General features: G+C 45.4%; 1 protein-coding gene across 4 annotated transcripts; it reads left to right on the top strand.

Moving 5' to 3' along the window:
• Positions 1-1,225: 1,225 nt before the first annotated feature.
• On the top strand, positions 1,226-48,310 carry HGSNAT (heparan-alpha-glucosaminide N-acetyltransferase). Of its 4 annotated transcripts, none has more exons than XM_059909203.1 (18): positions 1,226-1,425; positions 8,658-8,773; positions 12,196-12,332; positions 12,550-12,671; positions 15,330-15,399; positions 35,042-35,111; positions 35,762-35,859; positions 37,309-37,385; positions 37,983-38,013; positions 39,433-39,593; positions 40,706-40,821; positions 42,989-43,110; positions 43,475-43,601; positions 44,714-44,800; positions 46,459-46,536; positions 47,136-47,206; positions 47,296-47,408; positions 48,055-48,310. In XM_059909203.1, exons 1-18 carry the CDS (start codon positions 1,239-1,241, stop codon positions 48,234-48,236), a joined length of 1,965 nt encoding a protein of 654 aa, XP_059765186.1. In that variant the 5' UTR covers positions 1,226-1,238; the 3' UTR covers positions 48,237-48,310. The 4 variants fall into 4 exon arrangements, with proteins under 4 accessions (XP_059765186.1, XP_059765188.1, XP_059765187.1 ...); XM_059909205.1 differs by lacking the exon at positions 1,226-1,425 and adding an exon at positions 1,921-1,984; XM_059909204.1 differs by lacking the exon at positions 1,226-1,425 and adding an exon at positions 2,045-3,293.
• Positions 48,311-50,640: the final 2,330 nt, after the last annotated feature.

Genomic DNA, 50,640 nt, shown 5'->3' with positions numbered 1-50,640 from the left:
CCTGGCTCCTCCTTCCCCTCACAGAATTCTGCTTCAGTCACACTGGGTCTCTTTCAGTTCCTGCACTGAGACGTGCTTTCTCTGAGCCTTTGCAAAGGCTGTTCCTTCTGTTAGGAACGCTCTTCCTCCCTTCTCCTGGCTCACATCCCTCAGGACTCAGTTTAAATGTCAGTCCTCCTGGGAGGCTTCCCAGACTAGCTTAGGTGCTTCCATCAAATGCCATCTTAGCATCTTGTCCTTCTATGAACATAGCACTCACCACACTGTATTGTAGCTTTACAAAGTTATCAAGTCATTCAATATAGAGAAGTATAAAAAATAACATAGAGAGCACCCATAAATCTATCACCCTACCTAAGCAATAACTTCGCTGGCTGAAGCCCACTGTGAAGCTGGCCCTCAACATTGTGCCTCCTCCCTATTCCCAACCACGGCTTAAACTCAGTGTTTAACTTTCCATATGTATCTTTATACTCTTATTACACATGCATATAAGCCTAAACAACATATCTATTTTGCTTGGCTTTACCCTTTATGTATGATATTACAAAGATATTTCTGCAACTTGCATTTCCCCCTCAGCCTTATTTTTGAGATTCATCCGTGTGGACACAGGTAAGTCTAGATCATTTCTACTGCTGTATGCATTACACCACAATTCATCCATTTTCTCCACTGATGGACATTGAGATCATTTACAGGTTTTTGCAGTTTCAAACCACTCTGCCTCAAGCATGACTGGATCTGCCCTTCATACGTATGATAGTTTCCCCGGGCGCAAAGCTAGGAGTGTAACCGCGGGGTCATCGTGCCTGCGCGCCTTTAACTTCATCCGGGACTGGCAACCAGCTCTTCCAAGTGGTGGTAACACACGGTGGCTTTTATGGCTTTTATGTCGCAACTCTCCCTCTGGATAGCAAACGCCTTGGGGGCTGGGACTCAGAGCAGTGGACAGAGGACACTAACACCCGTTTGTATGGCGAATGGCTGGACGCAGGGATTCAGCGGAATGTCGCTCAGCGGGTGGTGAGGGACCGCGGAGCGGCGGCTCGGGGCCTGCGGGGCCCTCTCTTCCCGACGCGATGCGTCTCTCCCAGGACAAAAAAAAAAAACCAAAACCCTGCGCAGCTGCTCCGGGCGCGGTGACCTCCCCCTCCACCGGAAGACCCGTCCCCGCTCCGCCCCCGCTCCGCCCCCGCGGTGGCTCGCGCACCGCCCCCGGGACCGAGCGCCGGGGGATGACGGGAGAGCGGCCGTTTGCGGCCGAGCAACGCGGGTCCCAGGCGCGTGGCGGCGGAGGCGGCGCGGGGCCAGCGGGCGGCATGAGCAGGGCGGAGGGCGCGGGCCGGGCGCTGGCCGCGCTGCTGCTGGCCGCGTCCGTGTTGAGCGCCGCACTGCTGGCCCCCGGCAGCTCCCCGACGCCAGGTGAGTGCGCCCTCCGGCCGGGCCCGCGGGGCGGCGACTGTCCCCTCCCCGGGGCGGCGCGCGGGACAGCTCGGGAGGAGCAACGCCCGGAACTCGCGTGTCGTTTCCGCCGCGCTGTCGTGGCGGGGCCGGGTCTCGTGCAGAAGGCCGACCCGCGGGAGGACGCAGGAAGGCGGGAGCGGCGCTCCTCGGGCTTCAGGGAGTGCCTTTGACCCGGAGACCTGTCGCCCCCGAATGCAAAGCTGACCGTAGCCGGGCAGGCCCCCCCTCCGTCCGCGGCACGGAGGGGTTGCGGGGGACCCGCCGGAGCCGCGGCCCGAGCGCGCAGCCCCGTGCGCGGCGGGACGGAGAGGCCTGGTTGGCTGCGCTGGGCTCCGGGGTCACCGCGGCCCGGGCCAGGGGCGCAGCGGGAGCGCGCGGGAGGCGGCGGGCGCGGGAGCCGGCGGCCGAGGCGCGGGGTCCGATCTCGAGCGAGCCTCCCCGGCCCGCTGGGTGGTTCCGCTTCCATGATGACGGGCGGAGCGCCGCGGCCGCGGTCTGCAGGGGGACCCCGGACGAGGTCGGCGGCCCGGGAGGGCTCGGCGGGGGCGGTGCGCATGTCCGGCAGGGAGGAGAGGAGAGCTGAACCTCGGCTCAGCGAGCGTTTCCCCAGCTTGCCTGGTCTCCGAGCTCGCCAGGGAAGTGAAAAAAAAAAGGCAAATTCCAGGGCCTCCCGCTAGACCCTTTGGACGAGGACCCAGGGCCCTAGAAGATCTCAGTCCCAGGCCCCTCCCGAGGGGATGCTGTGGTCGGAGGTGGTGGGATCAGCGAAGGGCAGCAAACCCGGTTCGGTCAGTGTTGGGGAAGGTCTCCTTATCACCTGGGTAGCTGGGGGCCACTTGCCTCTGCTCCCTTCATCCCGTCACCTTTGTATCAGAAGGCGGGGGTTTTGGTGTCAGCGTATGTGGTTCAAACTGCCCCTCCTCCTCAATCAAAATGTTGTAGGGAGAAGACAAAATCAATTTTGAAAAAGCATCTTAGCTGATTACGTTTAATACAGTGTCTCCCCCGCCCCCGAGCTCAGTCTCGTCACTCCCTCCCTTTTATAATCGAGGAACAGACCTCAAGGGGTTACATAATCTGCCCTGTCACGACTTGTCAGGGACAGATCCCGTACAACGCTCTATTTTTGTGCTTTAGCATCCGTTAATAATGATAATTATTGTAGGAAAAAGGTAAGTTTCTAAGCAGTGATTCTGTGTAGTGAGGGAGAACGTACTAGTAGCGTTCTGAAGCCATCCACTCCAGAACCTTCACAGAGCAGTGTTGCCAGGTCAGCCAGGCTTTTAGTGCCACCTGGTGGCCAACTTTGGGCGGGACAGATTCCTACTAAGAACTCCACCTTTATATGATTTATGGACTCAAGTTTACTTGAAAAGAAAAAAAAAAAAAGTTAAGTAGACTATGTCTTTGAAAATATGCTCAGCAAAGACACTTACGAGCAGGGAGCTAGAACCAGAAATTAAATATTTGGAAATGAAGTAAAAGCCTAATATGCGAGCAGTACAGTTACTTGGGCACTATTGAAACGTGACTTTGGTTGGTTTATTTCCTCACCAAGACATTGTAGACAGGAAGAGGGAATTGTCTGTTGTATGTAATGCTCCTTGAGGCTGCCCTGGTATTTCTTTTTTTTTAAAAAAAAATTTATTTGTTTATTTGGTTGCACTGGGCGAGTTGCAGCAGGCGAGCTCCTTAGTTGTGGCATGCAAACTCTTAGTTGCAGCATGCATGTGGGATCTGACCAGGGATCGAACCCCGGACGCCCTGCATTGGGAGCACAGAGTCTTAACCACTGCGCCACGAGGGAAGTCCCTGCCCTGGTATTTGTAAGTTCAGCTGTTGGCAGCTTTTTCTAGAAACGGAGCATCAGTTTCAATTTCGGCGTCATATTGGATGGCTTAGGAATTTCGTCCTTTGTGTTTGTGTGTGTGTGTGTGTGTGTGTGTGTGTGAGTGATACAGACTACAGACTCATTGGGTTTTTAAAAAATTTATTGTATTGAACTATAGCTGATTTATAATGTGTTAATTTCTGCTGTATGGCAAAATGATTCAGTTATACGTATATATACGTTCTTTTTCATATTCTTTTACATTGTGGTTTATCACAGGATACTGAATATAGTTCCCTGTGCTCTATAGTAAGACCTTGTTGCTTATCCATTCTATATATAATAGTTTGCATATGCTAATCCCACAGACTCATTGGTTTTTTTAAAAAATGCTCAAATAATGCAAAAAGGTACAAAGGTGTCAGAATCCCCTGGCCTTACACTCACAGTGTCTGTTGCTGTTGTTTTGGGGAGGATAATAAGTGTTGATGAGGGTGTGGAGAAAAGGGAACCCTCCTACACTGTTGGTGGGAATGTAAATTGGTGCAGCCACTATGGAGAACAGTGTGTAGGTTCCTCAAAAAACTAAAAATAGAACTGCCATATGATCCCCAATTCCACTCCTGGGTATATAACTGAAGAAAACAAAAACATTAATTCAAAAAGATACGTGCACCCAATGTTCATAGCAGCACTATTTACAATAGCCAAGATATGCAAGCAACCTAAGTGTCCATCAACAGATGAATGGATAAAGAAGATGTGGTACATATATACAACGGAATATTACTCAGCCATAAAAAAGACTGAAATAATGCCATTTGCAGCAACATGGATGGAACTAGAGGGTATTAGGCTAAGTGAAATAAGTCAGAGAAAGGCAAATACTGTATGTTGTAATTTATATGTGGAATCTAAAAATAAAATGAATGAATATAACAAAACAGAAATAGACTCACAGATATAGAGAACAAACTAGTGGTTACCAGTGGGGAAAGGAAAGGGGGAGGGGCAAGAACAAGGGTAGAGGATTAAGAGATACAAACTACTATGTATAGAATAAATAAACTACAAGGATATATTGTATAGCATGAGGAATATGGCCAATATTTTATAGTAACTTTAAATGGAGTATAATCTATAAAGATTTTGAATCACTATGTAGTACACCTGAAACTAATATATTATCAGTTTAATATATTATCAGTTTAATATATTAAACTAATATAATATATTATAGCTAATAAATCAGCTATACCTCAATTTAAAAAATACAAAAAATAAATCATACTGGTTGGGCAGAGATTCTGATTTAATAGGTCTGGGGTGGAGCCAGGGCATTGGTATTTTTTTGTTTTGTTTTATTTTAAAATTATTTATTATTTATTTGTTTATGTTATTATTTTATTTATTTATTTATATTTTATTTTTGGCCGTGTTGGGTCTTTGTTGCTGCATGCGGGCTTTGTCTAGTTGCAGCAAGCGGGGGCTACTCTTCATTGCAATGTGTGGGCTTCTCATTGAGGTGGTTTCTCTTGTTGTGGAGCACAGACTCTAGGCACAGGGGCTTCAGTAGTTGTGGCATGTGGGCTCAGTAGTTGTGGCTCCCGGGCTCTAGAGCGCAGACTCAGCAGTTGTGGCGCACGGGCTTAGTTGCTTCACGGCATGTGGGATCTTCCTGGACCAGGGCTCGAACCTATGTCCCCTGCATTGGCAGGCAGATTCTTAACCACTGCATCACCAGGGAAGTCTGGTTTTGTGTTTTTTTTTTTTTTACCTTGCCAGGTAATTCTGATGTTCAGCTAGCATTAACCCTTCATACAACCGTATATAAAATAATATTGATGACAATTAAGAGCTTTCAAAGTCTGAAATTCACATGGAAAAATTAAGCATGAAACAAGAACCATATTCCACCCACCACTGAAGACTCATAGAAGTATGAATAAAAACAGTAGTTACTACAGCTCCGAAGGGATGATGCTGTATAGAACAATTACGGAGGAAAAGGTCAACAGCTAGTGACTATAAATTTGCAAATGGAAGCTCTCAAACCTGAACAAGGGAAATGAAAAAGAGAAATACTTGAAAACATTATGACAAGTATGACAAAGGATTTAATATCACAGGGGCTAAGTGGTTAAATAAACATTCCAACATTTCACAGGAAAGGAAAGTACTGATAGTCAACATTTGGAAAACATGTTCAAACTTGATCATTGTTAGTTCAGAACTAAAATAATAAGGAGTTTATATTTTCTATACATCAGGCCAAAAAGCAAGGGGAAAAAATTAAACTGGCCCAGCTGCTAGGGAACAGATCTGCTTAGTCTCAGGAGACTGGGAGCATAGAGGTTAGGTGCTGGCCAGAGTGGTGGGTCAGTCTGGTGGGTGACCTCTCCAGGCCTCCCATACCTCATCCGGAGGCTGGAGACACCAGCAGCTGTTTCACGAGGCTGTTGGGACCTGGAGCACAGTAAGTGTGTCGTTTTCTGTGTCACCTGGGAGCCAATGAACACCACAGTCGTCTTTATAAACCGGCACAGCTAAATTGGGAGAGGAATTTGGCTAAACATATCAAAAACTATTTAAAAAGCTATTTTTGGTTGAAAATTTCACTCCTGGAAGTTCATTCTTAAGGAACTATGTTGAAAAGAGAGCATGTTGATTTTCAGATGTCTATAGCGCCATTTTTGTATAGGATATAGCATCATTTCTTATAATTGGAAGAAAGGGGAATGGGGGGAAATTGGAAATAAGGTTAAATGAAAAGAGAAGAAACAACTTTTCAAAATAGTTAACCACATGTTCCTGATTCTGACGAAGCCCGTGTTGTCCCCTGCATTGGTCGGATGTGGCCCAGATCATTATAATCATCATTTGTCGAACACTTAACTTTGTTTGAGGTTCTGTGTCAAGCACTTTGCTTGTGTTATCAATTTTAGCCTCCCCAGCAATCCTCCGAAGCACACACTGTTATGATCCCTAATTTATTGATGAGGACGCTGAGGCAGGGTGGGGTCCAGATTCAAGTTGGCCCAACGTGGAGTCCACACACTTAACCCACCATGTTATACTCCCGGTCTCGAACGCTGCTTCCACTGGCCCCTCGCCATAGGGCGACGAAAGAACAGCAAAAGTGACTGATGAAGCTTTGTTTAGCCTGGAGGGGAAAAAAAGCTTCAGTAGATTATTAAAAGTTAAATACTCTGTGTTTTGTGTTCACTGAGAGCTAAATAAGGGTCAATTAGGATAAACGCTAAACATGAGGGCTTTAGGCTGGCTGCAGTGAGGAATTTTCTGAATTAAGCAGCTGAGGTGCTGGGGAGCCCTGAAGTAAGCTTCCACGGTACAAAATATAAGAGGCTAGAGCATTACCTTTCTGGTTGTGTTATTCCGTAGTTTCCCTTAACCCTTACACTGTTGGTGGGAATGTAAATTGGTACAACCACTGTGGAGAACAGTATGGAGGTTCCTTAAAAAACTAAGAATAGAATTACCATATGACCCAGCAACCCCACTACTGGGCATATATCTGGAAAAAACCATAATTTGAAAAGACACATGCACCCCAGTGTTCACTGCAGCACTATTAACAACAGCCAGGACATGGAAGCAACCTAAATGTCCATCGACAGAGGAATGGATAAAGAAGATGTGGTACATATATGCAATGGAATATTACTTAGCCATAAAAAAGAATGAAATAATGCCATTTGCATCAACATGGATGCAGCTAGAGATGATCATACTAAGTGAATTAAGTCAAAGACACATATCATATGATATCACTTATATGTGGAATCTAAAAATAAATGATACAAATGAACTTTTTTACAAAACAAATAAACTCACAAACTTTGAAAACAAACTTATGGTTACCAAAGGGGAAATGTGGGAGGGGGAGGAATAAATTAGGAGTTTGGGATTAACATATACACACTACTATATATATGTATATATAATAGGTAATTAACAAGGCCCTACTGTATAGCACAGGGGACTCTACTCAGTATTCTGTAATAACCTATATGGGAAAAGAATCTGAAAAAGAATGGATATATGGGGACTTCCCTGGAAGCGCAGTGGATAAGACTCTGTGCTCCCAATGCAGGGGCCTGGGTTTGATCCCTGGTCAGGGAGCTAGATCCCACATGCATGCTGCAACTAAGAGTTCGCATGCCACAACTAAGGAGCCCACCTGCCACAGCTAAGGAGCCCACGTGCTGCAACTACGGAGCTGGCGAGCTGCAACTAAGGAGGCCACCTGCCGCAACTAAGACCTGGTGCAACCAAATTAATTAATTAATTAATTTAAAAAGAGAATGGATATATGTATATGTATAATGGAATCACTTTGCTCTACACCTGAAACTAACACAACATTGTAAATCAACTATACTCCAATATAAAATAAAAAATTAAAGAAAGTTTCCCTGTTTTTCTTTTGCCTAGAAGCTAGATGGTAATTTCTCTTTCATATAATATAACAGATATAAATGGCCCAGTTGATCTGGATGAAACACTTTGCTTTAACTTTAGCCAATAATAGTTCACTGTTTTCCTACCAAATTGGCAGACTGAAAGGTAGAAGATGCATCATCCTTATGGGACCCTAAGAACATCTGGTAAAGTGATGAGCTCTTAAGCCCAGGGAATATGGAGCAGTGGCTCTTTCTGCCCTTCAGGCTTACCCTCTCTCCTTCCCCGCCTCACATCTGCCATGGAAACCAGGAGGTGCAGAACTCCAAACAAAAGTGATATCAGGCAGAGCTTCTCGGACTGTAAAGGGCGTGCAGATCCCCCAGGAACACTGCTGTTCTGCGCGTCCTGACTCCCTAGTCTGGGGTCCTGCAGGTTTTAAGAGCTGCCCATCCCAGCTCAGAGCTGAGTGATGTGGGCCAGGAAACTTGGAGCTTCGGAATCACGCAGATTGGGTTCACGTCAGTGATTTCACTGAAAAACTCTGTGGCCATGGGCAGTTATGTAATTTTTGTGAGCCTTAATTTCTTCATCCGTAGGATGGAGAAAATACCTAGCTCGTGAGGTTGTCATCATTATCAAATAGAAGTTGCGTGGAGACAAACTCGGTGCCCCTCATACCTTAGTACTTGGTGACTGTAAGATGTGAATGGTATTGATTGAATCCTCGTTTGTAGTAGAGGCATGTGTGTGGAAGGGAACTGGGTGTGTGTGTGCATGTGCACATCCGTGTGGACACGGCATAAGGGACGAGAGACCCCAGGCATTTGAGAAGCTCTCCTGGGAAGCCACTTTCCACTCTGATGCACTTTGTCTCTGACACATCTTTCAGGTGCCTTCTTTTTCTTTTTCTTTTTCTTTTTCTAATTCTTACCAGACTTAGGGGAAAAAAGGCGCTTAGAGCTGAAGATGGACCAGGCTTTGCTGCTCATCCATAATGAACTGCCTGGGACAAACTTGACCGTCTACTGGAATTTCGATCGCTGTTATCATGTAGGTGCCGCGTGCTTGCTCACAGTTGTGTTTGCTTTGGGGCTAGTTTGATATGGCCCCAGTGCTGTCAGACCTGAAGCCCTTCACATGTTAGCTTCAGCTTTACGGGTGAGGAAACAAACAGGCTGGACAAAGACTCAGAAGAAATTCCGTCACGGAGGGTGCCTAGCAATGGGCAGCATCCTTTCTTTATCTTTTCCCTGCCCGTCTTTTTCAGACCAGTTTCTGTGATGAGCAAAATTGAGAGACATGTTTGTTTTGTTTTTCTTTTTTTTTTAATACAACAAGCATTCTTTCATCCCACAATAAGAGCATAAACCAGATCCGGGCCTCTTGCTCATTTCTGCCACCTCTTACAGCCTGTGCCCTCAGAGCCATTAATCAGGGGGCCTGGAGTGTGACAGGGCAGCCACACCACTGGTGTTCAAGTTGCAGAGGGGTGATGCCCTAGGATGGGGTCTCTGCAGGATAGTCACAATCCCTTTTGGAGTCCATTCAGTTTGATCCCTTATGAAGCCTGAAGTGATAGACGTGTTTTATTTGACTCCTCTGCCCACTGCATAACCCTCCTGCTGGACCAGAGAAGGAAGGAGTGAGACACCGGGGGGCAGGGCGGGGCGGTGAGGGCCACGGGAGGCTTACGCCGAGGCCCTTCTGACGATAAAGGATTTTATCTGAAGGTGTTGCTCCTATGCTAGACCTTGTTGCTTTTTCAGGACAGGGCTATTCTTCCATGTAAAATGAAATACTCTTTACTTCCAAATTAAGAGCTTCTATGTACCACCTTCAGAGGAGGAATTTTAATGGATAGTGACCTGTTTAGTGTAAATAGCTTTTTAAAAAAGAAAACAAATTTAAAAAGTCCCCAGTGTGGGTATCAGCTAGAAGATGATGGAGCAGTACATGACACCTCCTTTAAAGTTAAGTGAAACACAACATCGGTAATATTAAAAAGGTAGGTCAAGACCAAGAAAAGGTTTATCACAAGAGGGACCTAAAAGGACCTTAAATTAAGTTGAAAAAATGGGTAACTTCAAAAATACCTGTAATGTATTTAACAAAACATCAATCATGTGTTGTCAAACAAGACTAAACACAAATGGCAGAGATCATACTTTCTGCAATTTCATATCTCTGCATAACAAAAACAAACTAATAGGAGAGAGAATACAGACATAAATGTCATAGAAAAACCAAGAGATGGTTTTCTAAAATAAAAGTCACACATACTCAATAATGGCCTGTATGGGAAAAGAATCCAAAAAAAAAGAAAAAGAGTGGATATATGTATACGTATAGCTGATTGACTTTGCTGTACACCTGAAACTAACACAACATTGTAAATCAACAATACTCCAATAAAAATTTAAAAAATTAAAAAATAAATAAAAGTCACAATTGATAAATTATTGATACATTTAATGGAACAATGGAAATTAATAAAATTAGAAATTATATGCAACAGAAATTAAAATAATTATGGTCCAATGAACAGTTAAGACTGATCAATTTAAAGTACAAAAATTGATTGATTTCCTTCAAAAAGTATAATATGAAGATTGATTCAAGAAATTGAGGACATAAATAGATCAGCAACTGTTTAAGAAATCTGGAAAGTTGTAATGAATTTCTCTACCTAAAAATAGGTCATTTTTTCCTGCATTTTCAAATAATAAATAATTCTTAATCTATATTAACTGACCCTAAATATAACAACAATAAAAAAAATGATGGCTTGGTATCTGATTCGTTCTGCAGGGTGTTGATCTTAAAATCTAGCCAAGACATGATAGAAAATGCAGGTCAATCTTTCTAATTAATGTGGGTGTAAAAATCTTAAATAAACTATCAGGTAGAATAAGTTGGCATATTGAGAGATTTATGATGACTTATATTTTCATCTTGAAGAATCTGTAAGAGGTCATATATATGGACAATGATAAAATTTTAATGGGAAAATTATAGGCTAAATGGAGAAATAGCCAATGCACGCTGATGTGACACCTAAACGTAGGAAAAATGGCAATACTTCCCAAATTAGTTTATACATTCAATACAATTGCTTGTGGATACCTTATAGAAGCTGCATAAAAATAATTCCAAAATGTCTATGAAAAAATAAGTGTGCAAGAGAATCAGAGGATGGCCCAAAAGGAGAACGGACAGTACGGAGACTTGCTGTGCCAGATAAGAAGTATCACAGAGCACGGTCGTGAACGTAGCCAAAAAAGAGAAATGAAGACCAACAGGCCAAACGAAGTATAAGAAGTAGAATCTAATTTACGTAAGAATTTAACAGCTAAAACCATGGGAAAGGTATTTAGAATTATGGGATACCATCTATCAAATACCCCAAGTGGATTCAAGTAAAAAAAAAAACAAAAAACCACAAATTTTAAAAATACTAAGAAATGCAGAATACATTTTTAAACTCATGAAGCAATAGAAGAAATAACAAACCACAGTAGTATGACTCTGTAAAACTTTAAAAACAACAGAACATAATAAGATGAAAGCACTAGAGTGGGGAAGTGTTTGAGAGAGTTAGAAGTTTAATGTTACAGTGTACGAGGACAGATTTCTAAGATTCTGTTTGAGGCAATTGAGTGTCTACCAGGTGGTTCACACCATAAGGAACATAAAAGAGCAAAAGAAAATTGAATTATTTAATCTACTTATAATTTAAAATGTAATCTTAATGCTGTGGTATCATAAACACCTAGTACCTGAACAAAAGGAAGAATGATATGAACTCCTGGTAAGGCTGATGAGAAATAAATCTATTGTAATTTTTCTTCTGTGAGTGATATTTGGCCACGTGTAACAAGAACCATTAAAATGATTATTTTTTTAATCCAGTAATCTCATTTTTGGAAATTTGTCTTAGGGAAAGAATTTAAAGGAATAAGAACATCATGTGTAGATCTTTTAAAACAATATAAGTTATATAAATTATAAATATAAGTAGATTTATATTATTATATATCACATAATTAAATTATATATCTTCCAAAACAATATAATTTATATAAGTTATATACAAAAAGATAAAACAAGCTTTGAAAGCCTAAGTATTCATAGCGATAGTATTTGATGGAATATAATGCAACCATTAAAAATTATAAATATGCAAATTGGGTAGAATCATGGAAGTTTATTTGTTAAATAATATTAAGTAAAACCGTAGAATGCAAGATTAAAGGGATGCTGTATTTGTTAATTATGTGAAGAATTTACCTATGAATAAAGATTATGTAGTTCCATAGCAACACCTAGTTATGTAGGCAAATTTTACCTAAATCACTGAAGTGTAAAAGTTTTCTATAAGTATGAAGGAAAAGTTATCTCAGGTCTTCAGTTGGATACCCAACAACCACAGACTGTCAAACCCCTAACACCTGGCCTGTGCTTGGATCGTGTAGTGCCTGCTCCAGGTCCTGGTCGACGTCTCCCAGAGCAGGAAACCCGGGGAGCCCAGCATTGAGGCCGTGGCTGTGAGCACCCAGCACGGATCCATCCTGCAGCTTAATGACACCGCGGAGGAGAAGCAAGTTTGTAGGTTCGTAGCTGCTATGATGTGACCTACTGACACCTGCACTTTCTCTCTACTATTTTTTTCCTGTTTGGGTTTTAGGTTCTTCTTTCAAAATATCTTTCTGTGTCTTCCCTGGTCTGCACCCAGGAATGCCTATCACTCTGCCTGGGTGACATTACCAACATCCAACTGCTTATTTCCTAACCTAATGATGTTTCTTCATTTTACCTAATCTTTGTAGGCTGGAATACAAATTTGGAGAATTTGGAAACTATTCTCTCTTGGTAAAGCACACCCATGATGGAGTCAATGAAATTGCGTGTGACCTGGTCGTTAATGAGAAGCCAGTTGACAGTAACCTTCGTACGTACATGGTCTTGGTTGATTTTTATGTTTTAAAAATATTTATTTATTTATTTATTTGGCTGCTCCAGGTCTTAGTTGTAGCATGTGGGATCTAGTTGCCTGACCAGGTCTTAGTTGTAGCATGTGGGATCTAGTTGCCTGACCAGGTCTTAGTTGTAGCATGTGGGATCTAGTTGCCTGACCAGGGATCGAACCTGGGCCCCCTGCACTGGGAACGCAGAGTCTCAGCCACTGGACCACCAGGGAAGTCCCTCTTGGTAAATTTGCATTTTCAACGGTTTTAGTTTTTGAGTACTGTTTGCGACATTTTGGGTAATTTAAATCCTGGATCGTAGGTTGTCTATCTCAGTTGTGGCATATTTGTAATGTATTTGTTGTGTCATTGGTGTAGACTAAGAAAATTATGTGACATACAAAAAATTATTTGTTGTATCAACATATTCTCATAGTTGTTATTTACTGTATTATGAAGTATAAATAAGCCAAAAAAATTAATGCAGTGGAAAGAAACTAGAAATAAGACAGTTGACTGTCAGGTGTCTTTCTTTGTTTTAGGATTTAGGGTACAGTGTTTCCTGTATGTGTCTCTGACTGTCCAGAGGTCCCCTTGGGTTCAGGAGGGATTGTTCGTTCTCTAATAACTCCACTGGAGAAAATCTGTCCCTCCAAGCCCCCAGTAGATAGTATCAGGAATCCCTGGGGCTGTTCCAACAGTAAGTACTGTTCACAGTGACGCTGTTGAAGACTGTCAGAAGAACACTGGTAAGAGCCAATGTGAAAGAGCCAACGCGGGATGATTTAATCATTAGAAGAATAATGAATGTAATTGACGGAAACCTGTTGCACATACAAAAACCAGTGAGTTCACTATGAAGCTAAAAAGCACAAGGCCCCCCTCCGCCAACAAAAACAATATTTTGGTTGCCTTTGGGGGTAACAAGGACACCTGGTGTTTACTGATGATCCTGGTAAAGGCAGGACCATCTCTCCTGCCTTTCCTGTTTTGACTATATCTTAGGGTAACGAAATAGTCCTAGATGATGAGGGTAAGTTCTTTAGAGAAGGAATCCAGGTAATGTGGCAGAATATTTTGCAACGCCCATTTAAGTTATTGATTTAGGCAAAAGCCATGAGTGGATGGAACCATCCAATGAAAGGGGAACTTTACACGGGAGGGGACAGGCCTTCACCAGCTGAACGCGGGCGTCGGGCACAAGGTCTGAAGCAGGAGGTGCTCCTGATGGGACCTAGTGGGAAAGACACAGCACCTGCGAAGCGTTCCTGCCAGAGAAGTGGGACTTCTCGGCCAAGGCTTTACAGCTAACTTCCCATTTACAGAACGCACGGAGGATAGAGGAACAAGTTCAGTGACACCAGGCGTGGGGTCCTGGCAGATCTAGACCTCGAATGAGATGCCCTGATAGGAGAGAGCCAGCCTCGTGTAAATCAAGTCAGTGGCTGTGGACCAATGCATGGAGCTTAAGGCACGTTAACAATGCAGGCAAGATGCGAGCCTTGCTTGGATCCTGATTTGAGCACATGGCCTACAACACACATTTTCCAGGCAACTAGAAAAATTTGAACATGGACTCAGTGTTAGCCAGGGAATTATTAATTTTGTATGACATTGTGCTTATACAGCAAAAGGTCCATTCTTAAGAAACTTTTAATTTTGAAATAGTTTTAGACTCACAGAAACGTTGCAAAACAGGGTTTCCATATACCCTTCACTCAGCTTCCCCTAAGCCCCTAAACTATATAATCACAGTACAGCGATTCCATGTACAGTGATTGAAACCAGGAACTTCACGCACACAGCGCTATTAACTGAGCTGCGGAGTTCTCAGATTTCTCCAGTTGTCCTCCTCGTGTCCATTTTGTGTCCAGGGTCCCACAGAGCATTTAGTGATCAGGTCTCCCAGGCCGCCTCTAATCTAACCTCATGGCCTCTAATCAGCCTTTCTTGGTCTTTCACGACCTTGACACTTTTGAAGAGGACTGGCCTGCTATTTTGTTACTTGGGTTTGCTTGCTGCCTTCTTGTGACCCAGAAGAGGCCGTGTGTCTTCAGTAGCGTCCTACGGAAGAGATGCAGTGTCCTCCTCAGGGGGTCACGTAAGAGTTGCATGACGTACATAGACATACATCCTGAAGATGTGGGAATGGAATAGCTTGATGTCTGGGATTTGCTTAAAAGACTTCAGGTGGAAAAAAAAAAAGGGTGAGTAGTAGTAGTAGATGAAGCAAGAGTGACAATGTTTGATTATTTTAGAGTCTAGGTGACGGCTATATGTGGGTTTATTGTACAGTTCTCTGTACTTTTGTGTATGTTTGATATTTTTCATGATGAAAATTAGCGCTTCCCTCACGAAGAGTATTCTCAGTTGTTAATAAGAAATTTCACATAAGGATACAGGTTTTTCCTTCATAAGTTTCCATTTTTATTTGTTTGCCTTTTTCTTTTTTTAATTGTTAAATTTGTTTTCTTGAAGTATAGTTGATGTACAATGTTGTGTTAATTCTACTATACAGCAGAGTGATTCAGTTATACGTATACATACATTCCTTTTCATACTCTGTTTGCATTTTTCATGTACAGATTCACGGTAATGACATGACAGCGTCTGGTGATGATACGTTTTCTTCATTTTTGCAGCTGTGAGCATCGCGTTCCTCGTCGGCCTGGTGCTCATCATTGTGGTGTCCCTTCTAAGGTTCTCGCTGAGGTAAGCAGGCGTTGGGGGGGCCACACTGGGGAAAGTAGAGTACAGAATAACTGTATTCAGAAAGGGTAGTTGGACCATTATTCCTGGATTAAATGAAAACTTACTGTGTCCACCATGCCCAGTGTAGTCCTAGGCGTTAGGGATTCAGTGTCGAATAAGAGATGGTCCCTGACTTCAGGGAAATAATAACCTAGTGCGAATGGCTCTCTGCCTTCAATTCTCCCACGTGGCTGAAGATGTAGAAGAAAATACTTGAGCAGTCATTATTTCCTGACAGACTCTCACATCTTGCCACGTAGCGCATGGAAGAGGCCTGTGATGGTCTTGGGAGGTGCTGCCACACTGACTGTCTTCCTCCTCTTGGCTCTGAACCCAGAGGCCACGCCTCTGGTCCAGCTTCCCAGCTCCTGTGGTGGGGACCTCCGACCTCAGGGTGGACTCTCCCTTGGTTAGGGTCGGCCAGCTTGGAGAGGGGATTCCTTCTCCTGCCTGGTAAACAATGATTCTGGTGAGTGGATTTGCGGACTGCAGAAGGAAAAGAAAGTGAAATAGACCCAGGCCTGGCACATCACCTTGCCAAGGGAAGGTGTTTCCTCTTAAAAGGAATAAGGTTGAATTTTCACATGCTCAGCTGGTTACGGTCTCAGGAAAGACCGTGAGCTGTTATTGGTGAGCTGGATCCAAATTGGAAGAAAGAACCTGCTAGCTTGGGGAAGTCCTGCACCTTTGGGGAGTTTATCACTCTGACCCTTTAGGGACGGAGTGCAATCCGCAAAGAGGAGTTGCATTACTTTGGTGATAAGATGTAAATGGTGTTCCAGTTTATTAGAGTGTTTTCATTTGGTGCTTTGGTTGTGAATGTATCCATTACATGATGTTTAAAGTGGTAGATAGCTGATATCAGACTCTTGCAAAGAGAAGAATCCCACCTTGCCCCACTGTGGAATTGAAACTCCTTTTACATGTGATTCTCCCTTTGCAGCCTGTGGGCACAAAGCTCTTGTGGGGAAAGCAAGGGTCCCTTTTACCTTTCCCCATCACTTTCCAGTGTGCCCATGGAAGCCTAGGGAAGTTCAGATTTGTCTGAACCAGAAAAGAATCTGAAAAAGTAGTAAGAATACAGCATCTTTCTCCTTTTCACTTGGGGAACAAGCATGTACAAGAAAATAAGTGCTTTTTTTAATTTTAATTTTTACATATCTTCTTTTACCTTTCCTTAGATGGTTCTGTTTTCAAGTTTTCATGTGATGGTGATGTTATTAGTGCTGGATAAACTAGAAATAGGAGTTGAGTTGTAAGGAAAAAAAGAAATTAAAAATATAAGCAATGGGTATATGGAACATGTTTGGATACTGACTTGACCAATTAAACTGTAAAAAAGACAGGAAAATTGAACTTGCTATTTGATAATATTGAGGAATTGTTGATAATATTCTTAAAGGAGGTAATAGAATTGCAGTATGTTTAAAAATAAAGAGTCCTTATCGTTTTCTTTTTTTTAACATCTTTTTTGGAGTATAATTGCTTTACAATGGTTTGTTAGTTTCTGCTTTATAACTAAGTGAATCAGCTATACATATACATATATCCCCATGTCTCCTCCTTCTTGCGTCTCCCTCCCACCCTCCCTATCCCACCCCTCTAGGTGGTCACAAAGCACTGAACTGATCTCCCTGTGCTATGCTGCTGCTTCCCACTGGCTAGCTATTTTACATTTGGTAGTGTATATATGTCCATGCCACTCTCTCATTTTGTCCCAGCTTACCCTTACCCCCTCCCCGTGTCCTCAAGTCCATTCCCTACATCTGCATCTTTATTCCTGTCCTGCCCCTAGGTTCTTCAGAACCTTTTTTTTTTAGATTCCGTATATATGTTAGCATACGGTATTTGTTTTTCTCTTTCTGACTTATTTCACTCTGTATGACAGACTCTAGGTCCATCCACCTCACTACAAATAACTCAAATTCGTTTCTTTTTATGGCTGAGTAATATTCCATTGTATATATGTGCCACATCTTCTTTATCCATTCATCTATCGATGGACACTTAAGTTGCTTCCATGTCATGGCTATTGTAAATAGAGCTGCAGTGAACATTGTGGTACATGACTTTTTTTGAATTATGGTGTTCTCAGGGTATAGATGCCCAGTAGTGGGATTGCTGGGTCATATGGTAATTCTGTTTTTAGTTTTTTAAGGAACCTCCATACTGTTCTCCATAGTGGCTGTATCAATTTACATTCCTACCAACAGTGCAAGAGGGTTCCCTTTTCTCCACACCCTCTCCAGCATTTATTGTTTGTAGATTTTTTGATGATGGCCATTCTGACTGGTGTGAGGTGATACCTCATTGTAGTTTTGAGTTGCATTTCTCTAACGGCTAATGATGTTGAGCATCCTTTCATGTGTTTGTTGGCCACCTGTATGCCTTCTTTGGAGAAATGTCTATTTAGGTCTTCTGCCCATTTTTGGATTGGGTTATTTGTTTTTTTGATATTGAGCTGCATGAGCTGCTTGTAAATTCTGGAGATTAATCCTTTGTCAGTTGCTTCGTTTGGAAATATTTTCTCCCATTCTGAGGGTTGTCTTTTCATCTTGATTATGGTTTCCTTTGCTGTGCAAAAGCTTTTAAGTTTCATTAGGTCCCATTTGTTTATTTATATTTATTTTTATTTATTTACTTTTGGCTGTGTTGGGTCTTCATTTCTGTGCGAGGGCTTTCTCTAGTTGCGGCGAGCAGGGACCACTCTTCATCGCGGTACACAGGCCTCTCACTGTCGCGGCCTTTCTTGTTGCGGAGCACAGGCTCCAGACGCGCAGGCTCAGTAGCTGTGGCACACGGGCCCAGTTGCCCCGCGGCATGTGGGATCTTCCCAGACCAGGGCTCGAACCCGTGTCCCCTGCATTGGCAAGCAGATTCTCAACCACTGCACCACCAGGGAAGCCCCCATTTGTTTATTTTTGTTTTTATTTCCATTTCTCTAGGAGGTGGGTCAAAAAGGATCTTGCTGTGATATATGTCATAGAGTGTTCTGCCTATGTTTTCCTCTAAGAGTTTTATAGTGTCTGGTCTTACATTTAGGTCTTTAATCCATTTTGAGTTTATTTTTGTGTATGGTGTTAGGGAGTGTTCTAATTTCATTCTTTTACATGTAGCTGTGCAGTTTTCCCAGCACCACTTATTGAAGAGGCTGTCTTTTCTCCATTTTATACTCTTGCTGCCTTTATCAAAGATAAGGTGACCATACGTGCGTGGGTTTATCTCTGGGCTTTCTATCCTGTTCCATTGATCTATATTTCTGTTTTTGTGCCAGTACCCCCCTGTCTTGATTACCGTAGCTTTGTAGTATAGTCTGCAGTCAGGAAGCCTGATTCCTCCAGCTCCGTTTTTCTTTCTCAAGATTGCTTTGGTTATTTGGGGTCTTTTGTGTTTCCATACAAATCGTGCAATTTTTTGTTCTAGTTCTGTGAAAAATGCCATTGGTAGTTTGATAGGGATTGCATTGAATCTGTAGGTTGCTTTGGGTAGTATAGTCATTTTCACAATGTTGATTCTTCCAAGCCAAGAACATGGTATATCTCTCCCTCCGTTTGTATCATCTTTAGTTTCTTTGATCAGTGTCTTATAGTTTTCTACATACAGTTTTTGTCTCCTTAGGTAGGTTTATTCTTAGGTATTTTATTCTTTTTCTTGCAGTGGTAAATGGGAGTGTTCCCTTAATTTCTCTTTTAGATTTTTCATCATTAATGTATAGGAATGCAACTGATTTCTGTACATTAATTTTGTATCCTGCTACTCTACCAGATTCATTGAGTAGCTCTAGTAGTTTTCTGGTGGCACCTTTAGGATTCTCTATGCATAGTGTCATGACATCTGCAAACAGAGGCAGTTTTACTTCTTCTTTTCCAATTTGGATTCCTTTTATTTCTTTTTCTTCTCTGATTGCTGTGGCTAAAACTTCCAAAACTATGTTGAATAATAGCGGTGAGAGTGTGCAACCTTTTCTTGTTTCTGATCTTAGAGGAAATGGTTTCAGTTTTTCACCACTGAGAACAATGTTGGCTGTGGGTTTGTCATATATGGCCTTTATTATGTTGAGGTAGTTTCCCTCTATGCCTACTTTCTGGAGAGTTTTTATCATAAATGGGTGTTGAATTTTGTCAAAAGCTTTTTCTATGTTTATTGAGATGATCATATGGTTTTTCTTCTTCAGTTTGTTAATATGGTGTATCACATTGATTGATTTGTGTATATTGAAGAATCCTTGCATTCCTGGGATAAACCCCACTTGATCATGGTGTATGATCCTTTTCATGTGCTGTTGGATTCTGTTTGCTAGTATTTTGTTGAGGATTTTTGCATCTATGTCCATCAGTGATATTGGCCTGTAGTTTTCTTTTTTTGTGATATCTTTGTCTGGTTTTGGTATCAAGGTGATGGTGGCCTCATAAAATGAGTTTGGGAGTGTTCCTCCCTCTGCTATATTGTGGAAGAGTTTGAGAAGGATAGGTGTTAGCTCTTCCTAAATGTTTGATAGAATTTGCCTGTGAAGCCATCTGGTCCTGGGCTTTTCTTTGTTGGAAAATTTTTAATCACAGTTTCAGTTTCAGTGCTTGTGATTGGTCTGTTTATATTTTCTATTTCTTCCTGGTTCAGTCTCGGAAGGTCATGCTTTTTAAGAATTTGTCCATTTCCTCCCGGTTGTCCATTTTATTGGCAGATAGTTGCTTGTAGTAATCTCTCATGATCCATTGTATTTCTACAGTGTTAGTTGTTAGTTCTCCTTTTTCATTTCTAATTCTGTTGATTTGAGTCTTCTCCATTTTTTTCTTGATGAGTCTGGCTAATGGTTTATCAATTTTGTTTATCTTCTCAAAGAACCAGCTTTTAGTTTTATTGATCTTTGCTATTGTTTCCTTCATTTCCTTTTCACTTATTTCTGACCTGATCTTTATGATTTCTTTCCTTCCGCTAACTTTGGGGGTTTTTTGTTTTTCTTTCTCTTATTGCTTTAGGTGTAAGGTTAGGTTGTTTATTTGAGATTTTTCTTGTTTCTTCAGGTAGGATTGTATTGCTCTAAAACTCCCTCTTAGAACTGCTTGTGCTGCCTCCCATAGGTTTTGCATCGTTGTGTTTTCATTGTCATTTGTTTCTAGATATTTTTTTATTTCCTCTTTGATGTCTTCAGTGATCTCTTGGTTATTTAGTAGCATATTGTTTAGTCTCCGTGTATTTGTATTTTTTAGTTCTTTTCCTGTAATTGATATCTAGTCTCATAGTGTTGTGGTCAGAAAAGATACTTGATACTATTTCAGTTTTCTTAAATTTACCAAGGCTTGATTTGTGACCCAAGATATGGTCTATCGTGGAGAATGTTCCATGAGCACTTGAGAAGAAAGTGTACTCTGTTGTTTTTGGATGGAATGTCCTATAAATATCAATTAAGTCCATCTTGTTTAATGTGTCATTTAAATCTTGTGTTTCCTTATTTATTTTCATTTTGCATGATCTGTCCATTGGTGAAAGTGGGGTGTTAAAGTCCCCTACTATGATTGTGTTACTGTCGATTTCCTCTTTTATGGCTGTTAGCATTTGCCTTATGTATTGAGGTGCTCCTCTGTTGGGTGCATAAATATTTACAATTGTTATATCTTCTTGGATTGATCCCTTGATCATTATGTAGTGTCCTTCTTTGTCTCTTGTTATAGTCTTTATTTTAAAGTCTATTTTGTCTGATATGAGAATTGCTACTCCAGCTTTCTTTTGATCTCCATTTGCATGGAATATCTTTTTCCATCCCCTCACTTTCAGTCTGTGTGTGTCCCTAGGTCTGAAGTGGGTCTCTTGTAGACAGCATATATACGTGTCTTGTTTTTGTATGCATTCAGCCAGTCATGTCTTTTGGTTGGAGCATTTAATCCATTTACATTTAAGGTAATTATCGATATGTATGTTCCTATTACCATTTTCTTAATTGTTTTGGGTTTGTTTTGGTAGGTCTTTTCCTTCTCTTGTGTTTCCTGCCTAGAGAAGTTCCTTTAGCATTTGTTGTAAAGCTGGTTTGGTGGTTCTGAATTCTCTTAGCTTTTGCTTGTCTGTAAGGGTTTTAATTTCTCTGTCGAATCTGAATGAGATCCTTGCTGGTTAGAGTAATGTTGGTTGTAGGTTTTTCCCTTTCATCACTTTAAATGTGTGCTGCCACTCCCTTCTGGCTTGCAGAGTTTCTGCTGAAAAATCAGCTGTTAACCTTATGGGGATTCCCTGTATGTTATTTGTTGCTTTTTCCTTGCTGCTTTTAATATTTTTTCGTTGTATTTAATTTTTGATAGTTTGATTAATATGTGTCTTGGCGTGTTTCTCTTTTGGTTTATCCTATATGGGACTCTGCACTTCCTGGACTTGATTGACTATTTCCTTTCCCATATTAGGGAAGTTTTTGACTATAATCTCTTCAAATATTTTCTCAGACCCTTTCTTTCTCTCTTCTTCTTCTGGGACCCCTATAATTCGAATGTTGGTGTGTTTAATGTTGTCCCAGAGGTCTCTGAGAATGTCCTCAATTCTTTTCATTCTTTTTTCTTTATTCTGCTCCCTGGCAGTTATTTCCACCATTTTATCTTCCAGCTCACTTATCCGTTCTTCTGCCTCAGTTATTCAGTTATTGATTCCTTCTAGAGTATTTTTAGTTTCAGTAATTTTGTTGTTCATCATTGTTTGTTTGCTCTTTAGTTCTTCTAGATCCTTGTTAAATGTTTCTTGTGTTTTCTCCATTCTCTTTCCAAGCTTTTGGATCATCTTTACTGTCATTACTCTGAATTCTTTTTCAGGTAGGTTGCCTATTTTGTCTTCATTTATTTCGTCTTTTAGGTTTTTACCTCCTCCTTCATCTGTAACATTTTTTTTTTGATAAGTGGTGCTTTATTCCTATCTTACTGGTTGTCTGGCCCAAGGTTTCCAGCACTGGCGTTTGCAGGCAGTTGGTTAGAACCAGGTCTTGGTGTTGAGATGAGGACCTCCGGGAGGCCTCACTCCAATGAATATTCCCTGGGTCTGAGGTTCTCTGTTAGTCCAGTGGTTTGGACTCAGAGCTCGCACCACAGGAGCTCGGGCCCGACCTCTGGCCTGGGAACCAAGATCTTGCAAGCCAGTCTCTGGGGGTTCCTACCATCCCCTTAGGCATCTGTGGTCCCCCACCAGTGTCTGGTAGGTGCACTAGTTGTGCAGACACGAATTCCGCGTCCTCCTAGTCCGGCATCTTGACTCTGCCTCCTGAGTCCTTATCTTTTAGCAGTACATACTGAAGTATTTATGGATGAAATGATATGATGTCTATGATTTTCCTTCTTTTTTTTTTTAAATATATTCTTTTTTAAAATTAATTAATTAATTAATTTGGTTGCACTGGGTTTTAGTTGAGGCAGGCGGGCTCCTTAGTTGTGACACACCGGCTCCTTATTTGCAGCTCACAGTCTCCTTAGTTTTGGCAGGCAGGCTCCTTAGTTGTGGCACGCGGCCTCCTCAGTTGCGGCCTGCATGTGGGATCTAGTTCCCCGACCAGGGATCCAACCCAGGCCCCCTGCACTGGGAGCTCAGAGTCTTACCCACTGGACCGCCAGGGAGGTCCCCTATGATTTTCTTTAAAATGATCAAGCCAAGTCAGGGAAAAGGGTCAGTGGGTGGAAGTATAGATGAAGTAAGATTGACCATGCTTCGTAGATATTTGTTGAAGGTGGGTAATGGGTCCATGGTGGTTCATTATACTAGTTTGTCTACTTATATGTATGTATATGTTTGAAACTTTCCATGACCAAAAAAAAGGAAAGAAGAGGAAAAATCCTATGCCTTGAATATATTAAATGTTCAAATGTCCAAATTTTATGCAAAACCTGTGTGAGTATGAAGTTTATTACACTTTTCAGTATCAAGAGAGCTGGAAGCACAGTACATATAAGGGCTTGTAATATTAGAAATGTTATATATAATTTCTATAAGAAAGCCCTCAATGATTTACAGACAAAGACTTGCCTTCTCTTGATTTTTTAATCAAAGAATTGTACTTACTAAAAGGGCAAATTTAATAGTTCTTATATACCAAATTAAAAATGCTAACTATTCATTATTATTTGAAAAATAACAAATTGGCCTGTTAGCTCTGAGTTTGACACAGTTGTTGGGTTGAGAAAGGATTCTGTGTGGACTTTAATAATCGGATGTGGGGACATAAAGTGGAAAGTTCATGTCCTTATGGGCACAAACAAAGTAAATAAAAGTGAAACTGTCCCAGAAAATTTCAGAAATTGTAAATAACAAACGATATTACCCCATCAAGTCACTAAGCTATCTTTAGTGTATTGGAAATCAGGATTCATTTCCACTGCAAAGTTTAAAAAAAAGAAAAGGGGAAGTAAAGTAAATCAGAATGTAAAAAACATTGTGTGAAAGAGCTAAATACACTTTTTGAAACATTTTTTCCAAATAAGATCTCTCATTTCAAAGAAAAACCAGTTAAGGTATTTATCTTTTGTTAATCATGTGAATCAACTTAATATCCTCTGGATATCTTGTTGCACTAAAGCACCATCTAGGAGAAAGAACCCAGTACATTAACTGTGAGTCACTCCAAGGTCACTGTCAAACTTTCTCAGTTTGCATCTGTGCATATTTTTTTTTTTTGGCCATGCCACACGGCATGTGGGATCTTAGTTCCCCGACCAGGGATCGAACCTGTGCCCCCTGCAGTGGAAGCATGAAATCCCAACCACTGGATGGCCAGGGAAGTCCCACATCTGTGCGTTTTTATTTGGTTGTAATTGAGTCTGAATACTATGATTTGCTTTTTGTATTTAATAGTTTGTATTTATAGTTCTTTGTACAGACATTCTTTTTTTTTCCAGGGCGGACAAATTTTTTTTTTCTTTTGTCTCTCTTTTTTTAAAATTTGTCTTATTGAAGTATAGTTGATTTACAGTGCTGTGTTAATTTCTACTGTACAGCAAAGTGATTCAGTTATACATGTATATACATTCTTTTTTTAAAATATTCTTTTCCATTATGGTTCATCATAGGATATTGAATACAGTTCCCTGTGCTGTATAGTAGGACCTTGTTGTTTATCCATTCTCTATATAATTGCATCTGCTAATCCCAACCTCCCATTCCATCCCTCTCCCACTCCCCTCTCCCCTTGGCAACCACAAGTCTGTTCTCTATGTCTGTGAGTCTGTTTCTGTTTCGTAGATAAGTTCATTTGTGTTGTATTTTTAGATTTTACATATAAGTGATATCATATGGTATTTGTCTTTCTCTATCTGACTTCACTTAGTATGATGGTGTCTGGGTCCATCCTGTTGCTGCACTCTTCCTGCTGTTTTAATAGCCATAGCTCATCCTGTCACAGATGAAGACACTGAGATTAGTCATTGCTGCACTGAGCACGTTTGGTTGTTGCAGGCTTCTGCTATTCTAACTTTAATAGTGTTGTTAATCAGAATTCCAGCCACGGGGAATAATGATCTCATTTCTCCCTCACAACACTTTTGTTTTTGAATTTTATTTATTTTTTTATATAGCAGGTTCTTATTAGTTATCCATTTTATACATATTAGTGTATACATGTCAATCCCAATCTCCTAATTCATCACACCACCACCCCCGCCACTTTCCCCCCTTGGTGTCCATTCGTTTGTTCTCTACATCTGTGTCTCTATTTCTGCCCTGCAAACCGGTTCATCTGTACCATTTTTCTAGGTTCCACATATATGCGTTAATATACGATATTTGTTTTTCTCTTTCTGACTTACTTCACTCTGTATGACAGTCTTTAGATCCATCCATGTCTCTACAAATGACCCAATTTTGTTCCTTTCTATGGCTGAGTAATATTCCATTGTGTAAATATACCACATCTTCTTTATCCATTCATCTCTTGATGGGCATTTAGGCTGCTTCCATGACCTGGCTATTGTAAATAGTGCTGCAATGAACATTGGGGTGCATCTGTTTTTTTGAATTATGGTTTTCTCTGGGTATATGCCCAGTAGTGGCATTGCTGGGTCATATGGTAATTCTATTTTTAGTTTTTTAAGGAACCTCCATACTGTTCTCCATAGTGGCTGTATCAATTTACATTCCCACCAACAGTGCAAGAGGGTTCCTTTTTCTCCCCACCCAATCCAGCATTTGTTGTTTGTAGATTTTCTGATGATGCCCATTGTAACTGGTGTGAGGTGATACCTCATTGTAGTTTTGATTTGCATTTCTCTAATAATTAGTGATGTTGAGCAACTTTTCATGTGCTTCTTGGCCATCTGTATGTCTTCTTTGGAGAAATGTCTATTTAGGTCTTCTGCCCACTTTTGGATGGGGTTGTTTGTTTTTTTAATATTGAGCTGCATGAGCTGTTTATATATTTTGGAGATTAATCCTTTGTTGGTTGATTCGTTTGCATATATTTTTTCCCATTCTGAGGATTGTCTTTTCGTCTTGTTTGTAGTTTCCTTTGCTTTGCAGAAGCTTTTAAGTTTCATTAGGTCCCATTTGCTTATTTTTGGTTTTATTTCCATTACTCTAGGAGGTGGATCAAAAAAGATCTTGCTGTGATTTATGTCAAAGAGTGTTCTTCCTATGTTTTCCTCTAAGAGTTTTATAGTGTTTGGTCTTACATTTACGTCTCTAATCCATTTTAAGTTTATTTTTGTGTATGGTGTTAGGGAGTGTTCTGAATTCATTCTTTTACATGTAGCTGTCCAGTTTTCCCAGCATCACTTATTGAAGAGACTGTCTTCTCCATTGTATATCCTTGCCTCCTTTGTCATAAATTAGTTGACCATAGATGCATGGGTTTATCTCTGGGCTCTCTATCCTGTTCCATTGATCTATATTTCTGTTTTGTGCCAGTACCATATTGTCTTGATTACTGTAGCTTTGTAGTATAGTCTGAAGGCAGGGAGTCTGATTCCTCCAGCTCTGTTTTTTTCCCTCAAGACAGCTTTGGCTATTTGGGGTCTTTTGTGTCTCCATACAAATTTTAAGATTTTTTGTTCTAGTTCTGTAAAAAAATGCCATTGGTAATTTGATAGGGATTACATTGAATCTGTAGATTGCTTTGGGTAGTATAGTCATTTTCACAATATTGATTCTTCCAATCCAAGAACATGGTATATCTCTCCATCTGTTGGTATCATCTTTAATTTCTTTCATCAGTGTCTTCTAGTCTTCTGCATACAGGTCGTCTTTTGTCTCCCGAAGTAGGTTTATTCCTAGGTATTTTATTCTTTTTGTTGCAGTGGTAAATGGGATTGTTTCCTTAATTTCTCTTTCTGATTTTTCATTGTTAGTGTATAGGAATGTAAGAGGTTTCTGTGCATTATTTTTGTATCCTGCAAACTTACCAAATTCATTGATTAGTTCCAGTAGTTTTCTGGTGGCATCTTTAGGGTTTTCTCTGTATAGTATCGTGTCATCTGCAAACAATGACAGTTTTACTTCTTTTCCAATTTGTATTCCTTTTATTTCTTTTTCTTCTCTGATTGCCATGGCTTGGCCTTCCAAAACTGTGTTGAATAATAGTGGTGAGAGTGGACATCCTTGTCTTGTTCCTGATCTTAGAGGAAATGCTTTCAGTTTTTCACCATTGAGAATGATGTTTGCTGTGGGTTTGTCATATATGGCCTTTATTATGTTGAGGTAGGTTCCCTCTATGCCCTGTTTCTGGAGAGTTTTTATCATAAATGGGTGTTGAATTTTGTCAAAAGCTTTTTCTGCATCTATTGAGATGTTCATACAGTTTTCCTTTTTCAATTTGTTAATATGGTGTATCACATTGATTGATTTGCCTATATTGAAGAATCCTTGCATCCCTAGGATAAATCCTACTTGATCGTGATGTATGATCCTTTTAATGTGTTGTTGGATTCTGTTTGCTTGTATTTTGTTGAGGAATTTTGCATCTATATTCATCAGTGATATTGGTCTGTAATTTTCTTTTTTTGTAGTATCTTTGTCTGGTTTTGGTATCAGGGTGATGGTGGCCTCATAGAATGAGTTTGGGAGTGTTCCTTCCTCTGCAGTTTTTTGGAGGAGTTTGAGAAGGATGGGTGTTAGCTCTTCTCTAAATGTATTGATAGAATTCACCTGTGTAGCCATCTGGTCCTGGTATTTTGTTTGTTGGAAGATTTTTGATCACAGTTTCTATTTCATTGCTTGTGATTAGTCTGTTCATATTTTGTTTCTTCCTGGTTCAGTCTTGGAAGGTTATACCTTTCTAAGAATCTATCCATTTCTTCCAGGTTGTCCATTTCACTGGCATAGAGTTGCTTGTAGTAGTCTCTTAGGATGCTTTTTATTTCTGTGGTGTCTTTTGTAACTTCTCCTTTTCATTTCTAATTTTATTGATTTGAGTCCTCTCCCTCTTTTTCTTGATGAGTCTGGCTAATGGTTTATCAATTTTGTTTATCTTCTCAAAGAACCAGCTTTTAGTTTTATTGATCTTTGCTATTGTTTTCTTTGTTTCTATTTCATTTATTTCTTCTCTGATCTTTATGATTTCCTTCCTTCTACTAACTTTGGTTTTTGTTTGTTCTTCTTTCTCTAGTTCCTTTAGGTGTAAGATTAGATTATTTATTTGAGATTTTTCTTTTTTCTTGAGGTAGGCTTGTATTGCTATAAACTTCCCTCTTAGAACTGCGTTTGCTGCATCCCACAGGTTTTGGATCGTTGTGTTTCCGTTGTAATTTGTCTCTAGGTATTTTCTGATTTCCTCTTTGATTTCTTCAGTGATCTCTTGGTTATTTAGTAATGTATTGTTTAGCTTCCATGTGTTTGTGTTTTTTATGGTTTTTTGCCTGTAATTGATTTCTTTTTTTATAAACTTTCAGGGAAATTTATTAAAGAGAAACATTGACTGAAACCATTGAACACAGGGCATAACAACACACAGAGGAACTTCTAACGGCCACCGGATCCAACAGGTCCCGGCCCCCCATCCCAGGGTACCCAACAAGGTGCCTCTGCTGCACCCCACCAGGCGGCCCTCCATCCCCCCCCCAGTCTCCCTTCCTCGAGGCCCCGCTGGTGGCCTCTCGCCAGGACGATGGGCACCGGCAATGCCCGCTTCCCCCGGGGCAGCCCCTCCCCCTCTGGCCCACATGCCCGGGGCCTGGCCCTGCCCTATGGCGGGCACAGGACAGTCCCACAGCAGGGCACGCGCCACTGAGCCGAGGACGTGGAGTCCCGAGGAACAGCGGGGTGGCCCAGCAGAGCACAGGCCCCGGGGTCCTCCCGCAGACCTCCTGCAGCCCCGGTCCAGGTCCTCCTTCCCAAGGTCCCAGGTGGGCTCCCAGGTCCTGGGGTGGACGCTGGCTCTGACCTCGTCCATCCCGTCCTCCCCGTCGGCTCCTGGGACTGAGCTCAGGGTCTCCGCGCCGGGCCGGGGTCGGGGGGAACTGCTCAGAGGAGAGCACACGCACACTTCCACAACAAGAAGCAGCGCTGGGCCTGAATCTACGCCCAGAAAGCACACGTTGAGCTCACGACACTGGCCCACAGAGACCAGAGCCTTGGCTGGCACGTGGCGCACCACAGGGCTCCGCGGGGGGACGATGGCTAGGGTGTATGTGTTGGGGGGAGGGGAGCGGGGGCTGGGGGGGTTCCTTGACACCTGGGTCCCTCTGGGGCCTACAGGGACACATTTGGGCTTGCCAGCACAGGGAGCAGCGTGCCCCAGATAGGGGACACTGAATAGGGGTCCTTTCTCGGGAGGGAGGCCCAGGCACCTTGAGTGGCCCCTAACGTCTCCCAGGGCAGTGTGGGTGGCAGCCATCTGCAGGTGCCCCTCACCTAGGCCGGGGCTGGCCACTCAGGGCTGCTCCCAGGTGGCAGGCTTTGGGGCTGGCCTTGGCATTGGCAGCTGGTGAGTTGTGGTTCTCCAGGCCAGTCCCAGGTCTCCAGTGGCCATGCACAAACCTAGGTAGAACAAAACACTCCTCCCTCCCGCCAACAAATTCCCTTGGACCCTGCCCGGACCCCCCTCCTCCTCCTGCCCCTCGTCCTCTTCTCCATGTCTCCCTCCTCCGTCTCTTCCCTCTCCTCCTCCTCCTCCTCCTTTGGAACAAACGCTTCCCTGCACCCCCCACTCACACCAAAGCCAGTTGTGGGGTACTGGGTCACCAGGTACTCAGCGCCCTGCCTGCCAAGCTGAGCCGACGCTCTCGCCTGGGATCGTCTCCTCACAGCGATTGCTGTCCTTGTCCCTATTGCCCTTGCAGGCTGCAGGGGGAGGAGACTGCCCCCGGCCCTCACTTGCGCAGAGGCTCCAGGGGGCTGCCTTCCTGGGGCGGGGTTCCCCTCGAGCGGTGTAGATGATCCTGAAGATGGGCTGGACCCTGCAGTGTCCCCTCTGGGGCACCTCCTCTCTGCCCCGCAGCTCTTCCTCGCCAGCGCCAGCGCCGGCTCCTTCCGGCAGGGGCGGCCCCGGGGGAGGCGCCTCTAGGCCCCGCGTGGCCTGGGGGCCCATCAGCATCACTAGCTCAGAGGGTGTCTGAGGGTGGCCGGAAGACAGGGCTGATGCCAGAGCCCCCGACTATACCTTTCTCAGCCTCTGCTGTGTTGGGGGTCTCTGTCTGAGGCTCGGGGACCCCTCGTGCTGGGTATGGTGGCTCCCCGCTTGTGTCGCCGGTGCCTCCCTGAGCTGACTTTGGCTTGGTTGGTGGAGTCCCTTCCAGCTGGTGGATGCCGAGGGGGCTGGGCCTGGGCCTGGCTGCCCTGCCCCTCTGCCCCAGTCAAGGCCCCCACTGTTCCTGCGGACGGCCCCTTCCCCTCGTTAAAGTATCTGGGTTGCCTGCTAGGGGAGGGGGTGCCTGGATATCCTGAGCCTATGCTTCCTCGGGCTTGGGGTGGCTCATGGCCCCAGCCCCCATCTCGTTTCCCAGCTCCTCTGCTGCAAGCTGAGGCTTCTGCTTTGCTGGGGGCTGGTTCTCGGCCCTAGGACACGCTGCCTGGCTGTGGCCTTCCTCCCCAGTCCCGCAGAGGCACGGCACCTGCCTGCGCTTCAGTGACAGGGTAGCCCCTGTCTGGACGGTCTCAGCGCTGCTCCCACGAAACAGCCGTGCCTGCACCATGACCGGACGGGCTGGCACACTGGTTTCTGCGAGTACCTGGGGGCCAGAGGCCCTGCGGCCCCTTCCCACTTGCCTCTGCTTCTCCCTGGCCACTGCCATGGTGGCCTCCCACTCCTCATCTGAAATGAGCTTCAGTAACTGCAGGAAAGTGGGCGCACGCCCTCGCTGCTCCAGGAGCTTGAGCTTGCCCTGGAGGGCGGTGCTCATGGAGGCCTGAGCCAGGACGTGTTTCAGGCGAATCATGTCTGCGCTTCTCACTGACCAGGGGCTGTGCTGCAGGGCGTTCTGCAGCAGGGGCTCTAACTGTAGCAAAAAATCAGAGACTTCTCTCCGGACTTCTGGCATGTCTGGAGGAAGTTTAAATGTGAGGTTCTATAGTCCTCTTTACTCCCGAAGATCTGCTTCAGGGTGTCCAGGCACTGCTCCACAGTCATGGAGTCATTGTTGGCCCGCAGCACCTGTATGAGGGACAGCGCGGGGCCCTCTAAGCTTTCCAGGAAACGCCGCTGCTTCTCTACCTCAGGCACCTGCCACATCTGCATCATCTCAGTCACCTGCTCTAGCCAGGCTTCAGAGTTCTCTTCGCCTGGGCCTGGGAATGTGCTTCCCGAAAACACCTTCAGTTTTGGGTACCACATGCTTTCTTTCAGAGGCTGCGGGACTGGTGGCTCGACTTGAGCCAAGCCTTTTGGCTCTACGTCCTCAGGGTAAGTGCTATGCTCCAGGGTATTGACCACATCTACCATTCTCTGGCCCTCATCTTTCAGGAAGTAGTTCAGTCTGTTGATAACGTTCATCATCTGGGCTATGGGGCTTCACCACCACTTCCCAGGTACCTCCCCTTCCTGGGATCTGATTGGGCATCGTAGCATAATTGACCTCATCAGCCAATTCGATGAAAACTGCCTTAGAGTTGTCTTCCCATCTGAACATTCTGCCCAGCACACTGTAGGCACACAGGGGCTGTAAGCCCGCCTTCAGGGTCTCTGTCATTTCCTCTTCACTACAGTCCACAGGGATGCCCACGATCAGCACGGCCTTCCTGGGGTCCAGGCCCAGCCCCTTGCACCAATCCTCCAACAGATTCACAGCCATTGCTCCCACTACCTATGGACTGATCTAATGCTAGGGGCAGTAATCAGCTCACAGCGTTTGACCAGGACTCAAGGAATTCTGAGTCAATGCCAAGTATGAAGGCAGAATCGTTCTGGGTTTCCACAGCCTCTGCTTGCCGTGGCCTCCTCCTCCAAGTCCAAGGACTCCTCTGTGTGTACTGGAGGTGCCTGCTGGAGACGCCTGCAGGCCGGGGCGCCTGTGCACCACGCCACCGCGCGTCCGTGGCCACTGCTCGTGCGCTGCGTTCTGTAATTGATTTCTAATCTCATAGCGTTGTGGTCAGAAAAGATGCTTGATATGATGTCAATTTTCTTAAATTTACTGAGACCTGATTAGTGACCCAAGGTGTGATCTATCCTGGAAATGTTCCGTGTGCACTTGAGAAGAAAGTGTAATCTGCTGTTTTTGGATGGAATGTCCTATAAATACCAATTAAATCTGTCTGGTCTATTGTGTCATTTAAAGCTTGTGTTTCCATATTAATTTTCTGTTTGGATCATCTGTCCATTGGTGTAAGTGAGGTGTTAAAGTCCCCCACTATGATTGTGTTACTGTCGATTTCCTCTTTCATAGCTGTTAGCAGTTGCCTTGTGTATTGAGGTGCTCCTATGTTGGGTGCATATATATTTATAATTGTTCTATCTTCTTCTTGGATCGATCCCTTGATCATTAGGTAGTGTCCTTCCTTGTCTCTTGTAACAGTCTTTATTTTAAAGTCTATTTTGTCTGATATGAGAATTGCTGCTCCAGCTTTCTTTTGATTTCCATTTGCATGGACTATCTTTTTCCATCCCCTCACTTTCAGTCTGTATGTGTCCCTAGGTCTGTAGTGGGTGTCTTGTAGACAGCATATATATGGGTCTTGGTTTTCTATCCATTCAGCGAGCCTGTGTCTTTTGGTTGGAGCGTTTAATCCATTCACGTTTAAGGTAATTATTGATATGTATGTTCCTATTACCATTTTCTTAGTTGTTATGGGTTTGTTTTTGTAAGTCCTTTTATTCTGTTGTGTTTCCCACTTAGAGAAGTTCCTTTAGCATTTGTTGTAGAGCTGGTTTGGTGGTGCTGAATTCTCTTAGTTTTTGCTTGTCTATAAAGCTTTTGATTTCTCTGTCTAATCTGAATGAGATCCTTGCCAGGTAGAGTAATCTTGGTTGTAGGTTCTTCCCTTTCATCACTTTAAATATATCATGCCACTCCCTTCTGGCTTGTAGAGTTTCTGCTGAGAAATCAGCTGTTAACCTTATGGGAGTTCCCTTGTATGTTATTTGTCATTTTTCCCTTGTTGCTTTCAATAATTTTTCTTTGTCTTTAATTTTTGATAGTTTGATTACTATGTGTCTCGGCGTGTTTCTCCTTGGGTTTATCCTGCCTGGGGCTCTTTGCGTTTCCTGGACTTGGGTGGCTATTTCCTTTCCCGCGTTAGGGAAGTTTTCGACTATAATGTCTTCAAATATTTTCTCTGGTCCTTTCTCTCTCTCTTCTCCTTTTGGGACCCCTATAATGCGAATGTTGTTCTGTTTAATGTTGTCCCAGAGGTCTCTTAGGCTTTTTTTTTTTTTTTTTTCATTCTTTTTTCTTTATTCTGTTCTGTGGCAGTGAATTCCACCATTCTGTCTTCCAGGTCACTTATCTGTTCCTCTGCCTCAGTTATTCTGCCATTGATTCCTTCTAGTGTATTTTTTTTTTTAATATATAGATTTATTTATTTATTTATTTATTTATTTTTGGCTGTGTTGGGTCTTTGTTTCTGTGCGAGGACTTTCTCTAGTTGGCGGCAAGCAGGGGCCACTCTTCATTGCGGTGCGCGGGCCTCTCACTATCATGGCCTCTCTTGTTGCGGAGCACAGGCTCCAGACGTGCAGGCTCAGTAGTTGTGGCTCACGGGCCTAGTCGCTCCACGGCATGTGGGATATTCCCAGACCAGGGCTCGAACCCGCGTCCCCTGCATTGGCAGGCAGATTCTCAACCACTGCGCCATCAGGGAAACCCCTTCTAGTGTATTTTTGATTTCAGTTATTGTATTGTTCATCTCTGTTTGTTCTTTAATTCTTCTAGGTGTTTTTCTTTAATTCTTCTAGGTCTTTGTTAAACATTTCTTGCATCTTCTTGATCTTTGCCTCCATTCTTTTTGGGAGGTCCTGGATCATCTTCACTATCATTATTCTGAATTCTTTTTCTGGAAGGTTTCCTATCTCCACTTCATTTAGTTGTTTTTCTGGGGTTTTATCTTGTTCCTTCATCTGGTACATAGCCCTCTGCCTTTTCATCTTATCTGTCTTTTTGTGAATGTGGTTTTTGTTCCACAGGGTGCAGGATTGTAGTTCTTCTTGCTTCTGCTGTCTGCCCTCTGGTGTATGAGGCTATCTAAGAGGCCTGTGCAAGCTTCCTGATGGGAGGGACTGGTGGTGGGTAGAGCTGGGTGTTGCTCTGGTGGGCAGAGCTCAGTAAAACTTTAATCTGCTTGTCTGCTGATGGGTGGGCTGGGTTCCCTCCCTGTTGGTTGTTTGGCCTGAGGCAACCCAACACTGGAGCCTATCCGGGCTCTTTGGTGGGGCTAATGGCGGACTCTGGAAGTGCTCACGCCAAGGAGTACTTCCCAGAACTTCTGCTGCCAGTGCCCTTGTCCTCACGGTGAGACACAGCCACCTCCCGCCTCTGCAGGAGACCCTCCAACACTAGCAGGTAGGTCTGGTTCAGTCTCCTATGGGGTCACTGCTCCTTCCTCTGGGTCCCATTTGCACACTACTTTGTGTGTGCCCTCCAAGAGTGGAGTCTCTGTTTCCCCCAGTCCTGTCGAAGTCCTGCAGTCAAATCCCGCTAGCCTTCAAAGTCTGATTCTGTAGGAATTCCTCCTCCTCTTGCCAGACCCCCAGGTTGGGAAGCCTGACATGGGGCTCAGAACCTTCACTCCAGTGGGTGAACTTCTGTGGTATAAGTGTTCTCCAGTCTGTAAGTCACCCACCCAGCAGTTATGGGATTTGATTTTACTGTGATTGCGCCCCTCCTACCGTCTCATTGTGGCTTCTCCTTTGTCTTTGGATGTGGGGTTTTTTTTTGGTGAGTTCCAGTGTCTTCCTGTCGATGATTATTCACCAGTTAGTTGTGATTCCGGTGCTCTCGCAGGAGGGAGTGAGTACACGTCCTCCTACCCCGCCATCTTCCTCACAACACTCTTGAACGAAAGCTCTGTCTTTATTCCTGTCTCATCGATCAGGAGACCATGCTGTCAGGGTGAAGCATTTGAAAGTACTTGGATTTCTACTTCCGTTTCGTTAAAACACTTTAAAATGTTTAATTCTTTGACTTGTATAGAATGTGAACTTTAAATTAATTTCCTTTCAATATGATACCATTTTGAAAATTCTGCCGAGGGAAACAAATTAACCAGGCCTTTTATTTATTTACAGCTTGGAAGACTTTCATGATTGGATTTCTAAAGCCATAAACTCTCAGGAAACTGATGGCCTCATCAATTCTGTGAGTTGTTAAAACGCATCGTGTGTGCTTTAGGTGTTTTCCTAGATTCGGATTTACAGTCCGCTGTTTAGTAATCTTAATTATCTCATGCTGTGCAAGGCCAGGTCATGTGTCCTGCTTTCTTGGTAAACAGCAGTCCTCGCTGGCCCCGTGAAGGGTGCCCCCCTGTCTTTGTGAGGCTGGAGCTTTAGCTGCTTTGTGATGCTGGGTGTGGAGATGGTTTTCACTCTTCAGGCAGCACTGTTGAATCAATCCATTTAGGTAGAGAGTATCAAGATTAAGACAAAAGAGTGAGAGACATCAGTATTAAATCTATACATGGGATGGCCTGCTGTGATGATTAAACATTCTGTGTTAATCGATTAATTATGGACGTATCTGTGTCCACTTATGGACACACTTGCTGGTACTCTTGCTCCTTTGTGGTCATTTATCAGCATGGCCACCGAGAGCTCAGCAGGAGGCACATAAACCAAATAAAGTGAAAAACCTAACCTCTAGGTGGGGTCTTTACAAAAGCAAATTAAACTATTATCCAGAACAATGATCCTTGGCTTTCACTCTGCTAATTTCTTCCCTAAAACACAGGAAAGTGTAGTTTACTCTTTTGTGTTATGAACTGTTTGCATTTTTCTCCTCTTTTCCGGCAGGAGCTGGGGTCTCCGAGCAGGGCGGGCGACCCCCCACCAGAGGCCTGGCGTCAGTCGGCGACCCCCCTGCGCCTCCGCTGCGTGGACACGTTCCGCGGGTATGTGGGCTCCCTGGTGACACGTGGGCACAGGTGGCCTCGGATGGCACGTTCCTAAGTCCACCCACTTGCAGCGGGAGGCATTTCACGTACCTTTTACTCCCTAGGCTAGAAAGGATTTCCTGCCCTAAAGAGAAATCGAAAGCCTCTTCTGAGTTGAAAACTGTCATGAGAGCCAGGGTGACGTGTCACTGGAGAGCAGCTGTGGGAGAGGCCGGAGCCCGCCTCCCCTGGTGCACAGGTGCTGCTGAGAAAGCCACTCACACGTGTGAGCAGCTGCCCGAGCGCCCCGTGTCCGCTCAGCCCTGGACCGATGGGCCGGTGCCCCAGTCTGGAAACGGAACCCTCAGCCTCCTCCACCATTCGCACAGCAGCTCGGATGTCAACTGATAGCAAATCCACAGAGTCCTGCAGTAAATTGTTATTTTCCAGTTCTGGGAAAAGAACGAAGGCCAGGACCAAACTCTGAAAATAGAGGCTAAAACTGTATGGCTGAAAAGCAATATCTAGGTGTCAGGTCTTCTGTTTCTCCCACTGAGGCCTTTCAAACTCCAGTGATAACCTGATAACTCTGACCCAGCTTCCCGAGCTCTGAGTGCTCCTGTGTGTGTATCCAAAGCCAGGCAGTAATAACAGTAATGATACTAATAGTAACCACTGCTAACAGTTTTGAGTCCTCATGGTATGCCAATCACTGTTCCAATTTGTCTTAATTTCTTTAATCTCTTAGCAATCCTATGAAGTATATACTTTTAATAATACACCTGTTTCACAGATAAAGAAATTGAGCCACAGAGTTGAGTAAGTTGGGCTCCAGAGTGCCCACAAATCACCCACTGACATACTAACGTTTTTTTCCCCCACATTCTGAGAAATTAGCAGCAAACAACAGCACATGCAGAATCTATTTTATTGTATTCCTCTTCCTTTCGGAGATGTCCACAGGTGGACGGGAGTTGACACTGATTAAGTGCTAAGATATTTCAAGCGCCGTTTAGGTGCTGTGATGTATGTTACTCTCCATCTTGGTGACCATGGTCCCCGGGTCAGGGGTGTCCCTCCTTCACAGAGAACTGATGAGGGGCTCGCCTGAGGTCCAGTGGCTCCTAAGAGAGAGGGACCCAGGGCTTGACCCTGAAGACTGTCCCCTCCCACTACAGTTCTTTAACCTGAGACATCTAAGTAATTAGCATAAAGTGGAGTGATCGGGAATGTTTTGCACCGTTTTCAAGTTACACAGTTCAGTGTTGGTGTAAGTTTTTCTTCAGACATCATGTTGGAAGTGTTGGCAGAGAGGACTTTAGCGCAGGGTCCTAACCGTGATGGTTAGAAGTGGGAGTTTCCTGCTCGTTAAGTGTCTGCTTGTATCATGACGGCACCTGTGTCCTGCAGCCGGGCCATCCTTGTCACATGCCCAGGCCCTGAGAGCACATCTTTGTGGCTTTGCAGGATCGCTCTCATCCTCATGGTCTTCGTGAACTACGGAGGTGGGAGATACTGGTACTTCAAGCATGCAAGTTGGAACGGTAAGCCACCGCCGAGAGGTCGCCTTGCTGACGCGGGCCCTCTGAGAGCCGCAGGTAGGAGGGCTCCTCGGCGTCCCCCAGGGGTTCTAGAGGTGAGCCCCACAGAGGCCCCTTAGGTCATCCTGTCAGCCTTCAGTTCTGTTCTTCCTTTCATGTGCTCTGGCTCCGAGATGCTTCGCTGCCATCATGTTGTCAACGATCCTTGTCCTCCTCTAGGTGTGCCGTGTACCTCAGCCGCATGGGCGTCCTGCCCCGAGACTCGTGGGCCTCCTGGGGGTGACGTGGAGCTGGGGGTGGCCGGAGTGGTGCTGAATAGTGGCTGTGAATCTGGCTGGGGGGTGGTCTAGGATGGGTTTTGAGTAAGATCTGCCTAAGATCACAGATTGTCCGTGTACTTCTCTGTGGTGCTGCCACAGCAGGGGTGCTCTCAGGTAGCGCCCGGGCTGGCCCCTGGCCGCAGAGTCCAGGGAGCTCGGTGCTGCTTCACAAGGTTTTCCCAGGACTCGCCCCGTCAGTGTGAGATGGAAGCCGTCCCGGGTCGGGGAGCACCGACGTTCCAGGTCCTTTCCTCACTGTCGTGCTTGTGTTCTTCTGCAGGACTGACGGTGGCTGACCTTGTGTTCCCGTGGTGAGTTGCCAGTCCGCCATCCGCTCTTCGTAGCCCATCTGCAAAGTTTTGTTTTCAGCGGATGCTGGACCTTCCCAACACCAGCCTTGAGTTCCAGGCTGCGGGCCTGTGCTGCCCACAGGTGATGGCGTGATGAGCTCCGTCCGAAAGCCGGGTTCCTGAATCATTCTGACACTTGGCCTCGTGCTTATCTAAGACACTTGAGAATAAAAGACTGCTGATTTCAGAGGGAACATTTTATTAGTGTGGATATGATGTACAAGCTCCTGGAATCTCGTAGGAAATCATAAATTCTGAATATTCCACTAATCCTGAAAATAAATTTAAACATCTTAGTTCCTAAAAGGTATGCAGTATATCAGTATCAGGGAATTCTGATAAGTGTGTAGCAGTTAAGGATAGTAATAAGTTACACTTTAAAATAATAGTGGAGGACTCCCCTGGTGGTGCAGTGGTTAAGAACCCGCCTGCCAATGCAGGGGGCACGGGTTCAAGCCCTGGTCCGGGAAGATCCCACATGCCATGGAGCAACTAAGCCCCTGCGCCACAACTACTGAGCCTGCACTCTATAGCCCGTGAGCCACAACTACTGAAGCCTATGTGCCTAGAGCCCATGCTCCGCAACAAGAGAAGTCACTGCAATGAGAAGCCCGCGCTCCGCAACGAAGAGTAGCTCCCGCTCGCCACAACCAGAGAAAGCCCGTGCGCAGCAACGAAGACCCAATGCAGCCATAAATAACAACCAAATAAAAAAATAAAATAAAATAGAATAAAATAATAGTGGAGTACCCCGCTCTGCCCGGAGCATTCCCCTGTTGAGGGACTCTGGCCCCTGCACAACGTGGCTTTTGTGTCTTTGCTGAGATGCTTTGAGCGACTTGCCTCCATCATTTATAGGCAGGACCAGCCACTGGTTTGTGTCTTTGGTCCCCAGTGTTTCACTGCTAATGTGAACTCAGGTTTATCTGAGTGGGGGAGGAGTTCCTTTTGTTTTAATTGACGTATAGTTGATGTACAACATTATATAAGTTACAGGTGTACAATATAGGGATTCACAGTTTTTAAAGGGTACACTCCATTTATAGTTATTATGAAATATTGGTATTCCTTATGTTGTACAATACATCCTTGTAGCTTATTTTATACCTAGTGGTTTGTCTGTCTTTGATGGGAGGCTTGTCCATGGAAGCTGCAGTGAGTCCCGAAGGATCTCCCCGTAAGACAGGATGAGAAGGTGCACAGTCCTTCCAGCCCAACATTCTGATTCTTCTCCACCACTAAACCGGAAGTGGTTTCAATCGTCGGTTTCTTTCAAAAATCACGTGTTGCTTCTCTTACATATTTGGTTATAAAATACTAATGACATAGAGACAAAAAAAGTTGGAAGTGGCCACCTAGTAATAGCTGTTGTTTTTTTAGGTTTGTGTTTATTATGGGATCTTCGATCTTTCTGTCAATGACTTCCGTTCTGCAGCGGGGATGTTCCAAATTCAGATTGCTGGGGAAAATTGCATGGAGGAGTTTCCTGTTAATCTGTATAGGAATTGTCATCGTGAACCCCAATTATTGCCTTGGTCCACGTAAGTATTTTTTTCCCTCTGTTAGAATGTATTCAGGTTGAAATAGGGAAACGATGTGTTATAATTTGAAAGAAGTGCAGTTTCTCCATCTCATGTACCTGCAAAAAGAACAGTTACTAGAAAAGTATATCTAATGCTTGTATGACTTAGGGCATTATTATTATTACTCTCTTGGAATTTTAGGCCTGGGAGGTGCCACCAAGTCCACTCAAACCCTTCTGTACAAAGGAAGACCCTGGGGCCGGGAGAGTGAGGTTCTGTGTCCGTGTGTAGTGAAGGGCAGAGCAGGGGCCAGACCAGGCCATTGGTTCTCAGAGCCGCCCTCCTGCTGCTTTGGTTTCATCAGCTTTCACAGTAAGGCTGTTGTTCAAGGGTCCACCTTGCCATCACCTGAATGCTCCCGGGCTGCGGGAAAGGTATGACATCTCTGTCACTGAGTGGCGTGAGAGGGACAGAAAAGCTGAGGGAAGGATGTGAGCCCTGTTCTGGGGACCAGTGTCGGAACCAGGGAGGGCAGCGGCCACCGTCCTCAAGGGGCTTACGGTGTCATTAGCAGAAAGAAGACGTACTTATCCAGGCAGGTGCCAGGTGAACCCCTCAGGCAAGAAGCACTAAGGCTTCAGGCAACGGGAGGAGGTGGGCTCCTAAGGGAAGGTGTCACAGAAAAGTCCATTCGATGGATCACCCAACAGAGGGCCGCTGCTCCCAGGAGGACACACTGCGGGGGTTCTTACAGGGTTACCCTCGGGCAGTGATACAGTCACGTAGCCTGCAGGGCAGGGACAGTCCGCGGCCTGCACTGGGTCTGCAGGTTCCTGCTGGATGTGATTTGAATCCACACTCCTGATGGGAATGGCCGGGGCGGGGCGGGGCGTGGCTTCAGGGCCGAGGGCGTCTGCACTTTATCCCCACACCGAGCCGGACCCTTGCTCTTAGCCCAGCCTCACTGCCGTGTGTGAGCCAGGCCCTTGACCACGTGTGTTTCCATCTCCAAGAGCTTAACTTCCTCTGGTGCAATGGAAGTCTGTCTCCCCCCTCAGGAAACAGTGGTGTCGTCTTGGGGTGAAGTGAGCAGTGCTGGCTGACACCCCTGTACCCTGTGCGTCCCGCAGTGTCCTGGGAGAAGGTGCGCATCCCCGGCGTGCTCCAGCGGCTCGGGGGCACCTACTTTGTGGTCGCCGTGTTGGAGCTGCTCTTTGCCAAGCCCGTGCCTGAGATCTGCACCTCGGTGAGAAACCCTGCATTAAAGAAGGGGGAGAGGTCCCTGTTTAGGTGCTAGAACTTTCTTTAGTTTTGAGTGCAGTACCAGATACTACAAGACTCTTTAACTCAGTCAAAAACATTCATTTTTCTCTTCAATTAGTTATTTTTATTTAGTCTTTATATCTTTTTTTTTTAATTGTGGTAAAAAACACGTAACATGAGATCTACCCTCTTCACACATATTTCAGTTTCCATTAATCAAATGAATGTGATGGCGTTAAATAACATTACCATCTTCTAGTTGGCTGGTCCAGCCTCTTGGGGGAATTACTGCCAGTTTTTCAATTTCCTGGTGGTAAAGACACACAAAAACCTCACAGAACATTTCAGTGTCTATACACATGCTGCAGAGGTTTGACTTGGACAGTGCCAAGGTCAGGCCAGGAGATGACAGTTCCGCCCTGGGCTGCTTCCTGTTTCTTCTTTGTAAGAAGTATGTGAGCATCTCACCTCTTTTATAATTACTTCCTGTCTTATTATAAATGGCTGAGTTGAGTTTACTCAGATGACAGCTATTTTTTTTCCCCCAATGGAAGTAAAACTTCAGGTGGAAATGTTTCAATCCTTCCATTTGGGGTCCTACTTCACAGTAAGTTAATAAAGCTGTATTGGTTGTCCAGCTCCTTCCTATGTGGGTAACTAGCAAATTCACCACTGAATCTCAGGTTCTCTTGGTTTTTCTTGTAACGATCCCTCGGTTGTATGTGCTTGGAGCGCATTTACACTTCACTCCTTCGCACCGCGCCCCCCGGCCCCCGCTGGCGCACCCGTGCCCTCTGCTGTAGACTACGGAAGGCACGCGGGGGCTGCACGTGCACATGTGAACCTGACCTTGCTGGCTGTGGGGGACCGGAGGGTCTGCAAGGCTCGTCCAGGTCCCACAGTGGAGCCCAGGGCTGGGGGGACACCAGGAGTGGTGGGCTGCACCTCTCCTTCCTTCAACCAGAAGAGCTCCAAAAGCTTAAATTTTATTTTCCGTTTTAAAAATATAGCTGTATTTCTTTCTTTTAATTTAATTTAATTTATTCATTTTTGGCTGTGTTGGGTCTTCATTGCTGCGCGCAGGCTTTCTCTAGTTGCAGTGAAGGGGGTTACTCTTCGTTGCGGTGCACAGGCTTCTCATTGCGGTGGCTTCTCTTGTTGCGGAGCACGGGCTCTAGGCACGCAGACTTCAGTAGCTGTGGCACGCGGGCGGGCTCAGTAGTTGTGGCTCGTAGGCTCTAGAGCACAGGCTCAGTAGTTGTGGCGCACAGGCTTAGTTGCTCCGTGGCACGTGGGATCTTCCCGGACCAGGGCTCGAACCCGTGTCCCCTGCATTAGCAGGCGGATTCTTAACCACTGCGCCACCAGGGAAGTCCCTTTATTTCTTTTTAAAATAATAGCTTTATTGAGATATAATTCACATACCATAAAGCTTACACATTTGAGGCGTAAAATTGAGGGATATTTAGTATATTCACAGAGTTGTGCAGTCGTCACCACTGTCTAATTCTAGAACAATTTCATTATCCCCCAAAACACCCTGTCCTCACTACCAGCCACTCTCCAACCCCAGATCCCCCCAGCCCTAGGCAACCCCTAATCTACTCTCTGTCTATAGATCTGCCTGTTCTGGACATGTCATAGAAATGGAGTTATAGAATATGTGGCTTTTTGTGTCTGGCTTCTCTCATTTAGCAGAATATTTTTTGAGGTTTATCCATGTTATACCATCAACACTTGATTCTTTTTTACTTCTGAATAATACTCCATTTTATGAATGTACCACATTTTGTATCCAGTCATCAGGTGATGGATATTTGACTTGTTTTCACTTTCTGGCTATTATGCATTATGATTCTATGTCCATTTGTGTACAAGTTTTTGTACGAACATCTCTTTTCAGATCTCGGGTATAGGAGTGGAATTGTCCACTGATTTCTTCTTAACTGGCATTTTACTGTGCTATATCATAGAGATGAAGCATCTAGACCACATACCACATATGGAATAAACACGCGTCTATTTTTTGTTACTACCATAAAGGCCAAGAGGAGCGTCACAGAGAATTTTCTGAGTACATGTACTGGACTGTGTATTGTTTCCCATTCCACTTGCTTTTAGTTCACGTTTTTTATGCCCTGCCCCTGCAGGAGAGAAGCTGCTTTTCTCTGCTGGATATCACATCCAGCTGGCCCCAGTGGCTCTTCGTCCTGATGCTGGAAGGTGTTTGGCTGGCCTTGACCTTCTTCTTACCTGTTCCCGGATGCCCTACGTGAGCCAGCCCTGCGGGAAACCCCTTTTTGCCAAGTCCGAGCCCCTGGGTTACAGCTGTCGGATTTCCCACACTGGGACCTCCCTTCCTCTCTCTCTCTTCTCCCCTTGTGTGGGAGGGGGTTTGGGCACGTGTCCAGAGGCGTGTCTCCGTGAGGTTTTCCAGGGTCGGTGGGACGGACGTTGGGCCCCCGCCTCACCCCTCGGGCAGCCGGCGAGTCAGGGGCCCCGCAGTGGACGTGCATGGCGCCCCGGGGTCGTCAGGCTGGTGGGTGTTTGCGGCTCTCTGTGGGCACGCACGTCACCAGTGTACATCCCCCCGCTCCTAAGTCTGGTGGGTGAAGTGCATGTTCTCGCTTCCCCAGCGGCTATCTGGGCCCCGGGGGCCTCGGAGACTGGGGCAAGTACCCGAATTGCACGGGAGGCGCTGCCGGCTACATTGACCGCCTGCTCCTGGGAGGCCATCACCTCTACCAGCATCCTTCCTCGGCTGTGAGTGAGCGCGGCTCCGACTTGGAACCAGACGCTGAGGGGAAGGACGGGAAAGAGCCAACTCCGAACTGTGTGCATGAAATAGACTAGGGTGGAGCGAAGTTTTATTTGAAAAGTTGGCTGACTTCACAGACTTGAGTTTAATGTTGGTTGTGGGCGGCGTGTAGACGTTTCTTTGGCTGTTGAAGTGAGACTGCCTGGTGTCAGGTGTGCAGCAAGGTGCTTTCTTGTACATCTCAGGTATGGGGACAGCTCCCCGTGCGGGAGGTCTGTCAGCCAGTGCTTTTGGGATCAGCACGTGTGGGGCTGGAGGAAGCAGGACGGGGCAGTGGGGACAGCCACACGCAGGCCCCCGCTGGTCTCCTGGGGGCTGGGGCGGCCCCTCAGGGTTGTTCTCAGTGGAGTGAGGGACCAGGCCCTAGACATCCCTGGTGGGATGTGATGGCCTGGCCAGGGGGCGACTCCTGAGGGGCAGCTCTCTTCAGGGACAAATCCAGAAGCGGCTGAGAGCTTTGGGCCATGAATACGTCTAGCAGCGGGGGGAGTGGATGCTTTCGTTGCAAAAGGGGTGGGACGGGCGGGCGGGGGCCGGATAGCTGGGCGGTGCCTTCCAGCACCCACTGCAATGACTGGTTCCAAATTTCTGCCGTTTCTACAATAACGATTTCTTTTATAATGAAATAATACAAAGGTATTTTTTTAATCGTTATTTGCCTTAAAAGAAGAAAGGAAGCTGTCGGTGTTACAGTAGGGTTGGCCGCAAAGAGTAAAGCTGAAAATTAGAAGGTGTCACGTGTGGTGTTTGAAGCTGGTTAGGGACGCGTAGTGTCACAGCCACAGGGCCCAGCACGGTCTCCCGGGCCGCCTGAGGTCCAGGCGGCTGCACTGCGCCAGGGCTCACGTCTGTGTTCCCTTCCAGAGTGTCACATGCCACACACTTTCTTGGCCAGAAGTATTCTGCCCGTCATCCCCATAAGTTAGCAGTGAATTTCTGCAGCAAAACCAAAAATGTTGAATACTGGGGTGTAGCCAAGTTTGCGTTTTGTCTGCGAGTTGTTGTGTGCTTTTTGCGATCCTTGGGTGAGTCCCGCCTTCTTGTCCTGCCCTGTCAGGTGCTGTATCACACCGAGGTGGCCTACGACCCAGAAGGCATCCTGGGGACCATCAACTCCATCGTGATGGCGTTTTTAGGAGTTCAGGTATTTGTTCATTTCATGAGAATGCGTGTTCCTGACAGTTCATGATTATTGATTCATTACTAATCCAAAAACCATTTGATTAAAATAAGTAACTGGAAGCACATCTTCTGTGTTTCAGACCTAATAAATTCTGTTTATATTTGACAGGTTGTCAAAACCAGAGGTTGCTAAAATTTAGCACATTCGAATAATTAGGTATACTTCCTATATTCTCCAAAGAAGTTATTCATATGGCTCATCTTGGCAGTGGGTACACAGCAGCCCCTGGCTGAGAGGGGTCCCTGCTGGGCTGGCAGTCTTTGGAAGGTCACCTGTCACCTTATGTGTACAGTTGACACAGTTTCAGGTTATGCCTATTTTATGCCAAAGTCAGTACAGGTTGTTCTTGGTTTCTCTCACATGCAGTTTTGTTAGGATTCTGAGCAGTCTAGATTTTCCTTGCTGAAGTTCTCCTTATTGGTGTTTGAAACTATTATTTGAGGGGAGATGACGGGGAGGGGAAAGACCGGGTCCAGCCTCCCGGGGGGGCTCTGCAACGGTGAAAATGCTCAGTGTGTGCTGTCCATGAGGCCGCTGAGTCCTCAGACGTGGCTGGTCTGATGGAGGAACTGGTTTTTAATTATACGTCATTTAAATTTAAGCTGAAATTGTCACAGGTGGCCAGTGGCTCCCACGTGGGACAGTGCAGGTCTACAGCATATACATTTTGGTGATTAAATAATTTCCTATTGAGAGATACTGCCTTTCTGTCTGCAGCACTTTAGAGTTTACATTGGGTGCTTTTATTCATAAATGCATTTAATCCCCCCACATGCTCTCCAGGGAAATCTGCGCCTGCAGGAGCAGCCGAGGGTGGGTGGTGAGGAGTACAGACCGGCACCGGTGCCTGGACTTGACCCCGCTTACTAGCTGGGTCATCCCGGGAGTGTTACTGCACCCTCTGTGACGCAGTGGCACCTAAATAAGTTAATTCACATAAGGTTCTAAGAATGGGACATTCATAAATTTTAGCTATTATAAGTTATTATTAACACTTTCTCTGATGTTTCCAGAAATTAACTCCTAATTTGCAGGGGGGCGGGGCTATGCAAAGTCCAGATTTTTCTCTTTTTAAAGTGTTTCCCTGCCTCTGGGTCCACCCTGTTCTGTCCCTCTTCTGTACCCCTGCCAGACTGGGCCATCTAGCAGGCCAGCCTGAGCTGGTCCCTTGTCACTTTGGGGGGAAAAGTGACTTTCCTTGGCTCCCATCAGCTGTGGGAGAAAGCTCGTGCCTCCCTGCTCCCACCTTCCCACCTCCGCCCACCCCCGGCCTTTCTGAATTGCCTGCAGCAGCTCGGGGAGGCTGTGCGTTTTCACCCGTGTGACATACTCCTGTGCATGCTGTTCCTTCCTGCGCAGACACTGTTCCTGCTTTGTGCTCATGTCCTCAGCCTGGCGGTACCTCCTCTGCACATCCCCTTCCCTCCCTCCCTCCCTCCCCGGTGGTCCCTGTGCCTCTAGGCCTCCACTAGCCAAGGGCAGGGGTACCGTTCATCCCCTTGTAACCCCAGTGCCTGCAGGTGAGTCTGCCTGTCGAGCGGTTAGGACAGTGGATGAGTATGAAGTAAGAACACATCGCAGGCGATTCTCTTGGTCATACTGTGCGTTTTCTTCCCCAGGCAGGGAAAATACTCCTGTATTACAAGGATCAGACCAAAGGCATCCTGATCAGATTCGCTGCCTGGGGTTGTTTTCTTGTAAGTAGCAGATGGTCCTCACTGAAATTCCTTCTCTTCACACATACACATTTCAAAGACATAAAATGTTTAGTGACCGGCTGTGGGATAGACAGCAGCTGTCACTTCGCATCGGTAACATTCTTCACTTGAATATCAGAGGGGAAAAGTCTCGACATCTAAGTTCTCAGGTTGATTTTCTTAGGAAAATGTCTTTATAAATAAGTCAATGAAGATATCAGGAAATGGAGCAGAGGTGTGGGTTCTGGTGGGGGACCTTTGCCAGAAGGACCAGGCCAATGATAACAGGTTCAGTGGGGGCAAAAGATAAGCTTGGCTGTTCCTTTCACCCCTGACCTGGCAGTCATGTTTCCTCCACGGATTCACTCCAGTTGATCAGTTCGTTTACCTTCAACTCAGAGTAATGCTGAAAAGAGGTTTTTTGGAGAACATTTTTAGTTACACATCTTAAAAATGTTTGTCCAGTTAAAAGAATAAAACGGAGAGCACAGTTTTCAGCCTTCCCTAAGCAATTAAGTCACTCCTGTTTTTCAGTTTTGAACCACAATTGTTTCTTGAGATGATGTAAAAAACTTTAACATCTTTCTCCCCGCTTCTAGGGGTTTATTTCTGTTGCTTTGACAAAGGCTTCCGAAAATGAAGGCTTTATTCCAGTCAACAAGAACCTCTGGTAGGTACAGAAAGCCTGTCATTTTCACATCCGGTCGGGCTGCCGTTGGATGTGCTCTCGGGAACCCTGAGATGCCCGCTGTCCCCCAGGTCCATCTCCTATGTCACCACGCTGAGCTCTTTCGCCTTCTTCATCCTGCTGGTCCTGTACCCCGTTGTGGACGTGAAGGGGCTGTGGACGGGAACCCCGTTCTTCTACCCGGGTGAGTCCCCCCACCAACCGGCCCCAGGCCTCGCGGAGGAGGGGACCCAGCGGACGGGCCAGAGGCCGCGGGTTCCAGGTGTATCCAAGGTGCCGGCCGAGTGGGTCCGAGGGGGTCCACACAGGGCGTCACTGGGCCTATCCCCGAGCAGCCCCACCCCGTTTTACCATTTAGGTTGTGGGATCATAAATGCACCCCTCTGGCCGCTTCAGGCACGTCATGCAGTCCCTCGAGCTTCAGAAACAGGGCTGTGCTTTCTCATGTAAACCCACTGCCCTGCAGGCGGTGCCTAAGAGACACCATGCGGAGATGCACGGGTTCTGCCCGAGACGAGAGACAGCAGATGACTTCAGTGACTCGTTTCAGCCCCGAGTCCAGTAACAGTTTATACTCGTTGGTCCTCAAGTTTTCTGTGTAGAGAATATAAATGAATCATTCTGGCTTTCCTTTCAGATTTCGTATTCCAGAATTACACTTACCAAAGGAATATTGTCTAATAATTTTTGGATAAGGTTTACACTCAAATCTCTAAGATTCGCATCACTTATTTTTGGCGTAGCCAATAACAAGTGGACACGTTTTCTTTTTTCACTGAACTAAAGGCCAATTTCAAGAGTTAAGTCGATAACCAGCTGTGTTTCCCCAGGCATGAACTCGATCTTGGTGTACGTGGGCCACGAAGTCTTCGCCAACTACTTCCCCTTCCGGTGGAGGCTGGGAGACAGCGAGGCGCACAAGGAGCATCTCGTTCAGAACACAGTCGCCACTGCTCTCTGGGTGCTCATCGCCTACGTTCTCTATAAGAAGAAGGTGTTTTGGAAAATCTGAGGCCGCAGCTGAGATGCGTTGCTGGCGGACGACAGGGCCTGGGGCCTCATTAAAAGGAGCCATTCGTTATAAAACTGCGTATTTCCAGGTTATTGGGGGAGATGCGGACGTGCTCAGGCTGGTTGATTGGACATGGCTCCTCTGACTCTGTGTACGTGAGACTCAGACATCTGAAACGTAACTGTCTTTTCTCTCCACCTTCTGTAGAAATGGATGCCTTTGCAACTTCATTCTAAGGATTTCTCCTTTAGTTTTTCACAAGGGCGTTAACCAGGCCATTTTGCTTCTGTGACCACCTAAGGTCTGATCTTACTGATCTTCTTTCCTGCAGACTGTCTTTCTGTGCTGGTCCATGCCGACCAAGATACCACTGTTTCTGTTGTGTCTGACTGTGAAGCTCATTGGGTATGGTGTGTAGTAACACAGTCTAATATATTTCGGTTACATACAGTTTAGTATTTCAAGAAAGTCCAAGTAATCTCCTTTCAGATCTGTAAGTAACTGGTGGGTCCAAAAAAAATGCCTTTCTATCAGAAGCCATTTTCTCCTTTTCCTCACTTGAAAAACAAGTGAAACAGTAGATGTGTTATTCCCAGCCACCCTTGCATATACCCATCTCTCTACCCACCCACCTCCTGCCTGTCTGTCTTTCTGTCTGTGTGTCTGGGTGGTAGCTGGTCCCCCAGGCCATCCTCTGTCTCTAGGAAGAGAGAGAAGCTCATGGTCATGGCCGGGCTCCTGCTGTGGCGTCCTTGCCGGGTCAGACGCCAGGCAGGTCCCATCACAACGAGGGACACGGTGCTGCCCGCTCAGCTCCCCTCCAGCTCTGAGACCCAGCGGGGTGGGAGACATCTTTGGCATTTCTGAAATCCTTAGAAAAATAATTTTGTTACAGAAAACTCTTCAAAATAAATGAGAAGTTTAAAAAACTCTCATCAGAGTAACTGTTTTCAGAATGACCCTCCACAATGGAGGCGGCTTTCCTGCTTGGAATCACCAAGCTGAAGAACTGTTTCTCAGGAGTGAAGGAGGAGAACACAGAGGACCAGCACTCCCGTTTTGCAGCATCCTACTTAGGGATTTTCTGTGAGAATTCCACGTTGAAGGAAGCTGTGGCAATAGGTTGTACTTTGGAGCATCCTTGCATGGTGAGACGGGGTCACTTCGACCTGTCCCCTGATGTCAGCTATCACCCTGCATGGATAGTGAGTTTCCAGCTACCCCATCTCTACCCGAACTCTCATCCCAACTTGTACCTGTCCGCCTGGGTGTCCGCCAGCATTCAGGCTCCCCCCCTCCACCCTCTCTTCTCAAACACAAGCCTTTCCAGCTTGGATTGTCCCAGCTCTGCAGACAGGTGACCCTCTGTCTCTCGGATAAAACCGTCTTTCACCCGCTTTACCTCCTCTGTCCCCCTTTCCCATGTTTAGTCATTGCCAAGTCGTCTCATTTCTCACGGTCACTGCCTGTTACTCTTGCCCAGATGCCAAGAGGAATCATTTTCCTTCCCTCGGTCCCTCCTTCTGTAAAGTCACTGCCCTCTGCCCCAGATTACACTGCATAAACAGAGCCTGACTCGCATCACCTCCTTACAAGCGCTTGCCCTGAAGGTGGAACAGCTTTGCTGGCAGGTAGAGCCGTCCTCCGCTGAGCCCAGCACAGCTTCTCGGCTCCCTGCCAGCCCCCTGGACCCAGCCTGCTACTTGCAGCCCCATCAGCTGCCTCCTGCCCCTGACTTTGCTTAGTCCCCTTAATTTTCTCCCATCGACGCTTGACCTATCACATTCGCCCCCTGCTTCTAAGGCACCTTCTCTAATCTCTTAGTCTTGTCCCTAAGTAATAGTTTCTTCCTCTGGGTTCTCGTCGTATCTGGTTGGGCTCAGTCTCGTGGCACCTGTTGCTCTCTGCCTTGTATGACAGCGACGTGGGTCCATGACCAGCTTCCCGCGCTCGACTGAGAGCTTGTGGAGGATGAGGCACGCTCCTCACGCGCAGGCGCTAAATAAGCGTGTGTGAGAGCAAAATGGGGTGGTGGGCTTGCTTTCGCGTGTATCTGGAGCTGACGTGTGTGTGCGCGTGTGTGTGTGTGCGCGCACGCGTGCACGGGGGGAGAGCTGTCATCTTTGAGGAAACCCCTCTCTTGCGGTGCACCTTTGTGGGTGGTCATGGCTGTGTCATCCCGAATCTCAGCAGGCAAGGCTGAGCTGGGCCTCTCCAGAAGCAGTTCTCAAGTTGGGGTGTCCATCGGTTAGGATGTCTTGAGCCGGACGGAGCAGGAACTCCCCATCCAGCTGGGTTATAAGGAGAGCATCGCACATAAGTAGTCCCAAGGCGGGTGGGCTCCAGCTCAGCCAGCTCGCTTCACGGCCGAGATGCCCGCCCCATTGCCATCACGACAGACACA

Source organism: Balaenoptera ricei, chromosome 21 (genome assembly GCF_028023285.1).
Source record: "Balaenoptera ricei isolate mBalRic1 chromosome 21, mBalRic1.hap2, whole genome shotgun sequence".
In the NCBI taxonomy this organism is placed as follows: Eukaryota; Metazoa; Chordata; class Mammalia; order Artiodactyla; family Balaenopteridae; genus Balaenoptera; species Balaenoptera ricei.
The sequence above is the reverse complement of the archived record's forward strand: the minus strand, read 5'-3'. Positions and strand labels throughout refer to the sequence as shown.

Coding starts and splice junctions, on each gene's coding strand:
- HGSNAT (XM_059909203.1), top strand. CDS start 1,239: ATGACGGGAGAGCGGCCGTTTGCGGCCGAGCAACGCGGGTCCCAGGCG. Junction 12,672..15,329: donor GCCAGTTGACAGTAACCTTC/GTACGTACATGG, acceptor TCATTTTTGCAG/CTGTGAGCATCGCGTTCCTC. Junction 43,111..43,474: donor CCTGTTCCCGGATGCCCTAC/GTGAGCCAGCCC, acceptor TCGCTTCCCCAG/CGGCTATCTGGGCCCCGGGG.